Source organism: Myxocyprinus asiaticus, chromosome 15 (assembly GCF_019703515.2).
Source record: "Myxocyprinus asiaticus isolate MX2 ecotype Aquarium Trade chromosome 15, UBuf_Myxa_2, whole genome shotgun sequence".
In the NCBI taxonomy this organism is placed as follows: Eukaryota; Metazoa; Chordata; class Actinopteri; order Cypriniformes; family Catostomidae; genus Myxocyprinus; species Myxocyprinus asiaticus.
The window spans coordinates 915,667-987,755 of NC_059358.1; the positions used below are offsets into that span (position 1 = coordinate 915,667).

The 72,089-nt window shown below is 38.6% G+C and overlaps 2 protein-coding genes and 1 long non-coding RNA gene across 4 annotated transcripts; all 3 read left to right on the forward strand.

Annotated features, from left to right (window-relative positions):
• The first annotated feature begins 18,994 nt into the window (after positions 1-18,994).
• LOC127453261 (uncharacterized) lies at positions 18,995-24,213 on the forward strand. The gene is made up of 3 exons (XR_007899392.1): positions 18,995-19,101; positions 19,210-19,261; positions 24,086-24,213. It is a non-coding gene; the product is annotated as an uncharacterized LOC127453261 (long non-coding RNA).
• A 2,260-nt stretch (positions 24,214-26,473) lies between these two features.
• Positions 26,474-51,886, forward strand: LOC127453109 (WD and tetratricopeptide repeats protein 1-like). 2 transcript variants are annotated; one of them, XM_051719219.1, is made up of 17 exons: positions 26,474-26,685; positions 29,492-29,642; positions 31,215-31,298; positions 32,071-32,117; positions 32,199-32,310; positions 33,153-33,340; positions 37,270-37,452; positions 38,108-38,202; positions 38,299-38,414; positions 38,568-38,643; positions 38,989-39,079; positions 39,237-39,410; positions 39,847-40,082; positions 40,803-40,971; positions 50,031-50,223; positions 50,443-50,619; positions 50,720-51,886. In XM_051719219.1, exons 2-17 carry the CDS (start codon positions 29,577-29,579, stop codon positions 50,831-50,833), a joined length of 2,121 nt encoding a protein of 706 aa, XP_051575179.1. In that variant the 5' UTR covers positions 26,474-26,685; positions 29,492-29,576; the 3' UTR covers positions 50,834-51,886. The 2 variants fall into 2 exon arrangements, with proteins under 2 accessions (XP_051575179.1, XP_051575180.1); XM_051719220.1 differs by having other exon boundaries at positions 50,443-51,886.
• Positions 51,887-62,099: 10,213 nt separating this feature from the next.
• On the forward strand, positions 62,100-66,769 carry tpbgl (trophoblast glycoprotein-like). The gene is made up of 2 exons (XM_051719351.1): positions 62,100-62,468; positions 63,651-66,769. Exons 1-2 carry the CDS (start codon positions 62,125-62,127, stop codon positions 64,588-64,590), a joined length of 1,284 nt encoding a protein of 427 aa, XP_051575311.1. The 5' UTR covers positions 62,100-62,124; the 3' UTR covers positions 64,591-66,769.
• Positions 66,770-72,089: the final 5,320 nt, after the last annotated feature.

The following is a 72,089-nucleotide window of genomic DNA, read 5'->3' on the forward strand; positions in this document are numbered from 1 at the left end:
AAACAAGCGAAAATAATCAAATCACACTGGCATACATTAAAGGAAGGGTCAGCTACATTATAAATGCATAAAAGTGTTCTTAGGACAGAGGTATTTTTCATCTAAGTCAGGGTGGGGCATGTTGTCATACGTGTTTTAAATGTAAACAATTTATCAATTACAATATTTGTTGGCCCAAACAATGTTTTTAAATTTTTATATGTAACCTATATTTTTGTTGTTTCATAAATTACTTTTACATTTTTGCTCAAAAGCCTATAAAAGACAGTTTAATGCGGGTGTAGATTTTCTTTCAGCGTTTTTGACGGTTGAGGCACGTTTTCCCATAGACCCCTAATTTTAACATGAAACCATACATCACTAGTTTAAAGGCATCTCTTCTTTTCCATCTGGTGCAATCCCATAAACACCCTGAGGAACTTCCTGTTTTGCTTGACTAACACTTGTTTCCAGTATTTGTGCTGCTTTAATACTCTCTTACATTCTGAGAATGTTGCCATGATTCTGAACCTCTGGACCAGCACAGAGCGAGCACCAGTGAAAAAAATTATATAATGGAAAGGATAAAAAGTCAGAGAATGAATGCATAAACAAATCCACAAATGTAACGAATGGGCAAACAATGCAGATATTTTTTATGCATTTTATTTTCATAACAAAATCCCATCAAATTGAATGTAGTAATCTTTAATAAAATAAAAAAAACTAAATATTTTTAAGAGAAATGTGTGAATCTTAAAAATAGACTAAAGAAACAAATTTTTTTATTTTTTAGTTTGAGTCCTGTACGGAGCAGGTAGAACAGGAGCGTCACATCAGTATAACTATAAAACCTTTGTTAGATATACACAAATGCATCTGTTCATTCTACTTTATTTACTTAAAAAGGTGTCACACGAATAAGATTTAACAGCTAATAGCACACTGTTTGAAATGAACATTAATGTTTATTGTTTCTACTTAACGTAATTGTGCGTGGATGCCGCGGAGAATAGCGTGAAGCCTCCACGTGCGATATGTCTCCACGGTAAGATGCTCAACAAGTCACGTGATAAGATGCGCGGATTGACGGTCTCAAACGTGGAGGCAGCTGAGATTCATCCTCCGCCACCCGGATCGAGGAGAGTCACTACACCACCACGAGGACTTAGAGTATATTGGGAATTGCGCATTCCAAATTGGGGAGAAAAGGGAAGAAAAAATAAAATAAAAATAACAACTAATTAAATACCCAAACAAACATGCTTAAATTAGTCAAGCGCAAGGGCTCATGAATATTCCCAACAAGTTAACCTCAGTTCTGTACTTGATCATTTGAGTTCAGAGTACTTAAAATCTTAATTTTATAGATTTTTAAGCCAAAGAAGTTCAAGGAACTCACAATTATTCTTATACTTTATAAATCACCTCATAATTAATATTCCGTGTCGTACACATTAATGCAAATTAAGTAAAGCTAAAAAATGTTATAAATATGTTCATTTCTGAGTAGAAGCTACTTGTTTTCTCCAGTATGGTTGTTGAGAGAACTAATCATTTTTTTCAGTGATACTAAGGAATGTTAGAAGAAACATCTGAGACCACTTTGATTTTTAACATAACTGAAAACAGCCCTCAAATTATAAAAAGACAAATGTTGCCAACTATGGTCAAAATGGATAGAGTATTTTACCCCACTGAGAGTTGACTTAGTATAAGAATCATCTCCAAAAGAAGGGGTCTAAATAAAAGTAAAGAGACAGATACTCAGGGAACTTATGAAGGACCACTGGGATGGAAAAGAGGTCAGAATAAAAGACTAGCATGACATCCTTTAGTTCAACAGTAAATAGTTAAAATAATGTGGAAAGATATTGTAACTCAAGTAAGTTTCAGAACAAGACCAGAAGCAAAAAAAGAGACTTTCGTATTACGTCATGTGTATTATTATTATTATTGAATTTTTTATTAGGTAACCTAACTGAATGAAGTAAACCCAACTAAAATAGTTATCACAAGATATCTCAACATATCTCTAATGAAAAAGAAAGATCATACCCTGCGAACGTTTCTTAAGACACTGACTGACAGATACATGTTCACCTCTCTAAGAAACAAGGTAACAAAAGACATCCGAGCCGCTAAAGCAAAGTTCTTTGTTAGTCTGATAGGTGAAGCCAAGGGAAATCACTAACAAATCTGGGACAATCTAAAGACGTTAACAGGGAAATGGCACAATATCACAAGAAGGAAGCTGGAGATTACATTTATGCATTTGGCAGATGCTTTTATCCAAAGTGACTTACAGTGCCCTTATTACAGGGACAATCCCCCTGGAGCAACCTGGAGTTAAGTGCCTTACTCAAGGACACAATGGTGGTGGCTGTGGGGATTGAACCAGCAACCTTCTGATTACCAGTTCAGGGCTTTAGTCCACTACACCACCACCACTCCTCACCACCACAGATTAGTGACAACGAATCCTTGATTAAAGGAGCAGTAGAAACCGCAACCCTCTTAACATCTACTTTGTGAATTCAGTTATGATGAGAGTACACAGCAATCAAATTGAACCTTTAGATCCATCACCAAATGATATATTGCAACCAGTCTTCTCTCTGATTGAGGTCTCTGAACCCAAAGTCAATACAACGCTGAACTCTCTTAAAAACTCAAAATCAAAAGACATGTTTGGACTGGACTCCCTCTTTTTAAAAAGACATGCAGTTTTATTCACTGGACCAATTACAAAGATAATGAATGTCTCTTTTAAAGAAGGGAAGTACCCGCAGGACTGGAAGTCAGCTATTGTTGTGCCAGTACATAAATCAGGAGACTCAACTGATGTGAGCAATTACAGGCGTATTAGCATTTTACCCGTCATCTCCAAAATCGCAGAGAAATGTGTTGTTGAACAGCTGACCACTCATCTCAATAGTAGCCCATATACACTGCAGCCAATGCAATTAGGTTTTGAGCTAATCATTCCAATGAGACAGCAGATTGCTGCTTCTTGGAAAACATCAAACTCAAAATTGACAAAGGAGGTGTTGTTGGGCCATATTTTTAGACTTAAAGAAGGCATTTGATACTGTCAACCATCAAATACTCATCTGTAAACTAGCTAAATGTAACTTCTCCTCTAATTCCATTGAATTGGATGAAGTCTTATCTTGAAGGCAGAGTTCAGTGTGTAAGGGTGGGTAGTAAAACATCATCCCTCTTGAGTAACGAATAAGGTGTGCCCCAGGGATCCATCCTGGGACCTCTCTTGTTCAGCCTATACATAAATGATTTACCATCAGTCTGCACAGGGTGTGAAGTTCAGATGTATGCAGATGATACTGTTATTTTTGTCCATGCGAAAACCAAAGAACAATCAGCTGCCAAACTCAGTGCATCAATGTTAAATGTACACAAATGGCTTGTTGATTCACACCTGTCAATCAATGTTAAGAAGGTGGTTTGCATGTTTTTTACAAAGACGCCATCTGCATCTGTTTGTGATCCCAAAGTCTATGTGTTTGGAGAGATCATCCAAGCAGTCTCCCATAATAAATATCTAGGTATTATCCTTGATTCCACCTTATTCTTTAAAAAACAAGTAAAGAAAGTAATGCAAATAACTAAATACAACCTGGCAAATTTTAGATACGCAAGAAACTGCATAACAACATCAGCAGCAAAATGATATATGAATGCAACGATCTTGTGCCACTTAAAATACTGTATGTCAAGCTGAACTCTAGCAAATGGTACAACACTAAAGTCGATTCTTTCTCTGTACAAGCAGGCTCTCAATATTACCACCACTGCAATATTCTTGGCAAATATGACATTCTTAGCTGGGAAAATCTTATCAAATACACTGACGCCTGTCTGATGTTTAAGATCCTGAATGGTCAGGCTTAAAAACTTTAAACAACAGATCTACAAGATCTGCTTTGAGAGAGTATTGTGTAATCCCTCTCAGGTTCAGTTCCTTCAGTCAAACATGCTTTTCTGTAAGAGCATCTAAATTGTGGAACATCCTACCAACTGAAATAAGAAACTGTACTTCTTACTGTACCTGCACTCGATGTCTCAAGGTCTGGCTTTTGAACAGTCAGACATGTGAACATTTTTAATCGATATAGTACATTGCTCATTTTAAAATCATCATTGTTAACACTGTTTTATCTGCTGCTAACTTTTCCCATATACTTTGGGTCGGTCTTCCTTGGCTTGGAGATGTATGGAATACCTATTAATAAATTTGTAAACAATCTGCTATGTTAATTTGTGTCTAACACATGCTAGCAATGTCTAACAAAGTGCTAAAACATGCTAAAACATGCTAGCAACATGCTGGCATCATGCTATGACATGCTAGCAATGCCTAATGAAGTGATAAAACATGCTACCATTATGCTAACACATGTTAGCAATGCCTAGCAAAGTGTTAAGACATGCTAACAACATGCTAGCATCATGCTAAGACATGCTAGCAATATCTAATGAAGTGATAAAACATGCTAGCATTATGCTAACATATGTTAGCAATGCTTAGCGAAGTGTTAAAACATGCTAGCAACATGCTAGCATCATGCTAAGACATGCTAGCAACGCCTAGTGAAGTGCTAAAACATGCTAGCAACATGTTAGCAGTATGCTAACACATGCTAGAAACGTCTAGCAAAGTGCTTAAACATGATAGCATCATAATAGCACATGCTAGCAATGCCTAACGAAGTGTTAAAACAAACTAGCTACATGCTAGCATCATGCAAACACATACTAGCAACATGCTAGGATCATAATAGCAGTGCTTAGCAACATGCTAGAACATGCTATGGGACGAGTTTTGCCACGGCAAGCACCACTCACATTTGATTCAGGAAATGTACCTATCTAGTTGTGTCCTATAACTCTGTGTTGTTATAACTATTGTTTATTGCTGCACCGCATATCAGTTTGTATCAAAAATGCTTGTGATTTTTTATTGCTTGGCTATGTTTTGTTGTGTTGGTATTGATGGCATGACTAGATGTGCAGAAATGGTGTTGTTGTTGCTGTATTATTTTACAAATGTTTTTGCTGCTTTTTTGAATGGCTTGCGTTTCTGTCTTTACAACTCTTGTTCGTTGCTGTTGCTGTCTTTTAAGGTGTTTTGTCTCTGTTTGTAAATTTGATCACTTTAATGGTTCTCATAACATCTTGCCAAAGGACTGCAGTTGAAAAATAGCCAGTTGGCTAATACTGGCACATTTACAGAAATGTTGATTAATGTGTGTTGTCCTTATAAATACATAAATAAAAGTAAACAGTGTCTCAAACTGTGCTCAGAGTTGCAAAATCTCAATATGAACTTATTGTTTCTCATCAAATTCTTCAAGAGTAATAATCTCAGCAATGCTTTCCATATTTATATTATAGCTCTTATTGGATGTCAACAATTGACTTGAGTCTATTTTTACTTATACACTGAAATAATTGTGTTGGATTTGCTTAAAATACTGTATATATGTAGCATTTTTACATCACACTTTTTAAGTAAATTCAAATTATGGTCATTTTATGACCGCATAACTAGAAAACCTCTGTGAATCAATCTGTTCCAGTTTCCCCCTTTATAATCATCTTACACAGAGACACATAAACTAAAACTTAATTTTAACATTTACTCTCCCTGCCAAGTCTTATGAAAAGCATGCTGGAAACTAGAAATCTTCTGCCCAGTTTCAGTTGAACAAACAAAAATATTCATGTTTTCCCAACACAAAGGGATTAAGTAAAGCTGACAAGACACTTTATTAAGTTGAATCAACTGAGTTCAATTTACCTTGGTTAAATAATTTTTGTTTTGTAATATGAACATGGTGTCAGGAAATGAGTGAGTAAAGCAGGACCCAAACGCAGGAAGGCAATAATGTGGGCTTTATTTGACAAAGAACAAAAATACAAACCAAAACACCCACGAGGGGTAAAAACAGAAAACAGAATGATAGACTTGAAAACTCAAACAAGAAAACTGACCGTTGATACATGAACAGACAAGGGAAACACAACAAAGGACTCAACATGAGGGGAGCTTCAGAAGGGATGGGTTGATAGGGAGCAGGTGCCGCCGATGGTGAGTTAATTGGAGAATGAGTTGTTGTCTTGTAACAGAGCTGGCGTTCTCCACGTGGCACCTGCAAAACACAAGAGGGAGAGAGAGGAGGGCCTGGGTAGCTCAGAGAGTATTGACGCTGATTATCACACCTGGAGTCACGAGTTCGAATCCAGGGTGTGCTGAGTGACTCCAGCCAGGTCTCCTAAGCAACCAAATTGGCCCAGTTGCTATGGAGGGTAGAGTCACATGGGGTAACCTCCTTGTGGTCGTGATTAGTGGTTCTCGCTCTCAATGGGGCGTGTGGTAAGTTGTGCGTGGATCGTGGAGAGTAGCATGAGCCTCCGCATGCTGTGAGTCTCCGCGGTGTCATGCACAACAAGTCACGTGATAAGATGCACGGATTGATGGTTTCAGAAGCGGAGGCAACTGAGACTTGTCCTCCGCCACCCGGATTGAGGTGAGTAACAGCGCCACCACGAGGACCTACTAAGTCAGGGGTCGGCAACCTATGGCATGTGTGCCAGCATTGGCACGCAGAGGGGAAATCACTGGCACGCCAGCAACGGCGAGAGAGGAGTAGACTATTTTATCTTGATGTAATCCTACCTCATGATTACACAGCGTGTTTTCATGAGCTGAATGGGAGACTAAACACTATTAAAGTGTGACGAGACTCGCGCTGTGCATGCAAACCAATCGCACATCACGAGCTGGCAGCGCTTCATTTTCAGTTAATCACGCAAGTAAATGCCCGCTTTGCTTCGGTCAGGCTGCACGGATGACAGCCTGCATCATGTGTTTCAATTGTTTCTTTTTGCTTTCAGAACAACACGTCATGTAATAAGGAAAACAGCACTATTAATCCTTGAGATTTCCATTACTCAGCTCTGCGTGATTTTGAAAAATGTATGACACTTTTTGTGATCAGTAATCAAATAAGCGAATTTGGGACATTAACTGTAACTCATTTTGTACAAAAGGACAGGATTTCTTTCATTAAAGCACTTCCAAAAGATGCTTTGTGAAAATTCACATGCAGGATCATGATTATATCATAATCACTGGGTTTTGCACAAATTTTTCACTAAAACTGATACGCTGATAACATGATTTGTAATGAAAAATAAACGATTAAAATCAGAAAAATGGACTTAAACTTCGAAATATCACATACATGTGCATGTTTTTTTTTTTTTTTTTTTTTTTGCATCGGTACAGCCATTGACCAGGAAAATAAAAAATGGCACTCCATGTCAAAAAGGTTGCCGATCCCTGTACTAAGTAGTGGGAACTGGGCATTCCAATTTGGGAGAAAAGGGGATAAAAAAAAAGAGGGAATGAGAGAGAGCAAACCAACACAGAGAAACACTCAGACAAGACAAACTGACAGTCAGAGGAGGTACAGTCAGGCCAGACTGTGACGCATGGGAGGATTGTGTGGTACTGCCGATAGTGCATGACGGAATTTTGATGATATCTCTTCTTTTTTTGCACTGAGCTTGAATCTTTCCCAATAAAAAGTAAATAATTATAATAAAAAAAAAACAACTGAAAATTCTCCTGAACAATACAAGAGATTATGGCTTTCATGTGGGAACACCATAACTAACCGGTTCGATTTAAGTCACTGAATCAACCTGAATACATTTAGGGAACAAAACTAATTTCAAGGGTTATGTAGAAATAGCTCCTTCAGGTAATATTCGCAAGTTATCACTTTTTTACAATGTTTGTTTGTGTTCTTTTCAGTAGTTACAGTTAGTTGCATATAACAGTGAAAAACATCTATGCATTTTCATTTTTTTCTTTTTTCTTAAGGCACCAAAATATATCACATTTATGAAGGTTGACTCAATTTATGTTTCGATAGAAAATGTACATATTTAATCAGAGTTTGTGTGCCATTTGTTTTTCTAAAATTGCTTGCTGAAGGAAGTATCCTTCATTTACAGTGGGGCTTCAAAGTCTAAAATCACTAGTGGCAATGCTTGTATCTTCTTTTCTAATTTAATAGCATAAGAACTTAAATAAACAAAATGTAAATGAATTTCAGAATGTCTTAGTATCTGGTATGTGTCTCTTTTGCTTTAATGACAGCATGCACTGGAGCTGACTATACATTATCCCGTATATACAAATCATAACTTTCTGTGTTTTTCATCACATTATTTCCAGTCTAAAGACTTTTAGAAGCCACTGAGTCTCTGTAACATAACTATCGTAAGCTTGATAGTAAAATGTGACAGGGTGTCTCTTTAACACTTACAGTGATGCAATGCATTGCGTAAAAGGGGTAAAACACTCGTTTAAGGGTGTAATTACACCGACTCAGTTGAGCTGTGACTTGAAACTGATACTTTGAAACTTGATACTTCAAAGCGATAGGCTGATGAATATTTCTCCGAATGGATTTACTTTTGAAAGTCAGTTTCTGTATAGACACAAACTTTAAAGTCTTGCCTACAAAACAGCTATTAAACATTTCCACCGGTGTTAATCAGAAAAAATATACAGTTCATTTAACAAACATTGACCTTTTGGGACAACATCAACAACCATCGCATATCAAACTGTTGTTTTGGCCAACAAACATTGCAATTCATAAATTGTGTACATTTATAACATTTAAAACAGATGCATTTAAATGCCTTTATCCTGAGAACAAGGTTTTCGTGAAAAATGACCATCATCATATAGCATCATGGCATTATGAATGTATGCCAGTGTGGTTTTATTAACTGCATTCTCTGGATTATTTGCATGTGCTTTCATTTGTGTTCAAGTTGATACAACTGGTAATGGATCACAACACAGCATGCATGCATTAAAAATGACTACAGAATTCATAAACAAACGATTCTTCATACATGACAAAGGACGTCTTCTCTGATAAACCTTTTTTAAATTATTCTTTTTTAAATGAACCTTACAGGCAGCACCAAACGACATTAATGTATTTTCAGTTTTTCTCAATCGCTTTGGCTCAATTCTTGCATGAGAATAATGTTTTTCAAAACATTATGTTCAAATCTCTGAACAATTTGTTTCTTGTTCAATTTGTTTAAGCAAATTGCACGTGTTTTGGCACACAAAAGAGTAAGTACAATTATCTACAATTTGCACAAGAACTAAATGCACATGTCTTGCTGATCAAAACGGATGAGTTGATTCTCAGTGAAATTGTCACACGCTTCACAACTTCTAAACATTCTTTCATCATGTGAGCCATCACATGCAAAATAATCCATTCAGTTATCAAAATCTGTCAGACATACAGTACATGTACTGTATAATCCATAAATATCTATGAAATGGAAAGTTTGTGACGTCTTCTAAATCTCTGGCCTGACCAACAAGAGCGACAGGATGTCCACCAAGAAGACGGGAACTTGTGTTACGTACTGCGAGGAGGAACAATTTGTTGTTTTTCACAGAACTACCGCAGGTTTTTTCATTGTTGCAGGTTTTATTTATTTTTTTTATTTTTTGCATGGATTTCATTTTGTGCCAATTTTCTGTTCACTATATATGACTGTACATGTAAGAAATGTGTAAAAATGGACATGCAAATGTGGATTTCCTGTTTACATGTAACACATTGCTTACAAATGTGCATATCCTTTTTCTGTGTACCACAGTATTGTACAATATTGGCTTTTCCTAGTAAACTTTTACCTACTGTTGAAATCGGTATCTAAAAAACTCAGTGTGATACACAATAGCACAATAGCATTCAGCTAGACAAAACTGACATTCATGTATAGTACAGTAAGCAGTCAGTGTCATCAAAAAAGTAGAACAAAAATGACATTTCATATATAACAAACATTTCCAGGGTTGACTGCCATGGTGAAAAAAACATCTAAACATTTTGACCAGCACGGCTCACATGATGACAAAAATGTTTTTCATTTTGGTGGCATTGGCCAATTTACTGACACAATAACTTCTGTAGGTTTTGAAGCATGAATTATATGTTTTGGGTGAGTTACAACATTTTGCAGACATGCAATAGAGCTGTGATGTCCCATAAAACAGCTGTGACACCTGCGCTTACAGTTTAGAGAATGTTAAGACTGTTTCAAAAAAATGAGCCAAAGTGATTGAGAAAAACTATAAGCATTGTATAATGCAATAATGCTTAATGGGTTGTTCATAAAAAGTTATACAATGTTAATATATTTTATATGACATAAACTACCACAAAGAAGCAATTCAGCATCTGTATATGCTGGTTTTTTATTGTTTTTCTATGAAAATATGCACCAGACCTGTGGTTCCTTTTTACACTGAAGCCCCCTCTACATATATATGTCTACACACACAGCCTATGCAAAGGTTATGCAATGCAAGTTCCCAAAAATCACTGTGTTATAATCATCATTTTGCATTTCTCACGCTGATGTGTAAAGAGTCTGTTATTAGTTGAGTGACATTTCATCATTTTTATTTATGACTGTGCACTGATCATCACAGTCACTTGAAAAGAGGAAAAACATCATCTGATGGAGATTACACACCTGATAACATTAGTGTAAGTGATCAGAACTGCTAATATCACACTCACTATGATGCTGCGAACTCATTATGCACTATTGCCTTAACTATGATATAAGTTGACAGAAAATTGTTAGCTTTAATTTACTGTACTTTGGAGCAAATGAAGGTGTAGTGTAGCTCAATCAACAGCATTTGTGGCATAATGCTGATTACCACAAATATCCTTTTCTTTAAAAAAAGCACAAATGTGTGTTCCAGTGAGACACTTACAATGGAAGTCAATGGGGTCAATAATCTGTAAACGTTAAAATACTCACTGTTTCAAAAGTATAGACACAAGACATAAACAATATGTGTGTTAACATGATTTTACTGTGATCAAATCACTTACTAACCACATCTGTGGAAAGATATAGACAATTTTACAACTTTGTTGCCATGACAACAAGTTTTATCAGAAGAATGAATGTGAGTGCTTTTATAAAATTATAAGCTTCACATTTCTGTCTTTAAACCTCCAAACATTGGCCCCATTGACTTCCATTGTAAGTGCCTCACTGGAACACAGATTTGTGCTTTTTTAAAGATAAAGTAATGTTGGTAATCAACATTATGTCACAAATGATGTCGATTGAGCTGCACCCCTAATACAGTAAAAACAGAAATGCAAAAAAGATTACAATGACTGCAAATTGCAGTGATGCCGAGATCAGGTAGCAACACGCCATTTGCACTTTACATTAGGCAATGCCATGACGTCACTTTGTCTTTAAGGAATGTTTTGGGATGTGTGTGAATGCGAGCACAGATTACAGGAAAAGGGGAGTGTGAGTGACTAAATCGTGCAATGACAGAACAATTGCTGGAATTTCTCTCCAGAATCTTCCTGTAGAACACGCTATTGTATTTAGGCTTACTTCTTTACCCAAAAGATATGGAAAAATAAATAAATAAATGTTTGGAGAACACCAAAAAATATTCTACTTTAAAACAGTTTCTAACTATGTGTCTGAGATAAACATCCACTGCTAAAGAAAACAAGCATTTCAGTAACTGGACTTTTGAATCAAAATCTTACTGTAACGGAGACATAGCTCTTGTGACAACTTGCCCCGGTCTCCCCTATATCTCAGATATAAGTGTGTAATATTATACACTTTTTATCTTGCATGAATGTGTTTACGTTTTGCCCTCACATGAGCATTTCTGACATTAAATGTCTGTTCAATCGCTCTAACTGCTGTAGAGTCCAGGTTAAAGGTCAGCAGGCCACATTGTGCTGCCCATGCAGTGCGTGCAGTGCATTTAATACACAGCATTTACACAAGTCTGGTACGAGCACACTTATGTGCATTTATAGACCGGATCAGTTCACTCGAGGGTTACTACAGTATTATATAATCTCAGAACTTGACATGGAAATCACAAATCACTTCTAACTCGCAGCTCACTCAATGGAACATGTAGATTTGTCCAAATCTGCCCCGTATGATGCATAGGTCAAGAGGTGGGCACACACCTACGGTGTTTAGCTGTCTGGGTGCTGCTAAATTAAAACAGTGGTTCCTTTACCAGGTTTTGGTGACCTGATTTTGTGTCACTCAACGTGTTTCCTGTCTCATGTGTAGGGGGTGTACCACTACGCTTTCACAATTGTGTGTTTTGAAAAGTGTTGCATGATCTCGTCTTGAGAGCAATATTAAAAAGAGACTCTTTCTGAAATCTTACAGTCGGATGAGTTAATGATCAACAGTGCATTGCTATAAAGCTGATGTAGCACTGAATGTTCAAATGGATTGTGGAATCAAGCTCAATTCAGGCTTCACACACATTTTGACAAATTAATTTTAGAGGTCGACCGATAGTGGATCTTGGCAATACAGATTACTAAAGAGCTGGAAAAGCCAAGCCGTTTTACAGTTTTTCTCAATCGCTTTGGCACAATCATCGGATGACTATTAAACTTCGTCAAACAAAATGAACATTAGGTCATTTGTTCACATGACTATAGTCACTTATAATTGCTTTGGCAATTTTGGCATTGAGATCGTGTGGTGTAGTGGACTAAAGCACTGACCTGGTAAGTAGAAAGTTGTTGGTTCAATCCCCACAGCCACCACCATTGTGTCCTTGAGCAAGGCACTTAACTTCAGGATGCTCCAGGGGGATTGTCCCTGTAATAAGGGCACTGTAAGTTGCTTTGGATAAGAGTGTCAGCCAAATGCATAAATGTAAAGGTCAAAATAGTTTGCATTCATTTGCTATTGAATGATATTACTCTCAAATGCAATTATACACATGTTCATTGTGTAAATCCCCACATGCTAAATAGAACAACCAACAATCACCATAACCTCACACATATATTAGTTACATAATAGTTATGCGTATTGTTGTAATAGTTGTCAGGTGGATAGACTTTGGCTAGATGGGGAACAATTCAATTTAGAGCAATGTATGTACAGGTGTGAATTAATCATTGTACACTACTCAGTGCTGTAATCTCCTTGTGTTTCAGTATATGCAGAATATGTTACTCAATGTGTAACTGTATGATTTACAATATCTACTGTAAGTTATTTCCTAAATTGCTAAATTCCTTTACTATTTTTATAGAGAGTGATGGAGCTGTAGGCTGATGTATCACCACATATTTTTGTCTATGTTGATGAGGCAGGATTCAACTTGACCAAAGTCAGGAGACATGGCCGTAATATTATTGGTCACCGAGCCACTGTTGATGTGCCAGGCCAGCGTGGAGGGAATATTACTATGTGTGCTGCCATATGTGGGAATGGTGTACTCCGCCACATTCCCATCACTGTGCCCTATAACACACAACGTCTCAATTTCCTGGAAACTCTTTACAGGGATCATTCCTGAGAATGAGAGGGGGTTGGTAAGAAATGACTTGCCAACGTAAGTTTCCATCGTTTAAATACAGTCAGGGAATGGAGTTTCTCCAAGCATACTCCCCATTCCGAAATCCCATTGAGGAGTTCTTTTCTGCGTGGAGATGGTAAGTTGTCCTTACTGGGTGCAATGAATGCTGGTTGTGAGGATATCACAGCAGATTGTTGTAGGGTGTGGCTGCGTCATGCATTGCCAGGGAGGATATCAGGTGTGATGTATAGGTGCATCTCAATAAATTAGAATGTCGTGGAAAAGTTCATTTATTTCAGTAATTAAACTCAAATTGTGAAACTCGTGTATTAAATAAATTCAATGCACACAGACTGAAGTAGTTTAAGTCTTTGGTTCTTTTAATTGTGATGATTTTGGCTCACATTTAACAAAAACCCACCAATTCACTATCTCAACAAATTAGAATATGGTGACATGCCAATCAGCTAATCAACTCAAAACACCTGCAAAGGTTTCCTGAGCCTTCAAAATGGTCTCTCAGTTTGGTTCACTAGGCTACACAATCATGGGGAAGACTGCTGATCTGACAGTTGTCCAGAAGACAATCATTGACACCCTTCACAAGGAGGGTAAGCCACAAACATTCATTGCCAAAGAAGCTGGCTGTTCACAGAGTGCTGTATCCAAGCATGTTAACAGAAAGTTGAGTGGAAGGAAAAAGTGTGGAAGAAAAAGATGCACAACCAACCGAGAGAACCGCAGCCTTATGAGGATTGTCAAGCAAAATCGATTCAAGAATTTGGGTGAACTTCACAAGGAATGGACTGAGGCTGGGGTCAAGGCATCAAGAGCCACCACACACAGACGTGTCAAGGAATTTGGCTACAGTTGTCGTATTCCTCTTGTTAAGCCACTCCTGAACCGCAGACAACGTCAGAGGCGTCTTACCTGGGCTAAGGAGAAGAAGAACTGGACTGTTGCCCAGTGGTCCAAAGTCCTCTTTTCAGATGAGAGCAAGTTTTGTATTTCATTTGGAAACCAAGGTCCTAGAGTCTGGAGGAAGGGTGGAGAAGCTCATAGCCCAAGTTGCTTGAAGTCCAGTGTTAAGTTTCCACAGTCTGTGATGATTTGGGGTGCAATGTCATCTGCTGGTGTTGGTCCATTGTGTTTTTTGAAAACCAAAGTCACTGCACCCGTTTACCAAGAACTTTTGGAGCACTTCATGCTTCCTTCTGCTGACCAGCTTTTTAAAGATGCTGATTTCATTTTCCAGCAGGATTTGGCACCTGCCCACACTGCCAAAAGCACCAAAAGTTGGTTAAATGACCATGGTGTTGGTGTGCTTGACTGGTCAGCAAACTCACCAGACCTGAACCCCATAGAGAATCTATGGGGTATTGTCAAGAGGAAAATGAGAAACAAGAGACCAAAAAATGCAGATGAGCTGAAGGCCACTGTCAAAGAAACCTGGGCTTCCATACCACCTCAGCAGTGCCACAAACTGATCACCTCCATGCCACGCCGAATTGAGGCAGTAATTAAAGCAAAAGGAGCCCCTACCAAGTATTGAGTACATATACAGTAAATGAACATACTTTCCAGAAGGCCAACAATTCACTAAAAATGTTTTTTTTATTGGTCTTATGATGTATTCTAATTTGTTGAGATAGTGAATTGGTGGGTTTTTGTTAAATGTGAGCCAAAATCATCACAATTAAAAGAACCAAAGACTTAAACTACTTCAGTCTGTGTGCACTGAATTTATTTAATACACGAGTTTCACAATTTGAGTTGAATTACTGAAATAAATAAACTTTTCCACGACATTCTAATTTATTGACATGCACCTGTAGATGAAATATTGAGGCCAGACAGAGAGGAGAGATTGGAAGACTCATGAGGTTGATGAACTTGCAGTATATTTTCTTTCTTGCACATACTGTAGTTCCTGAATTTTGCTGTTGTATATATATTTTTCTGTACAAACTTTCTTTACGTATTTTCGGTTTGCTGTAAAGTGTGTACATACAATTATAAGAAGTGTTTGAATAAATGTTTTGCTGAAAATATAGTGTGTGAGCTGTGACTCTTTGACATCAGTACTATTCAGCTGCCTACATATACAATGTTAGCAACTGGACAATATTGTAACACTTTCAGAGTACTCTGTCATTTGACGAGATGTCTTTGCATTTTGACCGTCTTGGTCTAAGCAATGATAAAGGAAGGTTTTGTTTTGATGACAATGATTTATTCATTGATGGATTTGTTTACATTTGAAACATGAGTTAATTCTATTGATTGAGTAATCACCTTTTGCAGGTCACATAGAGTGGTGTGCTGAATGTACCACATGATGTGAGTTTTGACAAGTGTAAGTTTGTTTCAGTAAATGTGCCAAATCGATTGAGAAAAACTGAACTGCAGAATCCTCCAGCGCCGGCCACATAGAAACATAAAATAATAAAACTATTTGCAAATATAGATTTTTGCAGATAATTAGCAGCACCAATTAATCTGTAAAACTGATATATCAGTCTACCTCTAATTGTATAATGTTTAAGGCATTGTCGGATGGTATTTTGATACCTGTACATTTTACACTTCCTAATTGTACAGTACAGTATATATACGTTAAAATACAAACAATTAAAAGATCTTTTAAATCACTTTGCACCACTACAATATTACAAAAGTTAAATATAAAGCCACACATTGACTTAAAGTTCATAGAAACTGGCCTTTCCGTGAACAATGGCTAATAAATATATATAAACATATATATAGAAAACACTGTCAGGGTAACAAAAATGACACTAAATACTGCCATTAATATTTATTAAATAACAATAAATGTATCATAATATACCATAATGTACATCCCAGATAACATAAATAGGAAAATATAACAGTTATAACATAACTGTTTCAATAAAATACAATCAAATGCATTATATACAGTATAGAGGTCGACTGATAGTGGATTTTGCCGATACCGATAACCAAGGTGGTGGAAAGGTGGAAAACATTTTTTATTTCACCTCTAGAAGCCACTGTTATACTACAACCAAGCCGTTTTAGTGGTAGAACACTCCAGCGCCAGCCACAGAGAAACATTTAAAAAATAAATCTATTGGGGGGTCCTGGGTAGCTCAGCGAGTATTGACGCTGACTATCACACCTGGAGTCACGAGTTGGAATCCAGGGCGTGCTGAGTGACTCCAGACAGGTCTCCTAAGCAACCAAATTGGCCCGGTTGCTAGGGAGGGTAGAGTCACATGGGGTAACCTCCTCGTGGTCGCTATAATGTGGTTCTCGCTCTCGGTGGGGCGCGTGGTGAGTTGTGCGTGGATTGCGGACAATAGCATGAAGCCTCCACACATGCTGTGAGTCTCCGTGGTAACGCGCTCAACAAGTCACGTGATAAGATGCGCGGATTGACGGTCTCAGACGCGGAGGCAACTGAGATTCTTCCTCCGCCACCCGGATTGAGGAGAGTCACTACGCCACCACGAGGACTTAGAGCACATTGGGAATTGGGCATTCCAAATTGGGGAGAAATAAACAATGTAAAAAATGTTAAAAAAAAAAAAAAAACTATTGGTAAATATCGGCATAGATTTTTGCCGATAACCGATAGTTCCAAAAAGCAATTATCGGCACTGATTAATCGGTAAAACCGATATATCATTCTACCTTTAACTGTATAACGTTTCAGGCATTGTGGGATGGCATTTTGGTACCAGTATATTTGACCATGAATTGATATAACGTTAATATATTAAGTTCTTAATGTTCTTTAAAATCGTTTTGTACCGCCATAATATTACAAGAGGTAAAGCGAAGGCCTACATGATCAATGGCTCATAAAAATATATTGATGGCGCACAAAACACACATGACTAAAATACTGCAATTAACATTAAATAAATAACAATAAATGCACCCTGATATACATAACCAATAACACAAATAAGAAGAAACATAACTATTTCAATAAAATACAATCAAATGTAATGCATCTTCTGGGAATGTCCTTTTTATATTTTCACTGTAATTATAAGGTGACACATACTCCTTACTTAAATATTTTTACAAATATTCTACTTTAAAAGTGCACGGATTGCCTTGCAGGTATTCTTCTACTTCAAAAACACATAACTGAATACAGGTAATAAAGGTAAGGAAGCTAACCGCCAAACTATAAACAGGTTTTTACTGTAGCACTTCACCTTCTTTCCCCATTAAAATACAGAATACATTTTTCAAGGGCTCCACCTTGAGGTGTTTCTCTGGAATTACTTTGGCAAGCTTTAATAAAGTTCTGAAAGGTCTGTGATGCAAACAGTGCAGTTAAACTCTCCTGACTAATCCAACTATCCCAGGACAGAATTCCAGAAATACAGCACTAACTGCAGAATTTAATATCAAAGGAATTATTTCCTGAACGTTTGCTAGTATGCAAAAAGCCTGTGTGTGAAGTTATTCTTTATAAATATATTTATATAATACTTCTGAATACTAGTCAGTAATGTAATATCTTGGATTACATTTTTAAGGTAAACTAATCAGATATTTTTGGATTACTTCTGACCTAATTCTTGTTTACTTGATATCACATGTATTTGAGTAGGATAAGCCTGTACCATTCTGACATAATGTTGCTTAAATGCATTAAAGAAAACGTATCAAAATATGAGAATTTACGTGATTAGTTTGTGAGTTTTACTCACTATTTGTCTGTTTCTGAGTGAAATAAAAAAGGGACTTTATATGTTCTTACTCCTAAATTTTGGCATTACAAACAGCATCCATGTGTGGTAACAGATCAGACCAAAACAGTCTCAAAAGTTGTCACACAAAGCGCATTCATGTACATTTTTGAAGCCGAATACAAAAGCAATTTGCACACTACAATTTGCACAACTTTACCGCACTAATGCCGTCGGTTCTGCATTCATGAATGGATTACCGTTCCATCTTCAGTGTAATTATTGTATGGTTGGGGGCTTGTTTCAGGTCTGTTTGTGCATTTCGAAAACACTGGAAGATTTACGAAAAATTAAACAATATAAAAAAGAGACAAATTAGAGGGATTAATGAATTATGAACAATTTACTGCCTTTGCCTGATTAATATGTAGTCCATAAAAATAACTGTAATCTGATTAAAAGTGTTTTAAAATGTAATTTAACCTAATTACAAGTACTTGGTTTTTGTAATCCAATTACATAATCCAGATTACCTGTAATCCGTTACAGCCCAGCACTGCATGCTGGGATAATCTGCAGAAGTTACAAGAACCAAACAATTTCACATGCAATGAATTATTTGCCTGTTGAACCCGTCAACAAAATTACAGAAAATGTAATTGTTCTTCCTCTAATTTTCTTCTGACACAATGTTCTCTGTATAACTCAATGTTTGAGCTCTGGAATGTCTCTCAGCTGATCTTCCATATGAAACCCAGCTTTAGGGATTGCATTATGGCAGATATAAGCAGTTTTTTCCAATGCAAAAGAGACTTCAGTGATCCTCTCTCGACAGGAGGAGCCCTGTGATGGAAACTATTTAACCACACTTCATCTGGAGAAAGCAATTTGATTAGAACTGCACTGAGAGGTTCAGAAGCTCCTCATACTAAAGCAATTCATCTTGATATGGTAGGGCTTTTAAATTCTCTTGAAAAGATTCTTCTGAAATTTGCATGTTTAAAACAGGAGATTATGTGCTCATTACGTTTGTTTGTCTGCTTTTGTGCATGCTTTCAGATTTGATGACTTGAAACAGTATGTCAACACCCATGAAGAGGACTTTATAGAGGTATTGCTTGATGTGATGTTATGATATTTCCTGCTTACAGCTCTGTATTGCATCTCTATGACAAGTGCATTGATATATGTGGATCAATAGTGGTCACCTGGCATGGGTTTTGATGGCATTTAATGATGTCAAATAGGATGTAAACTAAATGAACTGAATTAAATAAACATGTTTTTTTTTTGTTGTTGTTTTTTACACAATATGTACTTAAAATTCACTATATCTAAAAAGATAAATTGTGATACTAGGAGGTTAATTAATCAACTATTTGGGCACAGTAATCAAACGATACAGATAATCATAAAATATCTGCTGATGCATTAGACTGTTACTAACTGATCACATATCCAGACCTGCCGTGAGCTGTTTTGTGTATTATTCATTTCTGAATGAACAAACACAGCAAACCAAAGGAGCTTAGAATGACAAAAATAATCACATTACAATGTCAATGTCCTCTAATGACATCATTACTGATGCATCTAATCACTGTAAGAATGTAACGCAATCAACGGCACTTTGTAGCACATGCTTTTGTTTGTTTAACCTATAGATAGATGTTAGTATTGCACACAATCCTTTCTTTGATCAGCACAGATAGATTAGCTGGTTTGACGTCATGCAATACATGAAAATCAGTGTTTGTCAACTGAGAATCTTGTTTAAATTCTTTTGCAATTCCTAAAATTGAGGTAGCAAGCAGGACACAGAATTGTAATTTTTATATAAGAAAGTAGAATTGAAATGGAATGAAATTCATCCTCAGCTGCTGTAAGTGTAATTTTTAATCGTACATTTCATTTTTAAGTTTAGGAATTATCCATAAAGATACGAAACATTAGATTTGATTCCTTTTTGACCAATTTCCATGACTTTTCCAGGCATTTGCGATTAGTGGAAACTTTTTGAAATTCTTTGTATTTAATTTATTTATGCTATGAACCTTTTAGCGTGATTTATAAACTGCTTCATTTAACCCTCCTATTCTGATCAGGTAGGGCCACTTGCTTTGCTGATCGTGGACAAAGTAAAGGTGTGGTTTATTTTTGGTGAGAAATTATAATATAATCAGATATTTCTTCTTCTTCCATGTAGTAAAAACAATACAATTATGCACTTCTTTGGGCAGTTTTTTAGATCTTATTTACATATAACTTTATTGATTTCACCATTAATTTGCATATGAAAATTAGCTAACTTATGTAACTACACTACTGTAAAACATAGTAGAAAATATGTGAATGTGTCCTGTATTGAGGGCAGATTTTATTCATTTATAGAGAGAGAGAGAGAGAGAGAGAGAGAGAGAGATTATCAAACTATTATTTGTCAAAGTTTAGCATTTGTTGTTTATTTTTTTAACTGTTTTGAAATGTCAGTTTTTTTCAATAGTCACATTATGCTTAGTCAAACCTGACCTGCTGTTACAAAGAGAATACATAAAATACTGTAATCATTTTGTTACCAATTATTTATTTCACACATCAAAACTGAATAACTTAAAGTAAAGTAACAATAATGTCAAGTGTGTGCATGCATGAGTGTGTGCGTGAGTGTGTGTGGGCGTGAGAGTGTGTGTGTGTGTGTGTGATTGAGTGTGTGAGTGCCCGCATTAGTGTATGTGTGTAGTGTGTGTGCGTGCATGAGTGTGTGTGTGCGTGAGTGCCCGCATGAGTGTGTGTGTGTGAGTGTGTGTGTGCCTACATGAGTGTGTGTGTTGTGTTCTGCATTCTGCCTTCTGGCTAGTCTCAACCCATTTATTTGTGTGTGTTCTGCATTGTGGTTGATTTATTGATTTTATCTGACAAATAAAAAAAATTCCTCTGTTTTTAGTCTTTCCCATTTATTTCCTATGGTTGGTAAATTTTGACCGCAAACAGCAAAGGTGTCGCTTTATTTTTCCGACCAAATTTTTTTGTGTGTTCAGATGGCAAGTGCAGAAAATGTCACTAAGTCTTGTACCTTTCAGATAACTAGCTCATTAGAAATTACTCAAATGAACGATTCATTGACTGCTTGAACATCACTTTGGCTTGCAAGCAAGTTTTCCTCTACACAAGAGCATTATTTAGCCTACGAATATTTTAGAGCAGAGAAGAACTAGAAAAATGATATTTACTATATATTTTATATATATATATATATATATATATATATATATATATATATATATATATATATATATATATTATATAATTTTTTTTGGTGGCATAGTGAATCGACTCAATCTGGGTGGTGGAGGACAAGTCTCAGTTGCCTCCGCTTCTGAGACCGTCAATCCGCGCATCTTATCACGTGACTCGTTGTGCATGACACCGCGGAGACTCACAGCATGTAGAGTCTCATGCTACTCTCCACGATCCACACACAACTTACCACACGCCCCATTGAGAGCGAGAACCACTAATCACGACCACGAGGAGGTTACCCCATGTGACTCTACCCTCCCTAGCAACCGGGCCAATTTGGTTGCTTAGGAGACCTGGCTGGAGTCACTCAGCACACCCTGGATTCAAACTCGCGACTCCAGCGGATGATAGTCAGCATCAGTACTCGCTGAGATACCCAGACCCCTCACAGCTGAATAATTAAAATAAATAACATACAATTATTTGATAAAAGTTTTTAAAAAATTCAGTTTTCGGTATTTGCTATTAAATAATTGTCATTTCATTTTTATACAAAATAGCATTTCTATTTCTGAGACTATTATTTTTTTCCATGAAAATATAACACAAATTACAATGATATAATACTTATGGGTCATTGACAAATAAGGTTGTACAAGGTGTTATAATGAGAAATCTTTTAAACATCTAGTTTAAAACACTTATGTTCTCAGAAATGTAATATTTGTGTCCAATTTGGTTTCATACATTTTTGAAAAACCTTTATAGCACTTTCTACAAAAAAACAAAAAAAACATTGTCATGTGGTGTAACCATTAAGTAAAAAGTATTATAATACTTTATTTGCACCTTGAATACATGAGAGTATAAACAACATAATCATTAATTTCCAAAAAGTTTTCAAACACATTTTTCTAGATTAAAAAAATAAATAAAAAAAACTTATATATAAATATTATGAATTTATGAGTCAAAAATATCAGGAAGGTTTCTCAGGGTTACACCACATGAACAATGTCATAAATATGTCAAACTAAATATCAGATGTTTTTTAAAACTTCACGCTTGAGGGTCTAAAGGTGTCCGCTCAAAACACAACTGTTTCACTGCTTATATCTTTAAGAAATAACAATAAAAGATTATTCTGCACTAGTCATGCCAACATTTCTTTTTTCAGGAATTTTGTGTATTTTATTTTTTTTTCGTGTGAACACCATCGCAAACTCTGACATTTTACAGTGTTTTCGGAAAATCGGCATCTTTTTTCACGGTGGAGAGAGAGTTTCACTCGTGTTCAAGGTTTCCAGATTCAGGACCAAAGCGTCACCCTGGCAGCATATTTCCAAACTGTACAAGTGTCCAGATCTGATTGGGGGATTTCACCTATAGAAATCTGGCAACCACATACATGTCGAAATCTAATTCTGACCGGATAATCGCCCTTATTTAAAGTCTGTTATTTATCAAACGTATTAAAATTAAATATTAAATATTTTACTTGCATGATTAGTTCTAAGTAATCCATGACACAATTGATCTAAAGGGGATGGTAAGGGGGGATGGTGGTTTTACAAGGGGGATGCTTTTTGGTATTTCTTGCAACGAGGGGCCTGGGTAGCTCAGCGAGCATTGATGCTGACTATCACCCCTGGAGTCACGAGTTCGAATCCAGGGTGTGCCAGAGGCGGACTGGCCATTGGGAGAACCGGGACTTTTCCCAAAGGGCCGGCCGCGAAACGGGGCCGAATGGGCCGCGGTAAGATGAAATGGGCCACCGCATTATGCAGAACGGGCCACAAAACGGCACCGCGATATGCCGAAGGGGTCAGCCATATGCAGAAAAGGACAGAGACCCCAGTCCACCCCTAGGGATGTGCTGAATGACTCCAGCCAGGTGTCCTAAGCAACTAAATTGGCCCAGTTGCTAGGGAGGGTAGAGTCACATGAGGTAACCTCCTCGTGGTCACTATAATGTGGTTCTCACTCTCGGTGGGGCGTGTGGTGAGTTGTGCGTGGATGCCGCGGAGAATAGCGTGAAGCCTCCACACACGCTACGTCTCCGTGGTAACACGCTCAACAAGTCACGTGATAAGATGCACGGATTGACAGTCTCAGACGCGGAGGCAACTGAGATTCGTCCTCCGCCACCCGGATTGAGGCGAGTCACTACGCCACCACGAGGACTTAGAGCGCATTGGGAATTGGGCATTCCAAATTGGGGAGAAAAAGGGGAGAAAAAAAATAAATTAATAAAAAATAAGGGGGATGGCATCCCCTCGCATCCCCCCTTAACTCAAGCCCTGAATATTGGCACCGATTAATCGGCAAACCCGATATATCGGTCGACCTCTAGTTCATTGCCTCACAATTTTATCAGATTTTTAAACACGTTTTTATTTCAAATCAATCTTTGTAACTTTGTAAGTGTTTTTCTGACACCCTATAGAGATAAATGAATGGGAACTTTGGTCAGTGTTTCCCTCTATCAGAACCCGAAGATCATGTTTGTTGATAAATAGCGAATCATGTCACAAAACACGCTCACCGCTCCTCTCCTGTAGTTTTTGATGTAGAGCCTGACCTGATCCGTGAGGGAGGCACGATTCGGTAAGAGCATCATCGTGCTGTGGGAGTGCTTTTGTTTATTTATGCAATCCATAACTTAATTTTTGTTTGGATTATTTTTATCTTTCAGATACAACTGCACTGAAGGAACCAAACTGTTGCCTACCTGAATGAAGAGTCCCAGATCAAGAAGCATTGATCAGATTATGTCAAGCTCTTTCTGACAGAAGCATACAAATGAAATATTGCTAATACCAGTGTCTCTCATCCACAGCTGTACTTTGTAACATTGAAATATCATAATTTAGTGCTGGTTGGAATAGCCTGTTATCAAAATATATATATATATATATATATATATATATATATATATATATATATATATATATATATATATATATATATCCTGTATTTCCCACTCTTTTCACTCTTATTACATCTTCTGCATTTGGAACTTGACAACATTCATGTGACACAAATGAAACAGATGTTCTGAAATACATATGCAGTGGTTGTATTTGTATAAGATCTCTATAGTTAACACATGGACTACATGCATTCATTTATTTATTGAGTAATGCATCTCGAGGTTTGTCTATTCAGATTACTTGTATTTTGTAATGTTAGGTTGCTGAGAAACAGGAAATGCGTCGACAATATAAGGGTTGCCAGATGTTGTTTATTTATCCCACCTTTACTCCTGCTTCATATTTATACACATATATCATAGTTGTATTTCAACATTCAAAGCGAATATGAACAGTATTCTCCTTAAATAAAAATAACTTTAACTGTATCACTATGAATTAAATCACCATGTTAAACACACGTCATAGTCCGATATTAGTTACATTTTTTTTTACTTAAGATTTTTACACAGCTGAGGAATTTTAATAAATAATATACAATCATTTAACAAAAGTTAAAAAAAAATTCTGTCTTCGTATTTGCAATTAAATCATTTTAATTTCGTTTTTATACAAAACTAACATTTCTACTTCTGAGATTCTATTATTATTATTATTATTATTATTATTATTATTATTATTATTCCTGGAGAATATAAAACAAATGGCAATTATTTAAATTTTATTTAAATAATTTGAATTAAGATAAAAACAAAGCATATATAATAGGCTAATAAAAAGATATAGTGTATGAGAACTTTACAAAAAATATTTTTAAAAGGCACAGGCTCACAGTCATAACAGCTTTAGAATTGTTTGAAGTTAAAATTGCTTAGATATGCTGCTATACGTTTTATTATTATTATTATTATTATTATTATTATTATAAGCTTTTTGTTACTTGGTGACAGGCCCGGTTCTACGGGGGTGTTTGAGGGTGCTAAGTACCCTCAAACGAACGTTAGAGCACCCTCAATTAAATGTGTAAGCCTAATAATACTGTACTTTGGCAAAGTAGATTTTCTTGAATCACAGCGAATATATACACAAAATCCCTGCATCTAAACGAATAAACGTCCTAATGTGTCCTAATTTGCAGCACAGCATTCTGCTTTCAACGTACACATAAGCAGGGGCGAACTGGCTGCGAATCGGGGCCGAACGGGCGGCGATAAGCTGAAACCGGCTGCCACGTTATGCTGAATGGGCCGCGACTGGCTGAAGAGTGCCGGGTTATGACCTCCACTCGCGCTTACAGAATTCATAGACTTATCACACTCAATCCACCACCTAAAACAGCCCATAACTGCTGGTTTAGGATCAGTTTCCCAAAGACAAATCCAAACATTAACTATAAGTCGAATGTGAAAACTGATTCTAGATCAGTTTGGATAACATATTTTTTCCAACATCGCTTGCTACATTCATGCGCAGATAAAACGTAGCTATTAATGATTGTATGTAAAATAAACAATAATAATAATAATAATAATAATAATAATAAATCTTAAACAAATGCAGTGTATTTTGTGTTTTGGTCACATTAAACAACAAAAAAAAAAACTTTATTTATGATTTCATCAAAATTATACATTATGTCTCCACTTTATGCAGAGCACCCCCACTATTTTCAGAAGCACCCTCAGCAATTTTGGAATGTGAATTATTATTATTATTATTGTTTATTTTACGTACAATTAATGATTGTACGTAAAATAATAATAATAATAATAATTAATATTATTATTATTATTATTGTTTATTTTAAGTACAATTAATGATCGTACATAAAATAAATAATAATAATAATTATTATTATTGTTTATTTTACGTACAATTAATGATTGTACATAAAATAAACAACAACAACAACAATAATCATAATAATAATAATAATAATAATAAGTCTTAAACAAATGTAGTGTATTTTGTGTTTTGGTCACATTAAATTTTTATTTATGATTTCATCTAAATTATACATCATGTCTCCACTTTATGCAGAGCACCCCCACTAATTTCAGAAGCACCCTCAGCGATTTTTGGCCTGGGATCGGGCCTGCTCGGTGACGTCACTGAATACGAATAAACAGTTGCATTTAAGGGGATCTGGCAACCCGATCTGTCATCGCTCAGTCAAGGAAGCTCGATTATGTAGCTTCAAAATCCCACCAGCGCTTAAACATAACGAGTCATTTATGAACCGAGATACTTTATTCAGCTTTTTGTGAAAGTATCGAATGTAATTGTTCAAACCAGTCTTCGGTTTTCCGCGTGAATATCGAGTTTTCAGACTGCGCACATAAGATCAGGCCAGACTGCACAGGTGATGTTGCACACAAGCTAAATGAAATGTTGGGCTATATATATATATATATATATATATATATATATATATATATATATATTTATATTTTCCAAATCACCATTGCAAAAGCAGTTAGTTATTTCACACGGGATTACTGTTGTCAAGAGTGCTTGGTTTTATTGAAATGTTTAGTTTAGTTAGCGAATGCAACTGTAGTCTGCTATTTGTTTATGTTTAAATTAAATGAGCATGAATGTTGTTGTTAGCTGAACAAAATCATGATTTAGAATTGTTTTGAGGACTCCTATTGCTAGATGCTAAAATAGAGATTATATTGGCCTGCTTGGTAAAAGACAACAAATTAGCACGTTGTATTTGTAGTACATGTGTAGTACATGCATGTGTCATGCTTTTAGTCATTAACATCAATCACAGTATCAGAGTCCACTTGAAGGCTGATTAAGACCAAGATCAGGGCTCGTATGTATAAAGCTGCTTAGAGTAAAACTTGAGTCTGAAGTGTGCCAAAATTCTGAGAATGACGTCATTTTACTCTTACTCCTAGACTTAAGAATAAGTGTGATTCATAAGTGTTAAGAGACGACACACTGTGTAACAAAGGAACAATGTGTTGGACTTGTGACAGTGGAAATTGGGCAAATGTGTTTCGTAGTTAAGCAAAAATGAAATCCACCAGTGTGTGTGTGTGTGTGTGTGTGTGTGTGTGTGTGTGTGTGTGTGTGTGTGTGTATATATATATATGCATGCATGCACACACTGGCAGCCAAAAGTTTGGAATAATGTACAGATTTTGCTCTTATGGAAAGATATCAGTACTTTTATTCACCAAAGTGTCATTCAACTGATCTCAATGTATAGTCAGGACATTAATAACGTGATAAATTACTATTACAATTAGAAAAAACTACTTAAAAGAGTTGTCCTGTAGCACTTGCCATAGATGTGACTGTCTTGTCGGGCACTTCTCACGCACCTTACAGTCTAGCTGATCCCACAAAAGCTCAATGGGGTTAAGATCCAGAACACTCTTTTCCAATTATCTGTTGTCCAATGTCTGTGTTTCTTTGCCCACTCGAACCTTTTCAAAAGTGTCTTTTTCTTTGCAATTGTTCCCATAAGGCCTGCACCCCTGAGTCTTCTCTTTACTGTTGTACATGAAACTGGTGTTGAGCGGGTAGAATTCAATGAAGCTGTCAGCTGAGGACATGTGAGGCGTCTATTTCTCAAACTAGAGACTCTGATGTACTTATCCTCTTGTTTAGTTGTACATCTGGTCTTCCACATCTCTTTCTGTCCTTGTTAGAGTCAGTTGTCCTTTGTCTTTGAAGACTGTAGTGTACACCTTTGTATGAAATCTTCAAGCACTGTATAGCCTTCATTCCTCAAAACAATGATTGACTGACGAGTTTCTAGAGAAAGCTGTTTCTTTTTTTGCCATTTTTGACCTAATATTGACCTTAAGACATGCCAGTCTATTGTATACTGTGACAACTCAAAAACAAACACAAAGACAATGTTAAGCTTCATTTAACGAACCAAATATCTTTCAGCTGTGTTTGATATAATGGCAAGTTTTTCTAGTACCAAATGATCAATTTAGCATGATTACTTAAGGATAAGGTGTTGGAGTGATGGCTGCTGTCTAGATTTGATCAAAAATGACTTTTTTCAGGGGTCTGGGTATCTCAGCGAGTATTGACGCTGACTATCACACCTGGAGTCGTGAGTTTGAATCCAGGGTGTGCTGAGTGACTCCAGCCAGGTCTCCTAAGCAACCAAATTGGCCCGGTTGCTAGGGAGGGTAGAGTCACATGGGGTAACCTCCTCGTGGTTGCTATAATGTGGTTCGCTCTCGGTGGGGCGTGTGGTGAGTTGTGCGTGGATGCTGTAACGCGCTCAACAAGCCACGTGATAAGATGTGCGGATTGACGGTCTCAGACGCGGAGGCAACTGAGATTCTTCCTCCTCCACCCGGATTGAGGCGAGTCACTACACCACCACGAGGACTTAGAGCGCATTGGGAATTGGGCATTCCAAATTGGGGAGAAAATAAAAATATATATATATATATATATGTAACTGTAATGAGATTATAACAGTTTGGTTTATTATCATTTCATTTTGTGATTTAAATTGTCCTGTTTATATTTCATTATATGTATTTTATTTATATATATATATATATATATATATATATATACTATATTGCAAGATTTTGCATTTGGATTTTTTGTAGCTTTCAATTTGCACATTGTCTGAGGACAACATTTGGCAAAATGTGGAAATGTGTTTTAAAATACAGGAAATTCAATTTGGCTTTCTCATTTGATTAACCAAAGAATTAATCAACAGAAAATAACCACTTATCAAAACATTGTTTTATAATGTGTTGCATTAAATCATGAGTGACCCCAGCTGGGACGTATTACCTTTGAAGGCTCACTATTGGCTGATTCAGTGGTTGGATCGACATCACTGTAGTCCTTATTTTACAACACTTATGTGTCACCTCAGTCAGCACCGAAGAATCAGTCTTGGACTTTGCTGAAAGTTGCTTTTAGCATCTTTATAAAAAGCTCCCGCTCTTACACAAGTCCTACTCTTTGCTAAGAATTTTTTGACACTTAAGTTGAAGCTGAAGACTATTCCTAAGAGCATTTCTGAGTTTTATGCATACGGCCCCAGATCTTTAGTCCAGGACATGTGATACATGTGTGCCCCAAATGGAAGAATCACCCATATTTAGTGTAAATACTGTAATTGTTGGTATTCTGTCCTGGTAATACTTTGTTTTCGATTATAGCTGCTCCGCCTCTCCGTGAGGCTTGGACCGCACAGATGATCGGAGATCTTTGGCATCTGGATCCAACACCCCGAGTCAACGCTCCATGACCTGCTGTGAGACCATGTCCGTACGGAACGTCACTACTGATCTTCTGCACAGGCAGATCAGGGTGAGGAAGATATAGCGAGATATACCGCTGTCATACTGTCATTATTTTCTCGATTCTCAAAATTATATACTCACCCTCATGTCATTCCAAACCTGTTATTTTCTCTGTGAAACACAAAAGGAGATTTCTTTAAGTATCACCACGCTGCTCTTTTACATGCAATGATAGTTTATATTGACCACGACTGTGACGCTCCAATGAGAAAAGACAAAAAGAAACCATATTGCATACGAACGAAGTAGTTCATATGGCTTATAGAGTCAACATTCATGGAACATGTTCATGAGCGGCATTTCTATAGCTGCATAAAAATCCCCAATTTGGATAGGACAATGTGATTAGAAATTCAAGTGCTCGTTAAACGCAGTTCTCTCAGATAATCACGGTAAAAACAAATGATCAGGATCAGGTGATGTAATAGGTTGAATCCTAAGTTGTGTTTTTATTTTACAGTTTTATTGTAGGTGAACTATTTTAACCTTACTAAAACTTACTTGCATTGTCTGAGGCAGAAGGTTTTCATATAAAAATAATTATCGAACTCGTATATCTCTGTTTCGCATCTTTTGTTTTTTTTTTATATCCCCTTTTTCTCCCAATTTGGAATGCCCAATTCCCACTACTTAGTAGGTCCTCATGGTGGCGCAGTTACTCGCATCAATCCGGGTGGTGGAGGACAAGTCTCAGTTGCCTCCGCTTCTGAGACCGTCAATCCGCGCATCTTATCACGTGACTCGTTGTGCATGACACCGCGGAGACTCACAGCATGTGGAGGCTCATGCTACTCTCCGCGATCCACACACAACTTACCACACGCCCCATTGAGAGCGAGAACCACTAATCACGACCATGAGGAGGTTACCCCATGTGACTCTACCCTCCCTAGCAACCAGGCCAATTTGGTTGCTTAGAAGACCTGGCTGCAGTCACTCGAACTCGTGACTCCAGGGGTGATAGTCAGGGTCAATACTCACTGAGCTCCCCCCCCGCCCCCCATCTTAAATGTATTGTATTTTTGTGTGCATTTATAATTTTTGCTTGCTAGCTGAATATTCAGTTGTTATGCACTAAAATAATTACATGCAATTGCACCGGTAACTGACACAAATTACACAAATATACTATGGTGAGTTTTCACTACAAATGGCATAGCCATTTTTGAGTAAAGCAGCAGGAAAAAAAGTCATTTTGGGCCACAATAATCTGGAAAAAGTGCTGCAAAATCCTGTTGGTGACCACAAATGTCAAGCTCTAATAAGAAAGAAAAAAATGCACAAACATACAAAAGAGCCATATTTCATATGAAGTAGTCTTTACGGCTTATAGACTGTATTTGAAGTCTTCTGAAGTTATCCGAGAGCTTTGTGTGAGGAGCAGACCCAAATTTATGCTGTTATTTACTGAAAATCTTCATCTTTGCCGCAGCTCTTAAATGCGATTCTCCATTTTGCATATTCAAATTACCTTGTTGCGTTCAGTTACGATTTGCACTAGTTTTGCGCTATGAGATAAGCAGTGTAAATGCATGAAGATTTACACAGTCATGTCGTGTGTGTTGACCCATTTGTGTAGGAGAACAGGGCCCTGGACTTCCAGAGACACTATCATGTGACGGATCCCTTGATAAAGAGACTAGGACTGGAGACAGAACTACAGGTGACTTTTTATGACTAAATGAATGTGTTATTGGGTATTTCAGAACTGCTAATTAGAGCGGCTCAATAAAGCAAGTAAATGTTGTTTTGATTTATTAGTGCTTTTAAATTAAAATGATCCTTCTTCCTTGTGTGCATTTAGTTAAAAACAGTTGTTAACTAGATGTTTTACTGTGATTTACTTCTTACATTAAACGTTTTGGATCTACTTGGCTGCAATGGCTTGAAATTGGTTGGTCCTTTGGGGGAAAGAATTAGTTTTGGGGGCCTGGGTATCTCAGCGAGTATTGATGCTGACTGCCACACCTTGAGTCGCGAGTTTGAATCCAGGGTGTGCTGAGTGACTCCAGCCAGGTCTCCTAAGCAACCAAATTGGCCCGGTTGCTAGGGAGGGTAGAGTCACATGGGGTAACCTCCTTGTGGTCGTGATTAGTGGTTCTTGCTCTCAATGGAGTTTGTGGTAAGTTGTGTGTGGATCGTGGAGAGTAGCATGAGCCTCCACATGCTGTGAGTCTCTGCGGTGTCATGCACAACGAGTCACGTGATAAGATGCGCGGATTGACGGTCTCAGAAGCAGAGGCCACCACAAGGACCTACTAAGTAGTGGGAATTGGGCATTCCAAATTGGGAGAAAAGAGGATAAAAAATGTAAAAAAAAAAAATAATCCGTTTTCAGTCATTTCAGAGTAATGTATACAAATATTTAGTACATTTGAGATAAACCCTGAATATCATCAAAAGGCTGAAAATAGCACTATTGTGTGTGTTTTCAGGGTCACTCGGGGTGTGTGAACTGTCTGGAGTGGAATGAGAGGGGAGAGTAAGTGCTCTGTTGAATCTCGGTGTGTTTTATGTGATTGTGTCTCTCTATATAAACTCATTCCTTGTTGTTTGTGTTTAGTCTTTTGGCGTCAGGATCTGATGATCAGCACGCTATCATCTGGGATCCATTCAAACACAAGAAGCTCGTCACTATGCACACAGGACATGCTGCCAACATCTTCACTGTAAAGGTAAACTTTATTAAAGCAAGTTTCGACTTTAATAAACAGTGGCCGCTAGGGGTGTAAATATTTGCACTGACAACGGTTCAATATCTGAAATTTGGTCACGATTCAATTTGATTATTTTAGAATGATTCATAATTATTTTCAAAAATATGCAGAAAAAAATAATCAATTTGTTTCTAAACGTTCCTGATTTAAACAGCACATACATGCACCGGACTTGAGCATGAGAGTCACAGATGCATTTAGGACCAGGGAGGTTTGGCTCATGTGTGGCTGCATATATTAACAGAAAAATAATACTAAACTTTATTGCATTATAGAGCTAATATGAATAAAGGATCACATAATACAACATAAAGATTTGATGCAAACAAATGGTATGCAAACCATGGAAAAATAAATTTGCATATGATGTAACGTTAACATTTATAGCAGCAATAATTACAAATGAAATATGTCCGATGTTTAAATCAAGCAGGGTCGTAGAATTGAAAACTATCTATAAGTAGCGTATAAAGGCAGTTTTGCTCGGCAAGTTCCCTGTTCATTTTCATTATCTTTTCCCGACCGCCACGCGTCATTGACCAATCAGAGGTAATTTTAATCAGCCGGCATTTAGCTTTTAAGTGGTACGTTTTTTTCAGATCAGTCTGAAATTGCTTCCTATACCCTATATAGTGCACTATGTGTCATTCCCTTTAAAGAGAGTGAATGAATGACTACTAATTGATTCTTAAATTCCATAATGCATCGAAATTTATCTGTCAGATATATGCATGCATTTTTACACCCCTAGTGGCTGCATTATCTATTCATTATCTTTTTCTGATTGTGTGTGTTTACAGTTTCTGCCTCACTCCGAGGACCGAATCTTAATCACAGGAGCCGCAGATACCAAGGTGCACGTCCACGACATCACAGCAAAAGAGACCATTCACATGTTCTCGGATCACACAAACCGTGTGAAACGAATCGCCACGGCGCCCCTGTGGCCCAACATTTTCTGGAGTGCCGCTGAGGACGGGGTCATCAGGTAGGTTGAGTATATGCCTCAGACGCCACGCCCAGGTTCACATTGCACGTGCAAAGAAATGATTTGTGGTTGGTTGCTTTACATGTTGGCCAGAGTGGACCCTTTTCACAAACCGTGATGATGTGTGATGACGCCTTTTTTTAGAAGTGTAAATCTAGTAAATATTTTAACTATTTTGCATAAACCTTTAATGTTATACTTTCATAATACAAAACCCTGGCATTAATTAAAAATATCTAGACTAGTAACCACAGCTGCGAGAAGGTTTCTGATACAGCTTCAAATTTGGCATCTTTCTCTATTCTGACTGCCGCTCTCTATTTTTCTCTCTTTGGAAAGTCATAATAGGGGAGTTGTTCTGTTTTGCTAAAGTAATAGCTGCTGTGGTCTCCCATTTACCGCTATAGATGTTAAACCTGCTATAGTTTACTGCCGTGTTACAAAACCGGAAATGTGAAAAGTGTCCATAAGCTGCATAGCCAATAGTCAAATTCTAGCTATGAGAGACTCGTTGAGCTCCTTCAGGGCGGCCCCCTGACCTGGCCTGAAGCGCTCGCCTGGCCTCTGGGGCCCCCAGGGGCGGGGCTAAAAATTGCCAAAGTTTGCCTTTCTAAAGACTGTTTCCTCGCAGTTCGTCGGCTTTCCACGGGGTGGTGTCTTCCTACCTGGACAGCCTGTCCTTCCCCCCCTGCCACCTATTTGATGCCCCCAATGTTGGGGGGCAGCCCCCAGTGTCCACAGACCCCCTTTGATGCCCCCTGACTGCCTATTTTTGGGATTGGCCACCTCTCCAAGGACTTCGATTGGCTGTCCACGGGGGTGGGTCCGGGAGGGGGCGGGGCTATCCATGAAAAGTCTACTCTGCCCCCTTACCACCTAAGTGACACCAATGCCCCCAGAGGTCGGAGGACCACCCCCGTCCACCCCCCCGCATCCACTGACACCCTAAGATGCCCCCTTACAGCCTATTTTTATAATAACATATTTTTTAATAAAATAACACATCTATAAGACTCTACGAGTCCCCCTGAACAATATGCAACCTTTGTAACCTCAAAATTCCTCTGTCCATGAACAGCCTACATTTTTGAATGGGATAGGTTGTACATGGGATGTCCAGATCTCAGTTTCTGGATGACATTGGAAGCTGAAACTCACAGTCCTCTGCTTGTCTTGGTGTCCCCATTCCATGGTGTGAATTTCAAAAAGATTGGAGAAACTTGAAAATTCAGCTCAAAAAAACTCAAAGGGTTTGAGTTTTTTGGTCGAAATTTTTGACTTTCTCTAATCTTCTTCATATTTGCACCATGAATATTGGACACTGAGACAAGCATAGAAATACAAGTTTCAGCCTCCTATGTTATTCAGAAGCTGAGATTTGGACATCCCATGTACAACCTATCCTATTAAAAAAATTAGGCTGTTCATGGACAGAGGAATTTTGAAGTTTTGATGGATGAACATGTAGCAGGATGAAGTGCAGAGCCACCTAAATAGGTTTTTTTATTATATTAAATGATTGTGGAGCTTAACGTCTGTCCACGGACAGCCTACGTGGAGCCTGTCAAATAAGTTGCAGGTGGGATGCTGTTTTGGATTTAGAGTTTTTTAGCTATGGTCTCCCAAGTTCAACTTATTTAATGGGCCTCAGATAGGTGGCCTCTGGACAATCCATTTTCAAGACATATTTATTTAGGTGCATATTTTTAAATAAAACCATTTGTATAACACCATTTAACATATGTATGCAATTTAAAACTCATAGAAATGCATATTTTTGCATAAAAACGTCTGACACAGACAGCCTACGTGGAGCCTGTCAAATAAGATGCAGGTGGGCACTTCCTGTATGACTAAGCAATAATACAGGAAGTGCCCACCTGTAACTTATTCAATGGGCCCCAGTTAGGTATTACGTGGACAATGCATTAACAAGTGACATTTCATTCACAGCCTATGTGGAGCCTGTCAAATAAGTTGCAGCTGGGCACTTCCTGTATGAATTGGTGAAAATAACTTTAAATTTGATGCTAAGACCTAGGGGCTTCGAATACTTCATCTTTGGGCCCTCATAAACAAAGTATAAAAAATGTGTGTCTCTCACTTATTGGGAAGTACTTTTAAAAAAAAAATCAAGAGAAATATTATAGAAAAACTAACTGTCACTTTAGGTGCACAAGTCAGCCAATTAAGCACTTAATGAACTCATTCAGACTTCAAACTTTTCACACTGTCTAAGGAGCCCATGAGAAGCTACAGACTTCAAATTGAAGTCATTTGGAGCTGTCTGAGGGGTGTACACAAAAAGCCTATTGAAATGAATGGAATAAGTTGCTCGTGGGATGCACCCTGGCAGTGTGCCCAGAGGTCCCACAGAACCAAATTTCACATGCTGACACGACGAGTGCCCCTTATCGAAATACTAAGAGGACTAAGGCCTAGGATGCAAAAAAGTATTTTTCATTATTTTCAATAGATCTTTCTGCCTGTCATTGAAGTCTATGAGACAGACTGACTGAGAGACCTAAATGCACCAGTATATTCATCAGATAATTTATAGTTATTTGGATGAGTTTTGGGATTACACCACATGCAAGGCGCTCAGGGCTTCCCATTGAACACATTTATGCAATTAACAATTCATACACATTTATATTTTGTATAAAAACATCTGTCCATGGACAGCCTACGTGGAGCTTGTCAATTAAGTTGCAGGTGGGCACTTACGGAAAAAACATAGAAAGTGCCCTCTTCTTATCTAACTAGCTGACGTTTCTCAACTAAACCACTTGTTTTACACCCAGAACAGTCAAATAGTGGTATTTATCAAACTTGCAGTTCAATAAAGTGCATAATTTGCAAACAAAGCCACTCTGTCCACAGAAAGCCTATTTGAATTAAAAATAGATTGCACGTGGGATCGCGTCCGGGGGGTCATACAGACCCCAAATTTGACACGGTGGCACCTCGAGAGCCCTCGACAACATACTAAGGGGGGTGGCCTTTTCGGTGCTGTTTTGGTCGAAAGTCAATGAAATGGGTTTAAAGGGCACTGGGCGGGCACAGCAGGCACCCACCATGTGGTCTGGGGCAAAACCAAGTGAAAACCAGCCAAAAAGTATTAAGTGCCATAGATGACAAAAAACACACTTATAACGGCTCTGGGGGATGCCCGGGCACCGCCCGTCACGAACTGTGGCGACGATGGGCATCCCAGGGGCTCTTGCATGCAAAAGTGTTATTTAGTAGGTAAGGGGACAAATAGGGATTCTGTGGACATGAGGAAGACTATGGTGAAGTTTAGGTGGCAAGGGGGCACCGTAGACACTTCATGGACATGATGAAGACCATTGGGAAGACTAGTAGGTAAGGGGACAAAATGACACTCTGTGGACACTTATAATGGAGCTTATGGGGAGTGGACACTAGGAGACTGGGGGACAACCCCCCGTATGCCCATTCTAACCCCAGAGCACTTCTAGTGGTGTCCATAAAGTGTCTTTGACCTCTTGGCCCTGCCTTCCAAGAGTAAGGGGGAAGATGCCAACTCATAACTTATATAGCATGTATGGGGGATCCGAATTCAACCTACAATCCATCGCACTTACTATTCGATAATGGCAGCTTAAACGAATGGGAAAATTTCCACGAACCACCTAGGTTCCCTTAAGAGAACATGCTCATATGCCCTTGAAGAGCGTGTTCCACTTGCTCCAGATGTTGTGTTGGCTGCAGGGTGGTATCTCCCATCAGGGGGCTCACACATGCATGGACACTGAATGATGTTTGGCCATGCAATGTCTCTCACCAATGTCAAAGTTGACTGCCTCACTTATATCTTATGCGGTCCATGTAGAGGACAGAGCTTTTAATAGTGTTTGTGCTGACATCAAATGTTTTTAATTTGTCTGTTTTTCCCTTCTCTGCAGGCAGTATGACTTGAGAGAGAGCAGCAAGCGCTCCGAGGTTTTAATCGACCTGACGGAGTTTTGCGGGCAGCTTGTCGAAGCCAAATGTCTCGCTATCAACCCATGTGACAACAACTACTTGGCTGTGGGAGCCAACGGCCCGTTTGTTCGGCTTTATGACATTAGAATGATCCACAATCACAGGTCAGTTTATTATCATCACAGGAAAAGTGCTCCCAAAAATGAAAATTATGTCATTATTTCCTCATGTTGTTCCAAACCTGTATGGCTGTCTTTCTGTTGTGAAACACAAAATGAAATGCTAAACAGAATGTCCGAGTTGCTCTTTTGCACACAATGAAAGTGGATGGTGATTTATATTACTAAGCTCCAAAAAGCACATGAAAAGTATCAGTAAAGTAGTCCATATATATATTTCAAATCTTCTGAAGTAATGTGACAGCTTTGTATGAGGAACAGACCCAGATTTTAGTTGTTATTCACTGATCATCTTCCGCCCCACTGCAGCTCTCAAATCTCATTCGCGCTTGCATGCAATTAAAAAATGGTGCCTCCGATTACGACGTGACCAAAGTTGAAAAACGTGTCTTGAGATTTGAGAGCTGCAGCAGAGGGGACGCAGATGAGTTGTGCACATGTTTAAAATACTGTTAATAATTTATTGTCCTTTTTGGAGCTTGGCAGTGACACTTTCATAGTATAAAAAAGAGTGACTCAGAAATTCTGCTAGATATCTCCTTTTGTGTTTCACTGAAGAAAGTCAGACTAATGCAAATTAGTAAAATTCTTGCTCACAAAGCCATGTATGTGTTCTTTTCCAAACTATTTCTTCTTGTAGAAAGTCTCTGAGTCAGACTTCATCAGCTGGAGTTCATACGTTTTGTGACAAGCGGAAATCAATACCGGACGGGGCAGGACAGTATTATGTGGCAGGTTTGTAATCAGACGTGCTGTTTCAGTCCTGAATTGAACATGTCATGTCGCTCTATTCCTCATCTGCTTTTACGGAATTTGTTTCTCTGTTTGCAGGTCATTTACCTGTAAAACTTCCTGACTATAATAACAGATTAAGAGTTCTGGTGGCAACTTATGTTACCTTCAGCCCTGATGGGACTGAGCTACTAGTTAACATGGGTGGAGAACAGGTAATTAACTTGAATACTGATCGTCTTTTGTAACACTGGTTTCAGTATATTGCTAAAAGTTATTATAAGATGAAATAATAGTTATTATAAGAGGAAGAAGGTCCATCGCTGAGATATATCCATATACAAACATTTATGCAATGTTGTTTCTAGGTGTATTTATTCGATCTGACATTTAAGCAGAGACCTTACACATTTCTGCTACCCAAAAAGTGCCACTCATCATCAGGTAAGCTCTGAATACTGTCAAAAAGTAAATAATCATTATAGAATTTTTTTTTATTATTCAGGAGTATTAAGTATTGTTGTTAATTATTATAACTGGAAATGTTATGTAAGGGATAATGTACAATCAGCCAGTTGTAGCAATCTCACAGTGATCTGAGAAGTAGGAAAGATGACTCGCAATACTCGGATGAGCGGTCTGATACATGGATGTGCGGTAGTTAGACCGCTAGATGCCGTCATTTTCCAATCGGAATCCAGTATTCCGGAGACCCATGTAATAGGTATTGGTATCATATGGTGCTGTTGTGCTCTTGGTTAATGTTTCCTTATGGTGCACTTCTGGCAGAGGTGCAGAATGGCAAAACCACCAACGGAGTGTCTAATGGAATTCACCTTCCTGCCAGTCGCCTCAGACTGACTCACGGCAAACTTGACAGGTAATAATGATTTGTCTTGTCCCTTATCCAGGGTAGGCATGGACATGAGTACTTGAGGACTAGGAAGTGACAGCAATGATCATTATAACAAAATCGTTTGTGTTCGATTTTCATATTTTTATGTTGTGCTAACTGTTGTGCTGTGTGTGTGTGTCAGTGGATCAGGTGATCTTCCTCCTTACCTGGAGAGAATCAAGCAGCAGGCGAATGATGCGTTTGCTCGGCAGCAGTGGACTCAAGCCATACAGCTGTACAGTCTGGGCATCCATGAGGCCGGCCAAAATGCCATGCTGTACGGCAACCGTGCTGCCGCCTACATGAAGCGCAAATGGTGTGTTAATGCTGTGATGAAGTCTTTAAATTATGATTTTTTTCACTTGATGCATTGTCTGTCTAGGTCTGAGCCATAGCCTAGCGGGCTGCGCTCATGACATATAATGCTGATGCATCACGGATGACCCGAGTATGAGTCCTGGCTCATGAGGTCCTTTCCCAATCCCATTCCCACTCTTCTCCCCTATCATTTTCTGTCACCTCTCCACTGTCCTCTCACTAATAAAAAGCCAGAAAAGGCAAAAAAAAAAACTATGTCCGTCTAGCACATCTTTACATAGAAAAACAACAAAAAAATGGCTCAGGTGGACACAAAAAACATTCTCTATGAAAGGCCCCTAATGAAATGAGCCTTGTTTGTAGCTATTGAAAGCACAACTGAGCTAATATTTGAATGTATGTTGTGTTTATGTGGTTATACTCTGTCTCTGCAGGGACGGTGATCACTATGACGCACTGCGAGACTGTCTCAAGGCCCTGTCACTCAACCCCAGTCATCTGAAAGCACACTTCCGTTTAGCACGCTGTCTATTTGAACTCAAATACGTCGCAGAGGCGCTGGAGTGTCTAGACGACTTCAAAGGGAAGTTTCCGGATCAAGCGCACAGCAGTGCATGTGACGCGCTGGACAAGGACATTAAAACGGCGCTCTTCTCTAAAATAGACTCCTGTACGTTCTTTACAAACACTGATTCTCGACTGGTTTTGCTTCAGGACCCTGATTTTACCTCTTTCAACATTACATAGGCTAAATGGAAAAACGGACAGTTTTGTAAATGCTTTAAGTACACAGCAGAAGAGTGATTTAGCAGCCAAACACATGGAACAAGCATTCAGCCAAACATTGTGTTAGTATTAACCGTCTTATCACGTGGCTCGTTGTGCATGACACCGCGGAGACTCGCAGCACGTGGAGGCTCATGCTACTCTCTGTGATCCATGCACAACTTACCACACGCCCCATTGAGAGCGAGAACTACTAATGACGACCAAGAGGAGGTTACCCCATGTGACTCTGCCTTCCTTAGCAACTGGGAGGCCTGGCTGGAGTCACTCAGCATGCCCTGGATTCGAACTCGCGACTCCAGGGGTGATAGTCAGCGTCAGTACTCGCTGAGCTACCCAGGCCCCCCTTTCTCCTCACTTTAAAAAGCTGACAAGTCTGTTTAGTTTGCTATTCTAACTATATATGATCCGTTGCATTTTATTGTCTGCATTAAGCATTGCATTTCCCTGCTGTTTGTGACCTGATTAGAACAGACCTGTGGTTTATTTTGGGTCATGACACCAGCTGAGAAGCACTGCTTTACAATACCTTAATGGTGTATTTTGTTTGTTTGTCATGTGAATAATCATACCGGTCTAAATATTCTCCATTTATCTGATGCAGCTGAAGATAAAAAGGGGAACAGCTCGATCCGCTTCCAAAACTTCAGCCGGAAAGAGTCGATCCCGGAAGATGAGATCGTCCTAAGAGAGAGAAGCCTCGATTATAAACATCGCTACTGTGGTCACTGCAACACCACCACTGACATCAAAGAAGCAAATTTCTTTGGAAGGTTAATCTACTCTCAATGATGCTTTATTATGGTGAACTGATTTAGAAAATATGCTGGTTTTGTAAACTTTCTGATTTTCTGTCTGTCTGTCCGTTTATCTATCTGTCAGTCTGTTTGTCAATTTGTCTGTCTGTCTGTCTGTCTGTCTTTTTGCCTGTCTGTCAGTCTGTCTATTTTTTTATTTCTTGGCCTATCTGTCTATCTATGTATCTGCCTACCTGCCTATTTATCTGTCTGTTTGTCTATCTCTGTTTGTCTGTCTGTCTGTCTATTTGTCTGCCTATCTGTGTCTGTTTGTTTGTTATCTGTTTGTTTCTCTGTCTGTCTATGTCTGTATATCTATCTCTGTTACTCTGTCTATCTCTATCTTGTCTGTCTGTCTATATCTATCTCTGTTTATCTCTGTTCGTCTGTCTGTCTGTCTACCTGTCTGTCTGTCTATCTCCATTTATCTATCTGTCTACCTGTCTGTCTGTCTGTCTATTTTGTCTGTCTGTCTATATCCATCCTGTCTGTCTGTCTGTCTATTTTTTCTGTCTGTCTATGTCCATCTTGTCTGTCTGTCTGTGTATCTATCTGTGCATCTGTCTGTCTGTCTATCTCAGTCTTGTCTGTCTGTCTACCTGTCTGTCTATCTCTATCTTGTCTGTCTGTCTCTCTCTCTATCTATCTCTGTGCATCTGTCTGTCTGTCTGTCTGTCTACCTACCTGTCTGTCTGTCTATTTCAGTTTTGTCTGTCTGTCTGTCTCCATTTATCTGTCTATCTTTTCTGTCTGTCTACCTACCTGTCTGTCTGTCTGTCTATCTCTGTTTATCTGTCTGTCTATTTTCTGTCTGTCTATCTATCTCTGTTTATCTGTCTTTGTGTCTGTCTACCTACCTGTCTGTCTGTCTATCTCTGTTTATCTGTCTGTCTATTTTCTGTCTGTCTGTCTATCTCTGTTTATCTGTCTATATTGTCTGTCTGTCTGTCTATCTATCTCTGTTTATCTGTCTGTCTACCTACTTAGGAAAGGCAAGTTTATTTATATAGCACATTTCATACACAATGGCAATTCAAAGTGCTTTACATATAAATGAAAACGAAAAATACAAGATAAAATTAAGAACAAGAAATGAGATTAAAAAGTAATAAATTGAATTAAAAATAAGTAAAAATGTATTAAAATAAATAAAAAATAATACAGAAATAAAATGATGCAGTGCAATCAGTTAGTGCAGCACAGTGTTCAGTCAGTAAATGCACAGTTAAAGTGTTTTCAGTCTGGATTTGAATGTGGCTACTGTTGGAGCACATCTGACCTCTTCTGGAAGCTGGTGCCAGCTGCGGGTGGCATAATAGCTAAACGCTGTCTCACCTTGTTTTGAGTGAACCCTCGTATGTCTAACTGACTTGATCCTAATGATCTGAGAGGTCTGTTAGGTTTATATTCAACAAGCATATCTGAAATGTATTTAGGTCCTATGCCATTGAGCGATTTATAAACGAGTAATAGTACTTTAAAATCTATTCTAAATGTGACTGGAAGCCAGTGTAAAGACCAGAGGACTGGAGTAATAAGCTCAGATTTTTTTGGTTCAGGTGAGAATCCTGGCAGCGGCATTTTGAATGAGCTGCAGGTGTCTAATGGTCTTTTTGGGAAGGCCGGTGAGGAGTCCATTGCAGTAGTCCACCATACTGGTGATGAATGCATGAACAAGTTTCTTAAAGTCTTGACTGGATACAAAATTCTGGCTATATTTTTGAGATGATAGTAGGCTGATTTAGTTATTGCTTTGATGTGACTAGAAAGTAAGGTCTGACTCCAAAATGACACCAAGTTCATGACTTGATTTTTTGGTCTTTAGACCCTTGGAGTCAAGGTATGTGTTCACATTGAGAATTTCTCCTTTGTTGCCAAATACAATGACCGCTGTCTTGTTGTTATTTAACTGAAGGAAGTTTTGGCACATCCAACTGTTAATTTCATCAATGCACTGGCACAGAGAGTCTATAGGGCTGTAGTCATTTGCCAATAGGTCGTCTGCATTGCTATGGTATGCAGTTTGGTTCTTTTTTAGCCTAGTGGGAGCATATACAGGTTGAACAGGAGTGGTGCAAGAATTGAGTCTTGTGGAACTCCGCACGTCATGGATGTCCACTCAGATTCATAGTTGCCTATGTTCACATAGTAACCCCTCCCTTCTAGATAAGACCTGAGCCAGCTGAGGGCTGTCCCAGAGAGCCCTACCCAGTTTTCTAATTTGTCTAGGAGAATGTTGTGGTCAACATTGTCAAAGCAGCACTGAGATCTAATTATACCAGCACTGATATCATTATTTAGCTGAATATCATTAAGGATCTTTATGAGCACCGTCTCTGTGCTATGATGTGCTCAGAAACCAGACTGAATTCAAGATTAAGAACTTGTTCAGCCAGTGGCGGATTTAGGCATGGGCAACATGGGCAGTTGCCCAGGGTGGCATCTTGTGGGGGGGGGGGGCATGAGGGGGTGAGGCCCCCCTCCGTTCAACAACTTTGGGGGCGTGTGGAAGCGGGTTTCGCCCAGGGTGCCATACAAGCTAGAACCGCTACTGTGTTCAGCTGACTGAAAACAACCTTTTCAATGATTTTGCCTATAAAAGGAAGATTTGAAATTGGTCTGCAGTTGTTCAATATCGAGTTATCTAGATTGCTCTTTTGAAGAAGGGGCTTGACCACGGCAGTTTTCAGGAACTTCGGAAACGTGCCTGAAAGGAGTGACGCATTTACTATTTCTAACAGATCTTTTTTCCAGACAGTTAAACACATTTTTGAAAAATGATGTGGGGAGTGTGTCAAGACAGCAGGTTGACATTTTAAGATGCTGTACTATTTCTTCCAGGGTTTTGCCATCAGTTGCTTCAAAATCAGACATAGTGACAATTTCTAAGGTTTTTGTGGTGGGTGCTGTCTGACCTCAGTGCAACATGAGGACGAGCTGATCGCCATTCTAATAACATTGATCTTCTTCATGAAAAATGATGAAAACTCGTTGCATTTGCTGTCAGAGAGCATTTCACAGGGAACCTGTGTTTGGGGGGGTTTGTTAGTCACTCTACAGTAACAAAAAGAGTACGGGTGTTGTTTATATTGCTGTTAATAATGTTTTAGAAGACATTCTGTGCCTAGTTCCAAATTGAAAGCATGAAGGCTGTCATTATAGATATTATAATGGACTTCAAGTTGTGTTTTCCGCCACATTCATTCAGCTTCAAGATCAAGAGTGTGTCCGTGATTGTGTGTGGGTCCATCTACATGCTGAGTCAGATCAAAAGTGTTTAAAACGGTTTTGAGTTCTTTTGCAGTGTTGTGTTCAGTATTATCTATATGAATGTTGAAATCCCCAGCAATAACAAAACCATAAAATTCAGAGGAAGTTGTTGATAACAGTTCTGTAAAATCATCAACAAAGCCAGGAGAGTATTTTGGAGGCCTATAAATAATTATAAATGGAATGCGTGGAGCGCCTTTTAGTACAATACTTAGATATTCAGAGGTCAAGTAATCACCAAGTGACACTTGCTTGCATTGAAAGACATCTTTTAAATATTGCCGCTAATCCTCCACCTCTCCTAACAGCTCTACAGACACTCATGAAAGTAAAGTTTGGAGGGGCTGTTTCATTGAGGACTGTTGCACTGCAGCTGTTATCTAACCAAGTCTTATTTAGAAACATAAAGTCCCGGTTGTTTGTGGTGATGAGGTCATTGACAAAACATGGCTTGTTCTTTAGTGAGTGGATGTTTAAAAGTGCTAATTTGACAGTATTTGTTTTTGGCCCCACAGTAATGTTGGATTGATATCTGATAGGCAACAGATTAGATCAGTTTGCTCTACATCTCGAGAAGGCCTTAGTCTTCCTATCACTTAACAGATATTGAAAAAGCTACTGGCACAGCGGGTTCCCGCTTGCTCTGTAAACATTTGTGAGTGTTGCTGCTACCGTAGCGGGGATCCGATACATATCACTGAGAGCTGTTATCAGTTGTTTGTTCATCGAGAGCAAAAGAAGGATGATGTGGGCCCTGGCAGTGGCCGGAGAGCTCTCTCAGAGGGAGGGTGAGCTGGGCCTGCAGGCTTTGGTGGTAGAGGTGCCCACCGTTTTTTGGTTGGTATCTGGGGGCTCGCAGTAATGGAGTGGGAGAGCTTTCTTCCAGCATACACTAGTTCCTCCATTTTCTCAGAGAAGCTCAGAAGTGGGGATGTTGACGAGAGTGAGAAAGTGTGTGGTGTGGCGGAATGATCCGCCTCTCTGGCACGTCATCGTCGCCCCACCTCATAGGGCCGCCCTTCAGCCAGGCTCACGATGGGAGTTGGGCAGGAGAGCGAGAAGAGGTGCATAATTAATAAGCCTTGTTTTGACAGCGGTGAATGAAGCGCACCTGCTGTGAATAATGCTTCATCACCACTGTCTTTAAAAACTTCAAATCTACATGTGTGCACACACTGGCATCCTCTCACGCCCAGGACCAGAGCTGGGAGGGTTCGGAATTGGAGGCGCTGCCGGACCCGTTCCTCGGACCCCTGGACACATTAATGAGTCGCCAGGGGTGAACAGCTCACGTTGCCGCTGACAGGCTAGATGCCGGGCCGCCTTCCCCTCACACCTGCAGCGGGCCTGGGAAGATAGGCCGCCAAGGACGCCGCCACCCCTCGCGCTGTGGACCCTGGAGGGGAGCATGAGCGGCCGACAGACCCAGCTCATGCCTGGGCCATTCTATGGACACTACCCCGCCCTTCACGGAGCCCCGTCTCACTGCGAGGATGCCAGATTCCCCCTTTATTGTGAACACTATTCCCCCTTGAACACTTTATTACCCCTTTTATGGACTTGTTATTTTTATTATTATTTCCAATAAATGCCTCTCTGAGGCTTGACACCACACCCGCTGTGTCTGTCTCTTGCTCACCCCACCACAGTGGTGACAGAGACTGTGGCTCTGGTGTTTCTGGGGGCTGAAGTATGTTATCTTGGCTCCCTTGGCTTTTTTCCAGGAAGTCATCCTGTGTCTGTATCTTGGAGCAGTTTTAAGTTATCACAGTATGACTGTACTATGCTCTGTGTGTGGCTCAGACCCATGTTGTTGTGTCTTCACTGTGTTATTGAGGGATTTGTCGATCAAATGTCCATCCAGGTTTGTGCACGTTGCAGATGGATGAAGGAGGGAGAAGTAGATATTGTCCTTTAGCACTTTTGCACCAAGGTTGTTTGGGTTAAAAAGTTATCTTTGACTCCAGAAAAGATTGAAGTTATCAATGTAGTTCAGTCCTCTCATGTTGCAGGTTTTGTGCAGCCAAGTGTTGCACCAAAACATATTTGTTCCTTGGGCTGGGAGTGGTCCACTGAAGAACGACTGAACTTTCAATCTCCCAAGTGTTTCAAAGAGTCCATTGAAATCCCCCTTAAGGAGTTCTGACTGCTCTTTCTGAATATAATTTCCCCCCACATGTATAATAACCTGATTCACGGTCTTATGGTTCATCAGAATGTTCAGAAGTTCCTTATTTACCTCTGAAACCATTGCTTGAGGAAGGCAGCATGTTGTAGTAGCCCTGCAACCAATGTTTCTGATAACGGAGACCCCCACTATCAGATTGATGGGCTCAGCTGTGATCTCAGCTGAATGCCCCTGCCTGCTCGACCTTGAGCGCCTGCCAGCTGCAATGTTAGCTGCTGGTTGATGTGATCTATGCCTGATCACTTTTAGGGTTTCTTCCTCTACATTCATTAATGGTTCAAATCTATTTTCAAGACGTATCGGGGGTGGAAGAATATCAGTATTGGTTAGTCGAGTCATAACTGGAGTGGAAGATGCCAATGCTGCAATATGCGTTGCTTGTGATTGTCTGATATGTCAAGCACCTTTGGGTCAAGTCACTTTTGCCACCTGATTCACAGGACTCACCGGCTGTAGGCTGAGGAGGTCCCTGGTGACACTCTCCTGTGTATTCCTTCAAGGTTGGCAATACTGCAAGTAGTTTTGTTTCAAGAACTGCGATTTTTGTTGTTGTTGTAGAAGTCTATGGCAGTTTGTGCAGCAAGGGGAGTTTGGTCTGAAAGGAGGCATTTTCTTTCTCATCAGTCTGTGTGAAGGCAGCTGTATTGTCCCTTTTCAGGAATGTAAACTGCCGGTAGTAGGAGGCTTGTAGACTGCTTTCACAGAAAATGCTCTTTTTTTATTTTTTTTTATTTTTTATATTTCAGTCCCAAAAGTCTCTGGTTGTAGTATGGGTGCCAAATTAGGTCATTTTGAGCACTGTGCTAAACTTCTGATATGAATTAGAGATTAAAATGCAGATGCAAGGGAGCGAAGCGCGGAGCAGTAAGCAGACGTGTCCAAACAGTAGCGAAGCAGGAAGCGAAAGATAGATAGATAGACAGACACCTGTCTGTCCATCACTGTCTTTTTGCTTGTCTGTCTGTTTGTCAATTTATCTAGATGTCAGTTTGTCTGTTTATTTGTATTTTTCTGTTATCTTTTTGTTTGTCTGTCTGTCTGTCTCTCTGTCTATCTCCATCTCTTTGTCTATCTTTTGGTCTGTCTGTTTATCTTTGTCTGTCTATTTGTCTGTCTGTGTCTGTCTGTCTATTTATCTCTCTGTCTATCTGTGTCTGTTTGTTTATCTGTTTGTTTCTCTGTCCATCTTTTGGTCTGTTGGTCTTTCTGTCTGTCTCTGTGACTGTCTATCTCTTGTCTGTCTGTCTGTCTGTCTGTCTATCTCTATCTTCTCTGTCTATCTGCCTATCTCTGTTTATCTGTCTGTCTGTGTGTCTGTCTACCTACCTGTCTGTCAATTTATCTAGATGTCAGTCTGTCTGTTTATTTGTATCTGTTTGTCAGTTATCTTTTTGCCTGTCTGTCTATCTCTATCTGGTCTGTTTATCTCTGTCTGGTCTCTTTGTCTGTCTGTCTTTCTATTTATCTCTCTGTCTGTCTGTCTATCTGTGTATATTTTTTTTGTTATCTGTTTGTTTCTCTGTCTATCTTTTGGTCTGTTGGTCTTTGTCTATCTCTGTGACTCGATCTATCTCTCTATCTACCTGTCTGTCTATCTATCTCTATCTTGTCTGTCTGTCTATCTGTTTAGCTCTCTCTGTCTGTCTGTCTACCTGTTTGTCTGTCTGTCTGTCTATCGATCACTATCTTTTTGCCTGTCTGTCTGTCAATTTATCTAGATGTCAGTCTGTCTGTTTACATGTCTGTCTATCTTTTTGCCTGTCTGTCTATCTTTTGGTCTGTCTTTCTATTTATCTCTTTGTCTGTCTGTCTATCTGTGTATGTTTTTTTTTGTTATCTGTTTGTTTCTCTGTCTATCTTTTGGTCTTTCTGTCTATCTCTGTGACTTGGTCTATCTGTCTATCTACCTGTCTGTCTATCTCTATCTTGTCTGTCTATCTGTTTAGCTCTCTCTGTCTGTCTACCTGTCTGTCTGTCTACCTATCTCTGTTTATCTGTCTGTCGTTCTCTCTATCACTATCTTTTTGCCTGTCTGTCAATTTATCTAGATGTCAGTCTGTCTGTTTATTTGTATCTGTCTGTCAGATATCTTTTTGCCTGTCTTTCTGTCTATCTCTATCTGTCTGTCTATCTTTTGGTCTGTTGGTCTATCTGTCTGTCTGTTTATCTCTGTCTGTCTATTTGTCTGTCTGTTTGTCTATCTGTGTGTTTGTTTGTTATCTGTTTGTTTCTCTGTCTATCTTTTGGTCTGTTGGTCTTTGTCTATCTATGTGACTCGATCTGTCTCTCTATCTACCTGTCTGTCTATGTATCTCTATCTTGTCTGTCTGTCTACCTGTTTGTCTGTCTGTCTGTCTATCGATCACTATCTTTTTGCCTGTCTGTCTGTCAATTTATCTAGATGTCAGTCTGTCTGTTTATTTGTATCTGTCTGTCAGTTATCTTTTTGTTTGTCTGTCTGTTTACATGTCTGTCTGTCTATCTTTTTGCCTGTCTCTGTCTCTGTCTATCTCTATCTGTCTGTCTATCTTTTGGTCTGTTGGTCTTTGTCTATCTCTGTGACTCGATCTGTCTCTCTATCTACCTGTCTATCTATCTGTTTAGCTCTCTCTGTCTGTCTGTCTACCTGTTTGTCTGTCTGTCTGTCTATCGATCAATATCTTTTTGCCTGTCTGTCTATCTTTTGGTCTGTTTATCTCTGTCTGTCTCTTTGTCTGTCTGTCTTTCTATTTATCTCTTTGTCTGTCTGTCTATCTGTGTATGTTTTTTTTTTTTTGTTATCTGATTGTTTCTCTGTCTATCTTTTGGTCTTTCTGTCTGTCTCTGTGACTCGGTCTATCTGTCTATCTACCTGTCTGTCTGTCTACCTGTCTCTGTTTATCTGTCTGTTGTTCTCTCTATCACTATCTTTTTGCCTGTCTGTCAATTTATCTAGATGTCAGTCTGTCTGTTTATTTGTATCTGTCTGTCAGATATCTTTTTGCCTGTCTTTCTGTCTATCTCTATCTGTCTGTCTATCTGTGTGTTTGTTTGTTATCTGTTTGTTTCTCTGTCTATCTTTTGGTCTGTTGGTCTTTGTCTATCTATGTGACTCGATCTGTCTCTCTATCTACCTGTCTGTCTATCTATCTCTATCTTGTCTGTCTGTCTATCTGTTTAGCTCTCTCTGTCTGTCTGTTTATTTGTATCTGTCTGTCAGTTATCTTTTTGTTTGTCTGTCTGTTTACATGTCTGTCTATCTTTTTGCCTGTCTCCTATCTCTATCTGTCTGTCTATCTTTTTGTCTGTTGGTCTGTCTGTCTATCTCTGTGACTCTGTCTGTCTATCTACCTGTCTGTCTTTCCATCCCATCCCTATTTATCTCTGTTTGTCTGCCTGTATGTCTATCTGTGTATTTGTTTCTGTCTGTCTGTCTGTCTACCTTTTTAACTTTAACTGTCTCTATCTATCCACTACCATAGCAACAACCAAGAACACCCTAGCAACTCTGTAGCATTTACCCAGAATACACTAGCAACTGCAATACTGCATGTGTCATTTTGTCATTTCAGTTTCATTCTGTATTTACTTTCTACAGTAAAAGTCAGTACATAGTGAGCGGCTCTGATGATGGCTCGTTTTTCATCTGGGAGAAAGAGACGACAAACCTGGTGCGGATCTTACAGGGAGATGAGTCTATAGTGAACTGCCTACAGCCGCATCCCAGTTTCTGTTTCCTGGCAACCAGCGGCATCGATCCAGTGGTGCGACTGTGGAGCCCCAGACCAGAGGTATGAAAGCAATCTAACTGCACATCACTGGCATGTGTCATTAGTTTTGAGGGAATGTAGAGCCTCCTGCTGGGTGACAAATCTAAGTGTCATATATACTGTATATCATAAGTTGGCAGTATTGCCCAGCATTACTTGTCAACAAGAACATGTCGTTTTAATAATCAAGGCTAATTTTGGACAAACAGCAAACAATTTTTTTGTCTTCTGTACATCCAGTCGGAGAGCGAGAATGTTCGTGTGGTGGGGGACATGGATGGAGCGGCGCAGGCCAACCAACGGCGCATGAATGCCGACCCGCTGGAGGTGATGCTGTTGAACATGGGCTACCGTATCACGGGTCTGAACAGCAGAGGAGCTGAGGGCTCTGATGAGGAGGACAGCTCAGATGGGCAGGTGCAGTGCCGATCCAGCTAGAATATAGCCGTCTTCCATCACACACCCGTCCCGTTTGAGAAGAGGGAAAAGCACCTTACAATTTACTCTTCAATTTCAGTTTGTGAACATGAATGTTGGCGCTCAGCTCTGCACCGGCCGCATGGACAGCAGATGTTTGGAGGAGAGGAGGCCCTTGATGAGGATGAGGTGCAATTCAAATGCTCCTCGCTAAATTGAAGTCAGTTCAAAGCACTTATTGATCAATGTCTGCAAAACATGACGCGCTACAGTCAGGTTAAAGCTTGCTTCCAAAGTCACAAAGCGCTCCGTTTCCTTTCTAATACAGGGCTTGCTGCAGGACACTGTTGGCCACCATAGTTTGTCCTCATTTCTCATTCTCATTTTCTTTATTTTCTGATTGAACATGATCATTGTTATGTTATGAGCATCAGAGGACAGTCAAATATGTTACCGTTCAATAAAGTATGTTTATAGGAGTGTGGCACTTTCATTTTGAATCTATTCTGCACTAAAAGAAACAGTGTTTGTGTTCAATGCAGATTGCGTTCTGAATGTTGGTGTTTTCGCTGGTTTGCTGGGATTGAAGATGCTTTGTTGTTAATGTTTATTGTCAGATGTCTATAAGAGATGTATTGAAACATTGGAATTATGTTTATTTTTAACCTTTTTTTCTTCACTGGCACAAGTAGAAGGGTGACTTGCTCTTTGTCTTCATAGATAAAGCTGAGAAGAGATTATAAAACATTATACAGGAATAAAGACACACATAGAGACAAAGATTTTAATGCACAAGTTTTGTATCAAATGAAAAGATGCTGACATGTGCTTTATTTATTACGTTGTTATGCACATAAAATATGGCCTATACAATAATCAAATACACTCTGTGCAGAAACGTGTCAATAAATAAAGATCATATTTTTGCATAGCAGATCTATCTTGTTTAATTAAGACCATTAGGGTCTTATTATATCATCTGAATCCTTTGTAATAGCAGTTTGTTATCGATACCAGACGACAAGATTTAACTGCAGTCTGCACTTACTGTCAGTCTTCAGCTGAAATGACTTCATATAAAAGGTTTGGAGGAAAACAGAAAAATGGAATTGTGTCTTCTAATAGATTATTTTGAGATGTGTGCTTTTGTTTCTCCATGATTTTGTTTTTCCTCTTTTTTTTTTTTTTTTTTTTTGAGATGTCAGTACAGTTTAGTGCAAAATATATAAAAAATAAATGACTCTCAAAGTTCTGCAACAGCTCTGTTGTTGCTGTTATAATTCTTTGTGTTGTATGTTTTGAGTTTTCAAAGAGAAAAACATTTAATATAACTAAAATATCAATTGTCACACCAGCATCTTCTCAAAAGCATGCTTTTTTTAAAAAAAACAGCTCTAACACACTAGATCGCTCCTGTTATAATCAATGACGTTGTTTAAATTGGAACCGGCTGTTGTATCCCCGCTTGACAGACAAACCGTTTCTATTTTTCATGCTACAAAGCTGCTCCTGCCACTTTATTTTCATCTGATTTCGTCTACAAATATATGTCTTAATTGATTGTTATGAATATTAATCATTATATGCTTCATTCTGGCCAGTATATCAAAGCCATCTTATGATGTTTCTGATCTCTGGCTTGCTAAATTAAATCATGTTTTGTTTTTAATCATATGAAAATGTAGTTGTAGCAACACTAACATTATATGTACAATTATTTCACTACTCTAAAGTCCAGGGCTCAAAAATAAGGATTTTTTCTCCAGGCACAGTCGAGCCAGTAGCGAACGCATAGCATCACCAAGCAATACCCTAGCAACCACCTAGCAACACTCTAGTGACCACCCAGAACACCCTAGCAACTGCCTTTCAACCACCTAGCAACATACTTACAACCACCCAGAACACCCTAGCAACGCCCTAACAACCAACCAGCAACCACCTATTAATGCCCTAGCGGCCACCCAGAGCACCTTAGCAACCGCCTTGCAACCACCTAGCAACATACTTACAACCACCCAGAACACCCTAGCATCCACCTATCAATGCCTTAGCAACCACCTAGCAACGCTCTAGCAGCCATTCAGAAAACACCAGCAACAGCCTCGCAGACACCTAGCAACGTACTTACCCAGAACACCCTAGCAACCATCTATCAATGCTTATTGAACACCCTTGCAACCACCTAGCAATGCCCTAGCCATAGTCTGTCTGTCTTATCTATGATTTTCTCTCTGTCTGCCTGTGTCTGTCTGTCTGTCTATCTATCTATGATAATCTGTCTGTCTATCTCTATCTAGGATTATCTGTCTGTCTGTCTGCCTGTGTCTGTCTGTCTATCTATCTATCTATGATAATCTGTCTGTCTATCTCTATCTAGGATTATCTGTCTGTCTATGATTGTCTGTCTGTCTGCCTGTGTCTGTCTGTCTATCTATCTATCTATCTCTATCTAGGATTATCTGTCAGTCTGTCTATGATTGTCTGTCTGTCTGCCTGTGTCTGTCTGTCTATCTATCTATCTATGATAATCTGTCTGTCTATCTCTATCTAGGATTATCTGTCTGTCTATGATTGTCTGTCTGTCTGCCTGTGTCTGTCTGTCTATCTATCTATCTATCTCTATCTAGGATTATCTGTCAGTCTGTCTATGATTGTCTGTCTGTCTGCCTGTGTCTGTCTGTCTATCTATCTATCTATGATAATCTGTCTGTCTATCTATCTCTATCTAGGATTATCTATCTGTCTATGATAATCTGTCTGTCTATCTATCTCTATCTAGGATTATCTATCTGTCTATGATAATCTGTCTGTCTATCTGTTTAACTATCTATGATAATTTATCTGTCTGTCTGTCTGTCTGTCTGTCTGTCTATCTATCTTAAACTTTCAGAAAAGGCTTAGTTAAACCAACATCAAAGTTTGTCAAGAAACTTTATTCATCTAGTTGTTATTATTGCTATGCATGTAAACAATCAATGTGAAAAAAGCTTAGCAAGGCATAAGAAACAACAGATGAATGAATATCAGATTTAAGCTAGTGACAGCACTGGTCTGAAGCGGGATGTGACAGTTCCATCAACTGGCCCAAAACACTTTTACACTGACCCCAGGTCAGCTGGCCACCCTTACTATTGAGCCCTGAAATCCATGCAAAGTCAGTTTTTATGCCAATGGATTTCTTCATTTTCAAGACTTTATCATATTACTGTAGCTGAAGTCTAGTCTCTGGCTCTCACAGCTGATTGGTCAGGACTGAACATTCACTGTAGAAACGGTGTAAGCGTGTAAACTAATTGGACACTCTTGGAATTACGCAAATAAGCTCCCCGCTAAATCCCTGAGCATTACTTTGATGAAGCTGTTACGTACATTTTCTCTGCCCACAATAAGTCAAAGTCTGTCTTTTGCTGAATAGTTTGTTTTTTTCTGTGAGCATCATATATTTGCTGTCGTGTTGTGCCACAAACAGAGCGAATCTGTGTTTACCTGTGTCCTCTCCAGGCCACCTGACCTACATACACTAATGTGGGAGACACAGCTCACATCTCGGCCAGAGAGGACAGGAAGATGGGTTCAGATTTGCACACTTCCACTTACTGATTGTGCAGAATATAATATGTATACTGTGTACACTACAGTAATGAGTAAGTAGTAAGTTAGTATTCCACAGCATGAAAAGCCCATATTACTGTAGTGCTACAAATGTCCCGTACTTTAATAGACTATTCTTGACTAGAACACCTCTTGTCCTCGCTGGAATCCTGCCAGAAGTGCACACCTGTGCTCCACTTTTTACACTGTGCATTTGGTAGCCATACCATTAGGATGATAAAGCGAGCCGTATGGCAACCCAGGATGTCACACTACCGTAAGGATGTCCATAATGACAATAACAGTATTCAAGTGTCACTGAGTTATATTCCTTTATTCCTGTGATTTTAAGACGCCCTGTTCTGGTGCATACAGGATGTTTTATATGGGTCTCCTGTTTTGTTGTACAGTAATTCAATTTACACTCATGATAATTAATATGCATGATTCATAACATGAGACATGAAATGGGTGAATCTCATGAAAGCTTTTAAGAAAATGTTCAGGTAATATTTCACCCCAAAATCAATAAGAAAGAAATAAGAAATTACATATTGAAAAAAGAAAATGCGCCTACTGTAGGGCCGTTAAGACTTTTTTGCATTGTGACAACATTTTCATGACAGAGAAGCAATGTTTCACACTAAATTCTCATAACTGTAATGCAAAATAAATAAATAAATAAATAAATAGAAAATAAATAAATTAAATTACAATTATGCATTTATTTAAAATGTATATAAAATATTTATTTACACATCATGCTAGTATTTGTTGTACTAAAATTCATTCTGATATTTTACACACACTACTATATATATATATAGGTTTTTTTTATTTTTATTTTTTTATTGCATTACAGTAATGAGAATGACAATTACAAAATAAATAAATAAATAAAATTAAAAGTAAAACATCCTGACAAGCTCTTTATTTATGTGGTCCAGACTCATGGTCCCAATAAAAAAAATAAATAAATAAAAAAACTGCATAGAGGCCCTAAAAATAGATTTTCTATATGTAAAATATAATTTCTTACTTTTTCCTTTTTTTGGTGTGAAATACGACTTTCATGAGATTCACTCAAATTTGCACACACTTGTCGTCGTTTAATAAAATTAATTAATTAATAAAATGACATAGTGGCCCCTGGACACTTTCTGTTTGTTGTACTACCTTAAATTCATGCTGATTAAAATTTGTAACACTTTTTCCATTGAGAATAATAACAATAACAAAAGAACTATAAAGTAAAATGATGCATTACAGAAATTAAAATAAAGTCACAATGTCACAGCTTAATTTTCATAAAGCACATTTTAAATTCTTTTTGGTTTGGTGTGACCTGGACATGTTTCCGTTAGATGAACTCAGATAGGTTACACACTCGTTGTCGTTTAATAAATATATAAAACAACACATTAATACTAGTGGCCCCTGGACGCTTTCTGGCCCCTGACTCAGCGATGACATCACCGCGGCCCAACTGTGATGGCGGATGTCAGTGAAATAGACACGATGAAACATTTCCAGGGAGGTTTCGAGAAAATTGACAAAGAAATGGGCCGCTATCTGTTCTGCATGGTGTGGACTCCTATTCCAGTGCTGTCGTGAGTAGCGGACTGATATACAGATACAGTATATATCAAAACACTGATGATGATGATGATGATGATGATGTTACTGTGTGCTGCTAACAGCTGATGACACCACCAAACATGACAGAAAACAACAATATACACAATTTGATGTCATAAGAAGATATTCTTAATTACTGTTCTTGACGGATGTGTTTCAGTAGACTTGTAACACCCTAGCAACCGTCTCTCAACCACCAAGCAGCATACTTGCAACCACCCAGAACACTCTAGCAACACCCTAACAACCAATCAGCAACCACCTATTAACGCCCTAGCAGCCACGCAGAACACCCTAGCAACCGCCACGCAGCTACCTAGCAACATGCTTACAACATACATACAACCACCCAGAACACCCTAGCATCCACCTATCAATGGCTTAGCAACCACCTAGCAACACCCTAGCGGCCATCCAGAAAACACCAGAAACAGCCTCGCAAACACCTAGCAACATACTTTTCCAGAACACCCTGAACTCGTTAAGCAAGTGTAGTGACATTTCGATCTGTTTTCACATATTTATGTTGTCATGGCAATATTTTTTTTTTTTTTAATTAACCTGTCACACCACAGGACTAACTGCTGTAAAGCTAAAAAGGGATTGCTAAAATGGCAAAATATTTCAAAGAAGTGGTGACATTTTAACCTAAAATCTTGATGCTGAAAAAGAGTTCATGTTTTATGTTTAGATACAGTATATGTATGCATTATGTGTTATGTAATATCATACTATGTGTAATATACACTTAACATGATGCCCCTGTAACACAACACAATCAGACCATGACATCTATAGCTGAATTATGGTTTGGTGTGTTCAGGTGGTTTAATCCATGTCTTCAGAAGTGATATGATAGGTATGGGTGAGAAACAGTTCAATATTTAAGTCCTTTTATACTATAAATCTACACTTTCACTTTCACTTATTTTGTTTTTGGTGATTTGCGTTTTTCATGCATATCACCCCCTACTGGCCAGGAAGGAGATAGTATAAAAGGACTTAAATGTTGATCTATTTCTCACCCACACCTATCATATCACTTCTGAAGACATGGATTAAACCACTGGAGTCTTCTGGATTACTTTTATGCTGTCTTTATGTGCTTTTTGGAGCTTCAAAGTTCTACAGAGCTGAAATATTCTTCTAAAAATCTTCATTTGTGTTCTTTAGAAAGAAAAAGTCATACACATCTGGGATGGCATGAGGGCGAGTAAATGATGACAGAATGTTTATTTTTGGGTGCACTATCACTTTAAGTTAATGACTGTCACTTGATTTGACAGTATATGCATTCTATTAAGCAGACAATGTAACTACAGTGTTCCAGCATAAGTATTGATGTCATTTGTATAGTGTGAAGTCATTATATTCATTAATTAAAAAATTTGCTCTGTTCCAACAGTGAGCAAAAATAAGATGTTTATTTGATTCAAATCTGTTAAGTTGTTTGTTTGTGTTCTGAACGGCAAAAAAAAACCACATGAAATCCTATTAGTGCAATCCTGATCCAAACCACATTTGTATGTGATTTTAATTGGTTTGAAGTCCATGTTTCAATAGTGCATGAGTGGCACTGTATATGCATAAATGTGTTAAAGTTCAGTAGCGTGACGAGATATCATGATAGAGCTGAGGCAAAATGTTTCCACACTGACAGCTACTCTCTCATGTCTCTTGGCATCTTGTTGATGAGTAAGTTGTTACTATGGAAACCAGTGTGGCTATCTCAGGCAGTGCAGTGAATGAATGACTGTTTCTCATTTTGGTTGTTTTATTAAAAATGCTGTACTGCTAATAACATTTAGAATATGCGTCCCTCTCTAAGAAATAATGTGTCAGTAACATATGATGGCTGATTTTGAACTGACACGATTCTTTTCCTTCTTTTGTGATGTCATCACCACATTACAGCACAATCTGTGTTGTGATACTCTCACGATGCCATGGCTCTGAATCTCACGTCATGGAACATGGTCAACCTCTGCGTACTTTCCTTCATACACAGCAAACACGTCAGGTGAACCTGTTCACTTCGTATAATGATCATAAATACTACAAAGGAGCATATTAATGAACACTGTGTTTACTTACATAATGAGGCTTTTTTTGTTTTGAAGAATCAGCATATGTACTGTATATACATGGACAGGGATCAGTATGGTACTCAGCCGGTTGACAGCAAATCTGGGAACCCGCTCTGAAGTGAAATGTAGGGCTGTAAATAAACGCTCATAGATGTTGAGGCCTGCAGATGTTTGTTACCTCATTGTACTTGTGCTACTGCCAAACTTTAAAGTCCTAATTTACAATTTGCACTGGACCTTGTATTCACGGACGAAAATATCCCACAGCACACACTTCATATTTTCATATTTCCAGCACCCTCGTGTGTACATAACATTACCTGTCTGTTGTTTCCTTAATTAACCTCTCGGTTCATTTTTACCCGTTATTATTAGTCGAATAAATTGTTAATGCTGGTTAATCGGTTAACCGTCTTAACATCCCTTGTAAATTCATCCCATTCACTTTTTACAAACAAAACAATTATTATTATTTTATTTTTATTTTTTTCTCCCCTTTTCTTGCCAATTTGGAATGCCCAATTCCCAATGCGCTCTAAGTCCTCGTGGTGGCGTAGTGACTCGCCTCAATCCGGGTGGCGGAGGATGAATCTCAGTTGCCTCCGCGTCTGAGACCGTCAATCTGCGCATCTTATCACGTGGCTTGTTGAGCGCGTTACCGTGGAGACGTAGCGCGTGTGAAGGCTTCGCATTATTCTCCGCAGCATCCACGCACAACTCACCACGCGCCCCACCGAGAGCGAGAACCACATTATAGCGACCACGAGGAGGTTACCCCATGTGACTCTACCCTCCCTAGCAACCGGGCCAATTTGGTTGCTTAGGAGACCTGACTGGAGTCACTCAGCGCGCCCTGGATTCAAACTTACTGCCAATACTCGCTGAGATACCCAGGCCCCATCACTAAACAATTACTTGAGTTAAAACTTAAACTAAAAAAAGTCATCTGGTGTAACCATCATGTTGGCATGAGTAGTGCGCAATAATTTTTTATTATTATTTCTTTAAAAAATATATATGTATATGTATATATGTATGTATATACTGTATACACTGATCACCCACAACATTAAAAGCACCTGCCTAATATTGTGTAGGTCCCCCTCGTGCTGCCAAAACAACGCCAACCCGCATCTCAGAGATGATATTCTTCTCAGCACAATTGTACAGAGTGGTTATCCGAGTTACTGTAGACTTTGTCAGACTTTTATGTTTTTGGCACCATTCTGAGTAAATTCTAGAGACTGTTGTGCATGAAAATCATGTGATGTAACCCTGAGAAAACTTCTTGATATTTGTGACTCAAAAATGTATATTTGTAAAAAAAAAAAAGGTTTACCTTGAAAAATATGTTTGAAATATTTGTAATTAATGATTGTGTAAACTCATGTATTCAACGTTCAAGAGAAGTATTTTAAATCTTTTCATTTGACATTTACACCACATCACAATTTTAAGGTTATATAAAAAAAATTTTTTTTTAAAAATGGTAACAAATTCTATAAATGTTTTTAAAAAAATTCACGAAACCAAATTGGATAAAAAGATTACATTTCTATGCACTTGACACATGTTTTTAAACTAGATTTTAAAAATATTTCTTATTTTTTATCACCTTAGAGAACCTTATTTGTCAACGACCCATTAAAGAGGTTTAGTTTGCTTGCGCAAAAAAATAAAAAAAATAAAATAAAAGTCTCTCTTCAAAGCTTGGCCAAAAGAAGTTATCTTAGACAGCAGCTGTTTTTAATTATGTGGTCTACCTTTCGGAACAGCAGGGAGTGCACTTAAAAGTCTGCATTAAAATGCAGTCTAGGTAGGCAGCTCACTAGGTTTCGAAACGTTCTTCCGCCGCTAGTTTTGACCATGAGGTATCTGTAGGTTACTGTGTCCTCACCTGTGACTGAATGATGCATGGCTGTATGTCAGCACTCCTCCACTGGGACTCATGTAGAGGACACAATCACACACAGAATGAGGGTTTCTAGGAGAGAAAGAGAGAAACTGTAGATCTTTGCGTAAGACCCAATAATACAAATTCTGCCAGCATTTATTCTCCCTGTTCCCTCACTTCTTTTGTGTTCTATGGAAGAAAGAAAATCATTCAGGTTTGGGCTACATGAGGGTGAGTAAATGATGACAGAGTTATCATTATGGGGCAATGAGATGTGTGTCTGGAATGTTGTTATTACCATGATGCTAAACTCAAAAGTGTTTGCTCCTCATCGTCTCGTAGCTTTGTGGGGTTCCTGAAAACCTGGCAACCTTTCCTGATGATCTGTGGGGTCATAGTCGCCATCACCCTCGCTGTCAACCTGCGATGACTAACACCACATGACAATCACATGACAGGAGCGTCAAAGAATTTTGGATGGCCGTACAGGTGCTTTAGGATCAGCGTAAGCTATGAGAAGAAAAACAAATTGTGTTGCTGAACCAGAACTTTAAATGACGTGTTAATCGTGCAGATTGTGATTCTGTGAACGCATTCGGTCTGACTGCACTGCGAATAACAGGCTTATTTGCAACTGGTGACATCGACACTTGAAGACTATCATTGCCATGGGAAATAAGTGGATTACAGGGGACTTTTTCCACCACTGCTGAGATACAAATAGTTTTGCATTTGTAATATAATCATATTCATATCATACACTCCAACTAATTCCCCCACTGACAGGTGATTTCCTTTCGAAACCGTTGCAAGTAGTGACTTCATAACCTGATGCGGTGAAATAAAGAGAAAGACCCTTCGTTATTGTTTTGTTTTATTGGTTGCCATTTTTCCAAGAACTTTGTATTTAATTCACTGTAAACCCTAATGTGGTCATTACTGGGAAAATCAAGTTGTCTTAATTCAACTTTAGCTGAAATGTCAAGTTTTGGGCTCATAACTCAAATACCTATGTTCTATGAACGTATATTTTTTTTAATCCTTAGACTTAAGATTTTAAGTGTTAATAACTCAAACTATTGCGTACAAAATCAAGGCTATAGGACATACCCACATTGCCCGCATATAAATGAGTGATATTAAGAATTAAGAGGTTGCATGACTTAAATTACGTAGAAACAAAAACATCTAAATAGCAAGTCTACTTGCTTCTAGTTACCCTAACTTAAATAGTTCAGTTCATTCTGTATGATCACCAAGTTAAGTGAACTAAAGTCAGTTGTTCCCCTCAAGTTCACACTGGGGTGTTCTAGCAGAGATTCGACGGGTGAAGTTTGGCACGTTCACTTGCAACATGAGACACAAAGTGTCCGCACACTACTGAAATGTTTTGATTGATCGAGTGCGCTTGTTCTATCTTTCTGGGAAATAAATTACACTTGCTTTGATATTCCATCGAATGCAATGGCATTCAGATTTTTTAAAAGTGTGATTTAAGGGGGCCTGGTTATCTCAGCGAGTATTGACACTGACTATCACACCTGGAGTCGTGAGTTCGAATCCAGGGCGTGCTGAGTGACTCCAGCCGGGTCTCCTAAGCAACCAAATTGGCCCGGTTGCTAGGGAGCGTTGAATCACATGGGGTAACCTCCTCATGGTCGTGATTAGTGGTTCTCGCTCTCAATGGGGCGTGTGGTGAGTTGTGTGTGGATCGTGGAGAGTAGCATGAGCCTCCACATGCTGTGAGTCTCCGCGGTGTCATGCACAACGAGTCACGTGATAAGATGCGCGGATTGGACGGTCTCAGAAGCGGAGACAACTGAGACTTGTCCTCCACCACCCGGATTGAGGTGAGTAACCAACCGAATTGGGAATTGGGCATGCCAAAGTGTGATGTAAGTGTTCAAATACTTTTGGGGGCGTCTAATATACTGTAGAGTTGAACACATGACTATAGGGACTTTGATGGACAGTTTTATTATGCAACAGTGAAATCGGTCAAAATCGGTTTAATCATCATAAAGGATAAGGTCCAGTGAATTTGAACATATTTAAGGTGCTATTAACTAGCTCTAGGAAGGTTTCTGTATTTGGCCATAGTACATACAGTACTACTCGCTCCACTCCTGTGACTGGATGGATGTGGAGAACGCAGAGCCCCACCTACTGCCGTTATGTATCCAAGATCAGGTGTTTCTAAAAACAAAATGATGGAATGAGCATTTCAGGAGCCACCTTATTGAGCAGTCCCGCGTGCCATATTACACGTGTGCAGGTGCTGCATACTACAGAATGTGTACGCGCGCATCCCGTGCAGAAGGTGACTTTGCATCTTACTGGAGATGTCCCGCACAGTGTGTAAATGTGAGAGTTTGGACAATGTCGTTTCTGTCTCTGCCGCTCGTGTGCGCGTTGCTGTGCGCCTCTACATGCGTCGCGTTGTGTCCGCCGCGCTGCGAGTGTTTGAACACGCGACATACAGTGCGCTGCGCGTCTGCTGCGCTCCGCCGGATACCTGCCGCGATACCGCGCGACGCGAGCCGCCTGATTATCACCGGAGACGCGATTCACCGACTCGAGCACGGCGAGTTAAACGGACTGAAGAACGTCACCGACCTCAACCTGAGTAACAACGGGTAAGAAAACATACAGCATGCAATATTAGTAAATTTGTTGACCGATTTAGGAGAGACCGGGGCTAGTTGTCACACTTGTTGTAGTGTATTTTCTCAGGGTGGGTTGAATTTCGAAATAAAAACAAAACAAAATTATAATATATATATATATATGTATATATATGTATTGAAGCATTTCCATCGTTATTGCCCAGAAAAAAAAGAAAAAAAAAGATACAGTTCATATAACACATGTTGACCCCTTATAGCGGGGCATGTTGTCACACAACAAAGGTACATTTTCACAATGGGAACTTGCCTTTAAATAGCATATTATAGGATTTGCAATAAAATAATTATGAAACATATATTCCGGGTTTAATACAAGTTAATCTCAATCAGCAGCATTTGTGTCATAATGTTGATTACCACAAAAATTAATTTCGACTCATCCCTCCTTTTCTTTAAATGTGTGTTCCAGTGAGACACTTACAATGGAAGTCAATGGGGTCAATCTGTAAACATTAAAATACTCACTGTTTCAAAAGTATAGACACAAGACGTGTTAACATGATTTTATTAAATTGTATTAATTTATCATTTATTTACTAATTTATCAAATTACATCGCTTGCTAATCTTTTCTGTGCAAACTTATTTGCAATGTTACAACTTCAATGACAGCGAAACAGTGGTCTGCCCCAAAAATGATTATTTAAACAACTTTACAGCTCAAATAATACAACAATAATAAGTTAATGTAACAGATCAGAAGAATTAATGTAAGTGCTTTTATCAAATTATAAGCTTCACATTTCTGCCTTTTAAACCCTTTAAAAATTGCCCCCATTGACTTCCATTGTAAGTGTCTCACCGGAACACACATTTGTGCTTTTTTAACGAAAAGGAGAGACGAGTCGAAATTATTTTTAGTGGTATTATGTCACAAATGCTGTCGATTGAGCTGAACTCGTATTGAACCCGGAATATTCCTTTAATAAATTGCATAAAACTGCAACTATATTGCATAAAACTCTCTGTCTATCCTAGGGGTCGGTAACCTTTTTGACATGGAGTGCCATTTTTTATTTATCTGGACCCCTGGTCTATCCATTACAATCCGTATTTTTACTATTTCAGAAAGAGTTGCAAAGTATGTACTTGCTGATTTGTACTACTAAACTTTCTTTGCATACTTTGTCAGAATTCTGGAAGTCGGATCTCGTGCGTTCTCTTCTATGCTCATGCTTCGTTCTCTAGTCCTGAACAACAACGATCTGGTTCTGATTCATCCAGAGGCGTTCTCTGTGCCTGGAAGTCCTCTGCAGGAGCTCAGCCTCAGGTCATCGCTCTATAACTACAGCTCTCTGACCGACCTCATAACCGCCCTGCGCTGGGGTGACCTCACAAACCTGCTGCTCCTCGACCTGTCGGGCAACCGCCTCGTTCTCTTACCCCCCGGCATGTTCTCTCCTCTACCCAACCTGCAGCATCTCTATCTGGGCAACAACTCTCTGGTGGCCATCTACAACAGCACTTTCTCTGGTGTGGAGCAACTTTTGGAGCTGGATCTGACCAGAAACGCCTTTAGAGCTATTAGCGGCGAGGGTCTTAGCGAGTTGGAGCGACTCGGTCGCGTCCGTCTGCTGTTGAGTCAGAATCCGTACGTGTGCGGATGTGAAATGCAAGAGTTTGTGAACTGGATAAACAGTTCAAAGATCAGGGTGGGTGATATGGATAGACTGTATTGCGATTTCCCTGAAGAGCAGCGCAATGTCTCTTTGCGGGCCCTCAATGCACATGCACTAGGATGTTTCGGTAAACCGGGCGAAGAGGTGGCTGACTTGTCCCTACAAACATCCTATGTGTTCCTTGGATTGGTTCTTGGGTTTGTCGGAATGGTCTTCCTCTTTGTGGTCTACCTCAACCGACAGGGCATTAAGAAGTGGATCACAGACATATATGAAGCCTGTCGAGATGTTTTGGAGGGTTATCATTATCGTTACGAAATTGACTCAGACCCACGACTGGGGCACATCCAACAGACAAACAGCAAGCAGGGTCAACCGCGAACGGACACGCGTCTGGGACACATTCCCTCTGATACCCGTATCACACAGATTCCATCTGATGTAACATTATAACTGCATTGCAAACAACTAGACAATGTTTTTCAACCAGAACTGTGAATATTCTGTCCTGCTGTTGCAGTGTACTTGACACTTTTATATCGACGTAAAGGGGTTTCTAATGGCTAATGCTGATAACTCTAGAGATGTAGTGGCTGATGTAGTGCTAATACATATGTTATATATACTAGGGCTGCAGAATGAATCTATAAAATAGTTTGAGATTACAATTACAGCTTTCGCAATTATATAATCATGAAAAGTGTCAATTACAGCATTATGTGTGCTCCCATTGCGCTAACATTTTCTACTTACAACATATTTTTTGGGGCCGTTGTGTGCATGAATGCAGAGGCAAATCTGATGTGTATAAACTAGTCTTAAGGTATATCAGTAATGCTCAATATCTAAATTATACCGTGCACAATTTATTTAAAATGTGAATAACGCTTTTTGTTTTACATGCAATTAAAATATTAAAGCAATTCAGGAACATAGTTCTCAAGTTGTTTTGATGCATAGCCTTCATAAAGATTATGGCATGCAACTGTCCCACACAAAATAAGTATTATAATGCAGATTATATTCATTAAAATGAATAAATGCAAAATTACAGTATCAAAGGAAATAATCGGCAATTATGATTTTCGTCATAATCGTGCAGCCCTATATGAAATCATTTGACAAGCACAGTTCACTTTCCTATTTTGACAGATGTCCAATTGAAACAGGATGTTTAGGCAATATCGAAAGGCTTGCCCATTTTTTTTAAATAGCAGAAAGACCATTTTAAACACCATATATATTTGCAAAAGTAGATATTTGGAACCGAGCCAGTTACAGTATCTATCATCAAATTAAAGAGCGGGTTGTTGTCCTGCCAAACTTTCTAGAATGTATCAGCAGACTTATAGACGCACTGAATGACTTCTCATGTGTATCTAACACAATATGACTGAATTACTGTCTCCATTATATTTCATAAGCTATTCGCTGGGTTGAAACGCTCACATTATTTGGTGCGGCCCACCACATTCGCTGCTACATGGCGTTATGGCTCATCTCACCGCGCCTTGAGAAAAGCAGGGCGATGGAGAGAGTGTTCAGGGGAAAATGGGGCACAATGAAGGATTTTGAGAGTAATGTTCCCTGAGAGCACATAGTGAACGTCTGTGTGTGCATTTGTGCTTGCTGGAGCAGTGAACTAATGACTGTAATTGATCAACACCAGACAGCACTTATTCATCAGTGTCTCTGCTTTTGGCAATGTAATGTAACCTTTACATTAAAAAGTAGTCCAAACAAAAGAGATCTATATTGCTTTTTTTTTTTTGCTTTTTGCTTAGAGTAGGAATAACGTTCTTATTTTAGTTTTTAATGATAAAATTACATTCAGGGCTCCCACATGAAAAACCAGGTAAAATCAGGGAATTTTAAAATTGTGATTTCCAGGCCTGGAAAAGCCATGGCAACTAATAAAATCTTTAAAACTAATAAAAATGTCATGGAAAGTTTTTCTAGTTGTGCTCAGCTCTAAAATATCTGCCAGAAATTGCTTTTAGAGAGTGTAATCTTTATTATTATTATTGTTAATCACAAACAGCTGAAACAATCATTGAAATTCATTGGTCAAAAAAATGCATATATCAATATGGGTCATTCCACAGATAAAGAATACTTATTTATTTTCAGAAATGTACATTTACATTTTCTATTTTCTTCCATATTCGATATATCTGAATATATGAAACCACCAGAAACATGTTTTCCCATTTCAGTTGCTAATATTATTAAAATTGCATTACATTACTTTTATGTAAATGGACTGAGAAGTGTGTAAACACTCTTATTGACATGTGCCCATTTACCTGCGATACACTGTAAAATAACATCTAGATACTTATAAAATAACATCTAGATAGCACTGCATGTCATTATTGCAAATGTGAATAATTGATACTAGATCGAGAAAACCTGGTAAAAGTGAAATTCAAGTGTGTTGTTGAGTTTGTGCATGAGATTTTTGTTTTTGAGCTATAACCAAGCATGAATGACATTTATAATATGAAGTAAATATACATTCTTTATTACTAATGAGCCTTTAATTCACACACTTAGTGCTCTTTCATGGAATCCACTTTATTTATTGTGTTTAACAATGGCTACTACTTTACTATAAAACAACAAGGAACATTATTCAGACTATACTGTACTTTATATACATACAGTATATAGTATATATATATATATATACACACATACACTACCAGTCAAAAGTTTTGGAACACTTATTCTTTATTTATTTTTATTTTTTTCACATTTTCGAATAATAGTAAAGTCATCAAAACTATGGAATAACATAAATGGAACTTTGGGAATTATGTTGTGACTAAACAAAATCCCAAATAAATCAAAACTGTGTTATATTTTAGCATCTTCAAAGTAGTCACCCTTTGTGTAGAATTTGCAGACGTGTACTCTTGACATTTTCTCAACCAACTTCTTGAGGTATCACCCTGAGATGCTTTTTAAACAGTATTGAAGGAGTTCCCATCTATGTTGTGCACTTATTGGCTGCTTTTCTTTATTATTTGGTCCAAGTCATCAACTTCAAAAACCTTGTTTTTTTTAATTACATTTTATTTTTATAATGAAATAAATTAATATGGTGACATAATTATATTTTTGTCTACAAAACTAATTTCAAACATTTAAGCATACGCCTTCAGATCAAAAGATTTTTAAGATCATGAGAAACATTTCAGTCAAGTGTTTCAAAACTTTTGACTGGTAGTGTATATATTTTATATATGTGTGATATATATATATATATATATATATATATACACTGGTGGCCAAAAGTTTGGAATAATGTACAGATTTTGCTGTTTCAGAAGGATATTGGTACTTTAATTCACCAAAGTGTCATTCAACTGATCACAAAGTATAGTCAGGACATTACTGATGTAAAAAACAGCACCATCACTATTTGAAAAAAGTCCTCGTGGTGGCGTAGTGACTCGCCTCAATCCGGGTTGTGGAGGACGAATCTCAGTTGCCTCCATGTCTGAATCCGTCAATCCGCGCATCTTATTACGTGACTTGTTGAGCACGTTACCGCGGAGACCTAGCGCATGTAGAGGCTTCACGCTATTCTCCGCGGCATCCACGCACAACCCACCACACGCCCCACTGAGAGCGAGAACCACATTATAGCGATCACAAGGAGGTTACCTCATGTGACTCTACCCTCCCTAGCAACCAGGCCAATTTGGTTGCTTAGGAGACCTGGCTGGAGTCACTCAGCACGCCCTGGATTCAAACTCGCAACTCCAGGTGTGATAATCAGCGTCAAAACTCGCTGAGATACCCAGACCCCTGAAAAAGTCGTTTTTGATCAAATCTAGACAGCAGCCATCACTCCAACACCTTATCCTTGAGTAATCATGATAAATTGATCATTTGGTGCTAGAAAATCACTTGCCATTATATCAAACACAGCTGAAAGATATTTGGTTTGTTAAATGAAGCTTAACATTGTCTTTGTGTTTGTTTTTGAGTTGCCACAGTATGCAACAGACTGGCATGTCTTAAGGTCAATATTAGGTCAAAAATGGCAAAAAAAGAAACAGCTTTCTCTAGAAACTCATCAGTCAATCATTGTTTTGAGGAATGAAGGCTATACAGTGCTTGAAGATTTCATACAAAGGTGTACACTACAGTCTTCAAAGATAAAGATCAACTGGCTCTAACAAGGACAGAAAGAGATGTGGAAGGCCAGATGTACAACTAAACAAGAGGATAAGTACATCAGAGTCTCTAGTTTGAGAAATAGACGCCTCACATGTCCTCAGCTGACAGCTTCATTGAATTCTACCCGCTCAACACCAGTTTCATGTACAACAGTAAAGAGAAGACTCAGGGGTGCAGGCCTTATGGGAAGAATTGCAAAGAAAAAGCCACTTTTGCAAAGGTTTGAGTGGGCAAAGAAACAGACTTTGGACAACAGATAATTGGAAAAGAGTGTTATGGATCTTAACCCCATTGAGCTTTTGTGGGATCAGCTAGACTGTAAGGTGCGTGAGAAGTGCCCGACAAGACAGTCACATCTATGGCAAGTGCTACAGGAAGTGTGGGGTGAAATGTCACCTGAGTATCTGGACAAACTGACAGCTAGAATAACAAGGATCTGCAAAGCTGTCATTGCTGCACGTGGAGGATTTTATGATGAGAACTCTTTGAAGTAGTTTTTTCTAATTGTAATAGTAATTTTTCACGTTATTAATGTCCTGACTATACATTGAGATCAGTTGAATGACACTTTGGTGAATAAAAGTACTGATATCTTTCCATCAGAGCAAAATCTGTACATTATTCCAAACTTTTGGCTGCCCGTGTGTGTATATATTATATATTGTAATCTCTGCAGCTCATATCAACTAATGTCAATGAAAAATAATCTGATAATTCTTTCCAAATTCTGTCACACTAAAAACAGTCAACTCTAGCGGGGTTAATGTGATATCTGTAGATATAGGGGCTGTGATGTGCACAGAACGGGGGCAGCAGGGGCGTGAGCTGTTGCCCCTTTCATTCACAAATCTAAAGATGCCCTTCTGGGCGTCCAGAAAAAAATTAGAAATTTTAATAATTAAATTAAAATCTCTAAATAATCTCACAATAACAGTAATAATGTGTTGTTTTCTACTCGTGAACTCTCCGATTGGCACAATGATTTGACTGTATGTGTAGAGTAAATAATCATATTTCATAAGTAATGCAAATTGAACACTTCTAATCAGCAAATTAAAAGCACTTGGTAAGAGCTGGTTATATTGCCTGTATGCATCATAAAGTCTTTAAAATGACACCAATTATGTGTTATTGTGGCGAGTAGTTATTCAGTATTTAGATGATTTATTTTTCAGCACGGAACGGAAAGTATGGCAAAACATGTTTATGTATTATTATTTAAGCGACTTGAGAGCATGCATGCGGTAATTTCATAATTTATTTAACATGAATAATAAACAATATGTAGCCTACATTTGAACATGTTTACATACTTTGAACTCATTTTGATGCTGCAATAATTTAATAAATACTTTTGAATCCAGAAATGACGTTGCATTGCTTGTGTTTATTTATGAAACATATAGTTAGCATTTTGGCTGTGTATTCAGAACGATGCAGAACTATAAATGCAAACCAACACAGGTCAGATAAATGTCCACTCTATGTATTGTGATGTAAGTTCATCAACAGATTCATACCCGATTGCTACCGTATTTCCAACATCACATGGCACACCTGCAGTGTAGACAGCTTTATTCATTATAATGGGAGCGGTCGCATCGTTTTCAGTTAATACATCTTTTATAGAATAATGCCATTAACTGAAGGAGCTGTCTGATTCAGGCAAAGCCAGTTTAGTTTTTGTTTAAACTAATAAGACTAATCACTTTCAGAATAATACCATGGTATTACCATTTTTGGACATGTGGGCTACCCATTCAAATCCATGATGAGGTCAGAATGAAAGCAGCAGAGATGAAATGATAAAGTGAGACTGCAGAGATGAGAGAGTGATGAGACAAGAAAAAGACTGGAGCCCTATAACAAAAAAAGACATTGTGCAGTTACCAGGGTGATACCACTGAATGATTATATTCATATTTCATGATACTGCCATAGTAATCCAAAATACCATGGTTTTACTATGACACATGTCAAAAACACGAGGTTATCACAGACCATGTCTGAGAAAAAAAAAAAGTAAAATATGGTGCTTTTTGTTAGGAATATAACAGAATAGGCTTTTATTTGTCAAAAAGAAAATAATGGAAAAAATGATGTTTATAATACAAGATAAATGCTTGCAAATAATTAGTTAAGTATATTTAAGTGATAAAGAAAATCATAAATGAATAAATAAAAATCAGTGTCCTTTTTCATCCTTTCGGCCCTGTTCCTGCTGAGGCCTGTGCACGCCACTGTAATGGGGCAATAGTTATAGGGCAAAATTTGTCAATTTAAGCAAATAGTTTTGAGATGGCAAGATGCTTTTAAGAGTAACAAATTAAGATAATGATAATTCAGAATATCCACTTCAGTAAAGAGTGCATCATTTCAATCACATTTGACATTTCATCACATCTCAAGTATTCTATAATCAAATGAATCTCTATTGTGATTGGATCAGTTAATGTGTATATACAGGTACATCTCAATAAATTAGAATATCGTGGAAAAGTTCATTTATTTCAGTAATTCAACTCAAATTGTGAAACTCATGTATTAAATAAATTCAATGCACACAGACTGAAGTAGTTTAAGTCTTTGGTTCTTTTAACTGTGATGATTTTGGCTCACATTTAACAAAAACCCACCAATTCACTATCTCAACAAATTAGAATATGGTGACATGCCAATCAGCTAATCAACTCAAAGCACCTGCAAAGGTTTCCTGAGCCTTCAAAATGGTCTCTCAGTTTGGTTCACTAGGCTACACAATCATGGGGAAGACTGCTGATCTGACAGTTGTCCAGAAGACAATCATTGACACCCTTCACAAGGAGGGTAAGCCACAAACATTCATTGCCAAAGAAGCTGGCTGTTCACAGAGTGCTGTATCCAAGCATGTTAACAGAAAGTTGAGTGGAAGGAAAAAGTGTGGAAGAAAAAGATGCACAACCAACCGAGAGAACCGCAGCCTTATGAGGATTGTCAAGCAAAATCGATTCAAGAATTTGGGTGAACTTCACAAGGAATGGACTGAGGCTGGGGTCAAGGCATCAAGAGCCACCACACACAGACATGTCAAGGAATTTGGCTACAGTTGTCGTATTCCTCTTGTTAAGCCACTCCTGAACCACAGACAACATCAGAGGCGTCTTACCTGGGCTAAGGAGAAGAAGAACTGGACTGTTGCCCAGTGTTCCAAAGTCCTCTTTTCAGATGAGAGCAAGTTTTGTATTTCATTTGGAAACCAAGGTCCTAGAGTCTGGAGGAAGGGTGGAGAAGCTCATAGCCCAAGTTGCTTGAAGTCCAGTGTTAAGTTTCCACAGTCTGTGATGATTTGGGGTGCAATGTCATCTGCTGGTGTTGGTCCATTGTGTTTTTTGAAAACCAAAGTCACTGCACCCGTTTACCAAGAAATTTTGGAGCACTTCATGCTTCCTTCTGCTGACCAGCTTTTTAAAGATGCTGATTTCATTTTCCAGCAGGATTTGGCACCTGCCCACACTGCCAAAAGCACCAAAAGTTGGTTAAATGACCATGGTGTTGGTGTGCTTGACTGGCCAGCAAACTCACCAGACCTGAACCCCATAGAGAATCTATGGGGTATTGTCAAGAGGAAAATGAGAAACAAGAGACCAAAACATGCAGATGAGCTGAAGGCCACTGTCAAAGAAACCTGGGCTTCCATACCACCTCAGCAGTGCCACAAACTGATCACCTCCATGCCACGCCGAATTGAGGCTGTAATTGAAGCAAAAGGAGCCCCTACCAAG

Coding starts and splice junctions, on each gene's coding strand:
- LOC127453109 (XM_051719219.1), top strand. CDS start 29,577: ATGACCTGCTGTGAGACCATGTCCGTACGGAACGTCACTACTGATCTT. Junction 50,224..50,442: donor TGTGGAGCCCCAGACCAGAG/GTATGAAAGCAA, acceptor CTGTACATCCAG/TCGGAGAGCGAGAATGTTCG. Junction 50,620..50,719: donor AGGACAGCTCAGATGGGCAG/GTGCAGTGCCGA, acceptor CTTCAATTTCAG/TTTGTGAACATGAATGTTGG.
- tpbgl (XM_051719351.1), top strand. CDS start 62,125: ATGTGTACGCGCGCATCCCGTGCAGAAGGTGACTTTGCATCTTACTGG. Junction 62,469..63,650: donor CTCAACCTGAGTAACAACGG/GTAAGAAAACAT, acceptor ATACTTTGTCAG/AATTCTGGAAGTCGGATCTC.